The 72,089-nt window shown below is 46.0% G+C and overlaps 6 protein-coding genes across 6 annotated transcripts in view; 1 reads left to right on the top strand and 5 right to left on the bottom strand.

Moving 5' to 3' along the window:
* Positions 1 to 16,996: 16,996 nt before the first annotated feature.
* LOC308151395 (mitochondrial dicarboxylate carrier-like) lies at positions 16,997 to 20,569 on the bottom strand (the record flags this gene model as incomplete). The annotated part of the gene is made up of 11 exons (XM_080524257.1): positions 16,997 to 17,098; positions 17,238 to 17,294; positions 17,799 to 17,876; positions 17,998 to 18,090; positions 18,202 to 18,272; positions 18,356 to 18,399; positions 18,515 to 18,556; positions 18,697 to 18,745; positions 18,847 to 18,961; positions 19,074 to 19,193; positions 20,480 to 20,569. The coding sequence occupies 11 exons, from the start codon at positions 20,567 to 20,569 to the stop codon at positions 16,997 to 16,999; spliced, it is 861 nt and encodes a 286-aa protein (XP_080380383.1).
* A 1,967-nt stretch (positions 20,570 to 22,536) lies between these two features.
* Positions 22,537 to 24,863, bottom strand: LOC308151396 (large ribosomal subunit protein bL12m-like). Its single transcript, XM_080524258.1, has 5 exons — positions 24,661 to 24,863; positions 23,757 to 23,949; positions 23,582 to 23,653; positions 23,273 to 23,413; positions 22,537 to 23,095 (listed from the first exon to the last, which is right to left on the bottom strand). The coding sequence occupies exons 1-5, from the start codon at positions 24,717 to 24,719 to the stop codon at positions 22,979 to 22,981; spliced, it is 582 nt and encodes a 193-aa protein (XP_080380384.1). The 5' UTR covers positions 24,720 to 24,863; the 3' UTR covers positions 22,537 to 22,978.
* Positions 24,864 to 27,688: 2,825 nt separating this feature from the next.
* Positions 27,689 to 32,068, bottom strand: LOC308150455 (hepatocyte growth factor-regulated tyrosine kinase substrate-like; the record flags this gene model as incomplete). The annotated part of the gene is made up of 7 exons (XM_080523282.1): positions 27,689 to 28,196; positions 28,364 to 28,549; positions 30,224 to 30,357; positions 30,567 to 30,744; positions 30,899 to 31,039; positions 31,662 to 31,825; positions 31,930 to 32,068. Coding segments are annotated over 7 exons (1,038 nt in total), but the record flags the coding sequence as incomplete, so codon positions are not given.
* Position 32,069: 1 nt separating this feature from the next.
* On the bottom strand, positions 32,070 to 32,707 carry LOC308151397 (large ribosomal subunit protein bL12m-like; the record flags this gene model as incomplete). Its single annotated transcript, XM_080524259.1, has 3 exons — positions 32,640 to 32,707; positions 32,331 to 32,471; positions 32,070 to 32,153 (listed from the first exon to the last, which is right to left on the bottom strand). Coding segments are annotated over exons 1-3 (270 nt in total), but the record flags the coding sequence as incomplete, so codon positions are not given.
* An 837-nt stretch (positions 32,708 to 33,544) lies between these two features.
* Positions 33,545 to 69,490, bottom strand: LOC308150454 (proteasome adapter and scaffold protein ECM29-like; the record flags this gene model as incomplete). The annotated part of the gene is made up of 43 exons (XM_080523281.1): positions 33,545 to 33,591; positions 35,640 to 35,837; positions 36,098 to 36,164; positions 36,589 to 36,680; positions 37,004 to 37,070; positions 37,204 to 37,293; positions 37,487 to 37,552; positions 39,020 to 39,170; positions 42,220 to 42,338; positions 43,716 to 43,763; positions 43,888 to 43,993; positions 44,167 to 44,246; positions 44,645 to 44,812; positions 45,516 to 45,633; positions 45,875 to 45,943; positions 46,185 to 46,299; positions 46,550 to 46,604; positions 46,930 to 47,075; positions 47,313 to 47,436; positions 47,730 to 47,831; positions 50,549 to 50,730; positions 51,038 to 51,209; positions 52,198 to 52,332; positions 52,621 to 52,712; positions 53,398 to 53,617; positions 53,924 to 54,004; positions 54,134 to 54,257; positions 54,487 to 54,590; positions 54,988 to 55,110; positions 55,369 to 55,435; positions 55,832 to 55,881; positions 56,549 to 56,624; positions 56,772 to 56,857; positions 56,998 to 57,117; positions 57,347 to 57,425; positions 63,055 to 63,194; positions 65,986 to 66,163; positions 66,735 to 66,881; positions 67,197 to 67,315; positions 67,613 to 67,729; positions 68,140 to 68,270; positions 69,219 to 69,357; positions 69,485 to 69,490. The coding sequence occupies 43 exons, from the start codon at positions 69,488 to 69,490 to the stop codon at positions 33,545 to 33,547; spliced, it is 4,716 nt and encodes a 1,571-aa protein (XP_080379407.1).
* A 2,432-nt stretch (positions 69,491 to 71,922) lies between these two features.
* The window catches only part of LOC308150453 (structural maintenance of chromosomes protein 2-like), a gene marked incomplete at both ends in the record, with an annotated part of 30,107 nt that continues 29,940 nt past the window's right edge, over positions 71,923 to 72,089 (top strand). The window contains one exon of the mRNA XM_080523280.1: positions 71,923 to 72,089. This exon is cut by the window's right edge and continues 1 nt beyond it. Coding sequence (XP_080379406.1) covers positions 71,923 to 72,089 — 167 coding nt within the window.

Here is a 72,089-nt window from a genome sequence, read left to right as displayed (position 1 = left end):
TCGTCGGTTCTGAACCACATAGTGAACTGCACCAACTCAGTCACCGTGGACAAACGGGTCCGGGTCTACCCCAACACGAAGCCATGGATGACTGGGAAGGTCCAAAAACTGATCAACGAGAGGGACAACGCCTTCTTCGCAGGGAAGAGCACACCGCTGTACAGCTCCACCAGGGCCAACCTAAAGCGCGGAATCAAAGCGGCCAAGGCAGAGCACAGAGAGAAGATTGAGGAATGCCTCCTGAGCAACGACTCCAGGCGGATGTGGCAGGGGGTTCAGCAGATGACAAACTTCAGAGCCAACAGGCTCACAGCCGCAGAGGACGACCCCCTGCTGGCGGGAAAGCTGAACACCTTCTACGCCCGGTTCGACGAGGGGCGAACGGAGGTAACCGCAACACAAACACCACTCTCTCCAGCTCTCAGCAGCCTCACCCTCACAGAGCATGAAGTGAGACGCGTACTGAAGGTGGTGGACCCCAGGAAAGCCTCGGGGCCGGATGGCGTCCTGGGACGGGTGCTGAGAGACTGCGCCGACCAGCTGGCCGGGGTTTTCACCAACATCTTTAACCAGTCCCTGTCCCAGGCCACCGTCCCACCCTGCCTGAAAACCTCAACTATCATCCCAGTCCCGAAGAAAAGCACGGTGAGCTGCCTAAACGACTACCGCCCGGTGGCACTCACACCAATCATCATGAAGTGCTTCGAGAAACTAGTCCGGGCCCACATACTCACACGCCTCCCGCCCAACCTGGATCCATACCAGTTCGCCTACAGAGCCCACAGGTCCACAGAGGACGCCATCGCGACGACTCTCCACGCCACTCTATCCCACCTGGAGAGGGGAAACAGCTACGCGAGACTGCTCTTCGTGGACTTCAGCTCCGCCTTCAACACCATCCTTCCAGACAGGCTAGTGACCAAACTACTAGACCTGGGTCTATCACACTCTATATGTGCGTGGATCAAGGACTTCCTGACCGACCGCCCCCAGAGGGTGCGGGTGGGCCCCCACACCTCCACAGCCCTCAGCCTCAGCACTGGATCCCCCCAGGGCTGCGTGCTAAGCCCCATCCTCTACAACCTCTACACCCACGACTTCACCCCCGTCCACCCCAGCAACTACATTGTAAAGTTTGCAGACGACACCACCGTGGTGGGATGTATCTCGGGGGGGGACGAGGCGGCGTACAGGGATGAGGTAGAGCAACTGAGCAAGCTGTGCAAGGTCAACAACCTGCTGCTGAACAAGTCAAAGACCCAGGAATTCATCGTAGACTTCAGGAGGAAAAAGTCCGAGATCCAGCCCCTGCTCATCGACGGAGAGAGCGTGGAGAGAGTCTCAACCCTCCGATTCCTGGGACACCACATGCGGGATGACCTGACCTGGAAGGACACCACAAAAGGCACCATCAAGAGGGCACAACAGCGGCTATACACCCTGAGATGCCTCAGGAAGGAACACAACAAGCAGGAGATACTGGTGGCCTTCTACCGCGGCGCAGTGGAGAGCATCCTCACCTACGGCATCTGCAACTGGTTCTCCAGCTGCACAACAGCGGAGAGAAATGCGCTACAGAGAGTAGTGAGAACAGCACAAAAGATCACCGGCGCCCCCCTCCCCTCTCTGGAAGAGCTGTACAACACACGCTGTCTCAGGAAGGCCTCAAAGATCTCCAGGGACCCGACCCACCCTGGGCACGTACACTTTACCAGGCTGCCCTCGAAAAGGAGGTTCAGGACCCTGGCCGCTAAGACAAACAGACTGAAGAACTGCTTCTACCACAGGGCCGTCCAGGCCCTGAACACAGCAAAGACCTAAGTTCTGGGCCCTGGACAGTCTGGACGGATTGTATGGCAGCTGCTGGACTGAAAAAATCAGGTGTAGTGCTGAGGCACAAACATGTACATTTCAAGCCTGCAAACTGTGACACTTTAAATAACGTGAAAAAATACTATTGTGCAATATGACAACCCTAGTTGACTATCTGTGCAGTATAGTACAGTGGATTGTGTACATAGCCTTTATTTATGTAAACCAGCTCCTCATTTTTTTTTCTTTTTCTAAAAGTGTTTTTTTCCCCCCTTTCCTAACACCAGGGGAGCCACCCCTCCTAAATGTCGTTGTTTGGTACCTGTACTGTAGCAATGACAATAAAGTCCATTCATTCATTCATTCATTAAAATGATCAGTCAGACTCAGTGTAACAAATAATTAGCACCATATTCAATCAAGCATAGGCCTATAGGCCTCACCTCAATTCTTCCAATAACATTGTCCGACAACTGTTTCTAGGACATAAAATATTGTGTAAAACATTCAGTTAGACATAATGCTTTGACTCCCACAGACTTAACAGGTGATACAACGGGTCCCGATCAGTCAAGTCCATAGATTTAAGTGTGGCACTGTGAAAACGTGTGATTCTCCCCCTCACATTCCTGTGTCTACATCTCCTCATGGTTTATGTCTTAGCTAGGCTGCATTCATGGACCAGTCCTGACTGGTACTATGTGATGTCTCATCCCTCCACTGAGCAGCGCTAAATCACTCTGTTTAAAATCCAAAAGGTCAGCTGTGGGTCAATCCCCTCACATATACAACTTCAATATACAAAGTATTTTTTTCCCTCATGTTTCTTCGAAAATATATTTTTGTTTGGATTTATAGGGTGCTGAACTATTAACGATTATTGCGTGGAGTTACGATTGAGTCCTCTAAATGTGTGCTACTGGCAGTTCTCTTGAAGATGTATGGTGTGATCTGCTAATGTATGTCTTAGAACAGGTTGTGGAGAGTTCACTCTGCCAGTAGGACCCCTGGATAATTTTTTATAAACAGCTCATTGGGACACCAGTGATTCAGATTAAGATTATCATATAAATGATTTGTGACAGAATATGAGTTTTCAGACCTGCAATTTCAATTTAGTAGCAGTTCATTTATGAAATAAATATAGTTATATCTTTGTCATTAATATCTTAAATAAGGCACCTACACACACCATCCTTGACATTACTAAGGATTGTCACCGCCAGACATTCTAGGAGTTGCGAACACAGTTCAATCTACCTTGCACTTTGTTTTCCTTTTTGCATGATTTTAGATGTATTTAAAATATATATATATATTCTGTATTTTTTTATTGTTCAATTGCGGCATTATTGTGGAGTGATACTAAAATAAACTATCTATGTATCTATGTATCTATGTATGCATCTACCTACCTATCTATCTATCTATCTATCTGTCTATGTATCTATCTATCTATCTATCTATCTATATATCTATCTATCTATTCTATGATTTTACAGTGTTCAGAGGTGTGTAGATTTTGGCAGTGTCTGGCGTCAGGTTCATCCAGCATCATTTAGATAAAAATACCCTACCCTGTGCTTACATTTTACATTTACATTTTTGCCATTTAGCAGACGCCTTATTCCAAAGCGACTTACAATCGATACATTTGACTAAGCAAATTAATTATCAATTCCCCAGTTGTAGCAAGAAGAGTAATCTAGCTCAGGCCAGGGGCCATTGGCAGTCGTTGTGATATTTGGCAGTCATCGTGATAATTATGTATTTGTTTATAGGGGGGCAGTAGAAGTCTTAGGAGACACAGTATAGGGGAAAAGCAGGTGTCTCAGGAGACGCAGTGCTGGGGGGTAGTAGATGTCTCAAGAGGAGCAGTTACTAAGGTTATGCTCTATTTGTTCTTTTGCTGAACAATGACAGCAGGACCATATTTGGTTATCAGGCTGAAAAACATGATAGCTGTACAATTTGCTCCCGAAGCAGCAGTGATTGCTTTCATTTATAGATGTCCTTCAGATGGAGCTTTCAGTTGCATAGATGCTAAAGAAACAATATGTTTTGCTTTATCAGGCAATTGAAAGTGTAATCTCATTATTTCTACTTTGATGTAATCACTTGTACATAAGGTTGTTACTGTATTAACATTTATTGTAGAAACCCAACACATTAGGGTTGGGCGGAGGGGGTATGGAATGGCTGTCTGGTTATGTTCCCTTGTTGTCTGGTCTTTGTCTTGTATGTACACTTGTATGAAAAAACAAATACAAATTTAATTACAAACTAATTATAAAATAAGGCACCTGCAGTAATTGTGCATGTATTGTACCATACCTTTTCAACTTGAACAAATCTTTCCCTTCTCCCACGTTTAGCTTTCAGTAGTGTGAATGACAGCCGGGACCTCAACAGAAGCACAGTATTCCCTCCTTCACCTTAAAGTACTCTATCTGATCCTGCTTTGATCTCCCTGACCAAATCCAAAGAAATTAAAAGCCTAGCATTAAGTCAATGTTTCATCTGAAATTGTCAGGCCTTTCAACAATAACAGCTCTTTGGTAAAAAAGGATTATCTACTTACACAGACATGTAAATGTGTGTGAGAATAAAAGTAGACTTGAACATCTGGGTAGGTGGTGAATGTAATGTATCCTGTTGAATGGAAAGCAGCCCTCACCACATCTGCCACAGGAGAAGTGAGCAGGGAAGGCCAGAGTACACAACCCTAGGAAAAGAAGCTGAACAGATGCCACTGCAGGCTCAGACATAATCAGCCTGATGAAATAGCACAGCCCACCAGAAGCTCAACACTCAAAAGAATGACAGATTATGTCTTCATTAATTAACGTAAAGGTTCCTGTGAATAATTGTCTATATAATTGCTTGTTAACAGAGTTTTTAAGATTAACAGTGAATTGTTCATCATAAAAACATTTTTAGGACTATTAGGTCTACAAAGTTATCCTCCATGTTTTCCTCCAAAATGAATCAGATTCAGATTCAATTTAATTGTCATTGGCAGAGTACAAGTACAGAGACAGACAACGAAACGCATTCACATCACTAGACAGATAGTCTAGTGCAATAGTGCATAGTGCAAAAGCCATAAAGGTTTACAATATGTACAGATATATGTACAGAATCATATGGCCAGTAATTAAATCTATTTGAGAGGTTTAGTGCCACTGTAAGACATCTTTAAGTCATGTATGTACAGTGTAGCATCGTCTCCGGACCGGCGTCGGGCGTTTCCGCTCATCAATGCACAGATGGGGCTTGGCCCCAAATGCGTCGTGCGAGTGTGGCGCAGAGGACCAAACCACAGACCATGTTATCCTGGATTGCCCGGTGTACCACCCACCCAACGGGATGCATGGTCTGTCGGTATTAGATGACGAGACGATGACGTGGCTTCTGGAGGGGTGTCCAGAAATATAGCCCGGGTGAGCCCCTCAACCAGGTCTCGGGGTGGTAAAAGGGTAGCCCCTCGGCCCCGAGCCTGGTGGAGTGGAGAAGAAAACAACTACCCATACGCAGAAGAAGAAGTGTAGCATGTCTTGTTTTCAAGCTACATAAAATACCTATTTATTCTCAGGATCATTAATCACTTCTGCCATAGACTAAAGACCTATCTCTTCAGGCTACACCTTAACTGCCCCTCCTAAGACCTCTTCATCCCTTCTACCCCCCTGTACAGTTTCTCTACTGTACATTTAAAAGAAAATGTAATTGTAATTCTTCCTTCTTCTAGCATTATGACTGCCAATGGCCCCTGGCCCTAGCATAAATTACATTTTCTTGCGATGACTGATGGATAGATGATTCACTTACAAATGTATTTGTTGTAAGTTGCTTTGGATAAAGGCATCTGCTAATGCTAAAAATGTAAATGTAAAATGTAAAATGAAAAGATTCATATATGTTGAGTTATGATTACAATTCTAATCATGAACGTTACCCTCAGAGTAAAACTAACCACTAAACTCTCATGAATAGTAATTAATGTGTAATAAATGTTCCTTACGGTGATAAAGGTAGTCATACGTGCAAGAGAAGATTTAGTCTTCTAGTAGATTAATCTACTTAGTAGATTAGATTAGATTCAACTTTATTGTCAATGCAGAGTACAAGTACCAGACAACGAAATACAATCTCGTAATGCAGAAGTAATACCAAAGCCTGAAGCATGAAGGCAATATCCAATGAGTGTAACTCCTCAAGGAAATTAAATGAATGCATGAATGAACTTTATAGACTTTTCCATCACAAACCTCATCTGCATTGTCAGAGAACTGAAAAAAACTGATTCAATCCCTACCTCAAAATAAGCACAAGTAAAGAAAAATACAATAAAAAGATGTGCTTTTAGAGGTCTAATTAAGTATTTGGCCCACCATTACTAGGCTCTCAGATACCCCGCAGAAAAGTGAACAAACAAAAGGGAAATGTTGGAAGGGTTGGGGCTAAAAGCTGTTTTATCTCAGTTCTTCAAATCTCTCTCAGTATCTCCACAGTACAGGATCAGCCTGACCCACTATCATGCATGTTGACCAAGCAATTACCTTGGTCTGTCTGTTCACTAATGGAACTAGCTCTGTTCGTCCACTGATGTTATTGATTCACAGATGATCTGTAGACCCTCTGGATTCAGCCGCCATTATGCTTTTGAAACTTCACTTCAAGCTGGAAATGCCCAAATGGACTGCAATTAGAGCTAATTGCTGAACTGCTGTGCCAGTGAAAATTGGTCTGGAACATTCTGAAATGACACGACAAACTTCCATAGATGTTGCTGAAGTTGTTTTCGATCTGATGGTCGTGTATCACATCCTGCGTGTAGTAGACAGAATGACTGACATGGCTGCAGTGACATAATGTCTACTCATCAACAGTGTAACACTTCTAATGGCTCCAAACCTTCACCCCTTAACACCCAGTGTTGCAGACATATTCATAACCCAACGGACACTTTCTACTTCATTATATTTATCACTATCAAAGCATCCATGAATACATCCAAGAGCATGTTTCATTGTCAAGCAGAGTGAGAGGCTGATGTCAATAGCAGGATGTTTTCTGAGCCAAACTTAACCTGCTGATCTTTAGGTGCTCACGGTCAAAGGCGGCCTGACAACAAGTACACACTGTTGACCTATTGAAGCTTTTCGTGTTGGCTTGCTGTGGTTGTGGTGAGTCACAGCAGGACAGGGCCCAAAATGGAGCTGGGAGCTAAGGGGAAACATGGAGGCCTGGGAAGCTTCTCACTCAGTCAGACCTCCGTAGAGCATCCTGGAGGCCACCCTCCAGCCCACAAGCTTATCCATGAAGAGAGAGAGCGGCCCATCACTCACCAGGACTCTGATGTCCTGCCAAGGAGTGTTGTCTAACAATCTGAGAGATAGAGAGAGAAGAGTAGAGTAGGCTGGGGTTGTTATGGTATGTTTTGGGATGCATGACCACTTTTGGTATCTTGTTCTGCCTGCTCCACCACAGGATGAACCATATCAACAGAGACTTTGAGGTTGAGAAATGGGAACCTAACAGTACCTACAGATGAGGGTTAATGACATAATGTCCCAGCCTGAAATAGCTAATGATGTAATTGTGTATAGCTGTTGTGCTGTAGATACCACATAGAAGTGGTGCATGTTAAATGGTAAAATGATAAAATGATAAATGGCTATTAAGCAATAGATATGATTCAGCTAAGAATGATTATTTCTTATGACTCATATTATACACATTGCGTGCATACGTGCACGTGTGTGTGTGTGTGTGTGTGTGTGTGTGTGTGTGTGAGTGCGTGCGTGCACGCATGCCACATTTCTCTCATTAATGGATTTCTATACTTCCCCTGTTAGAGTGATTATATTTCATATGTTTATATATATTATATATTTATTTTTTTCCATTGAAGTTTAATGTCACCTTGAGCATGTCATAGTGATGACATAATTTAGGATGTTATGTTTAGTGTAAGGTTCTCTGCAGAGCAACCTCTATAGTGAACCCATTTCATCACTGGTCCCAGGACATAGCTGAGTGTCTGCTTTAAATGCCTAGATAACACTGAACAATGTAAATCATCTTGAGTAAACGATTTCATAAAAAAATACTTTGACTGATTGGAAGTCAGTGTCCATGTGTTTACAGCATACATAGCATATTGTATGTCTCAGTGGGTTCATGCTCTGTCTGTGGATGTATGTTCTGCTGTGCTGCATGCACCAGATGGCTAATAGTCATCCCACATGTATACAAAACATTCCATGCCCTATATGAATGGCTACATGTCATTCAGAATGGATTATGCCTATCACAGTAGCAGGCTATGTTTAAAAAAAATAGTTTATATTTGCTTCCATAGTGTTTCATCTATCTTGTTGTGTTTACAAATATTCCGAAACATGTCACAACACAGCATGAATTCTTCGAGGTGTTTCCTGATTAGATAAATGACTAATCAAAAGATGAATACGATTGAAAAGAAATTATCATTGAATGAATTATTAAACAAAAGACTCATGTAGACTCATGTAGAGTCAGTGTAAAGGACACAATCAATTCTGTTCCAAAGTACGTACTGTACTATATACAATTTGGGGGGGCAGGTAGCCTGGAGGTTAGAGAGGCAGGCCAGCAAGGGTTGGGTGTTATCTGACAATGCAGGGAGGGTTGCTGGTATCATATCTACGGTATCCAACCACCACTACTGTTCTGCCCTTGTGCAAGGTGCTTAAGCCCGAACTGCTCCAGGGGTGCCTGACCGGTGAAAAAAGATCATTTCCCCTCAGGAATCAATAAAAGTATATCTTCTTCTTCATCAATACATACAATGGTTTCCAATTTAGACCATTTTCAATCACTCAATAAACCTCATTAGCCTTAATTCTGCATACTGCCATTTATACAACAGGCACTTGATGAAGGATGAGAGGCTTTAATTAAATTCTTTCTTTAATTTAGTCACTAAATAATGATAATTCAGTAAGGTTGCCATGGACCTTTTCATTAAGAGGCTGAGGAGCCAGCTCTGTTCATTCACTGAACAGACAGCATTAAGTTTGAATAATGTGTCCCTATATAGCAGAGCAGACCCAGTTACAAAAGGCCGGATGCCTTTAGAGAGTAGAAACACTTACCCGTGTTCTCAAGTTAATAACAACTCACTGGATGACAATGCACACATCACTTTCAGAGGATGTTGAGTGCACTATAGAATGTGTCAACCCAATATGTCAACCCAGTGTGTCAACCCAGCAATCAATGCTATCGGGATTGACCCATGAGAGCACTCTCCATTCACAGAAACAGAGGTATTGTACAATTGAGTGACCAACTCAAAACAGAGAGGGAGGTGGGAGATGGAGGTGCTACAGTACATGTAACAAAGGGATGTAGCGAGCGATTGTACAGCAGGCATTAATGGTGCCACAAGATAAACAAAAGATGATGCTGACGCAAATGGAAAATGGATTTTCTGACTACTATGAAACATAGACGTGGGATGGGGTGAAGGTGAGGAGCAACAATATATGATATAATACAGGAATTTGCTTATCAAAGTGGATGGGTAGATAAAAAGGAAAACCTGAAACAAGGGAATCATTCAGAGGTTTAATAAACAAAAGAATGATATAAACAAACAGAACTGTGTATGTTGTTTTTTGGTTTAGTACTCTTACTGTTGTTGTTGCTGTTGTTGTTGTTGTTGTTGTTGTTGTTGTTAAGTAATTTAGAAGAAGAGCACATCACATTTATTGCAATATAACAAACATGTTGTGTCATATGTACCCGCCAATGTCTAGTCCTTGTGCCGGAACTGCTGTTCAGTGTTACAATGGAGAGGTTTTCTGTCTCCATTCCAACATTATTTACATAACTACATTACTAATGTTCCTATCGCAACGCCTCCAATTAAATCAAACCGTTTCGCATCCATCTCTCTTCTCTGTTGTTTGGATTGGCTGTATTTCTCAGTAAGAGAGAAATGTGTTCTCTATGATAAGGGTCTCTTCACACGTTTCTTGTTTTGATTACAATACCAGTTCAAGACAGTGGAAAACAAGACGAACGTCTTGTACAACAAGTGCAATCGCTACTAATCACATTCAAATGTGGAAACAGTGAGACAGCCTCCACAGAGAAATATCAAAGCTGCCAAAATTGATTTGATGTTTTTTGAATTTGAAGATTTGGATCTGCAGTCTGCAGTTATCTCAGAACCACAGTTAGCTAAACATTACCCTCCAGCTAATAGGTCATGTTCCCGAGACCACACACATTGTGACCACACCATGAGCTCAGTGATAGGGCTTCTAAAGCCTGAGCCAGATTGCCATGTCCTGCGTTGATTATCCCTCTCCATTTGTCAGAGACGGAGAGAGAAAGAGACAGAGAAAGAAAGAGAGAATGAGCTAAGTGAGTATGGTGTGTGGTATTTTTGCATTTTGTCCACTGTGGACTTTCTCAGTGTTCTATCCGTGATAGAGTGCCTGATAAAACACAAACCTCAAACATAAACCTGCTGCAGGGAAGTACAGGAATATACACTCACTGAACTCACACACTCACATTGAACTGGGCCACACAAACCTCCTAGAGAGAGCCCACACCACAGACGACACAGCAAGCGCTCCGACCATCGCAGAGGAAGACGTGCGTGAGGTTTTTAAGTGCCTCAACATCCGCAAGGCAGCCGGATGGAATTCCAGACCAGGTGCTTAAGGCGTGCGCAGGACAGCTGGCTGGTGTCTTCACTACCATATTCAACCTCTCCCTCTCCACAGGCATAGTGCCCTCCTGCTTCAAGTCATCTGTCATCATCCCAGTACTGAAAAAGGGTAAGTTAAGATGCCTAAACGACTGGCGCCCTGTTGCTCTCACCCCCGTAGTGAGCAAATGCTTAGAAAAGATCATCAAGGTCCTGATCTGCAGAATGCTGCCACCCTCCCTAGACCCTCACCAATTTGCCTACCAAGAAAACAGATCGACAGACGACGCCATTGCCACGGCACTCCACTCAGCCTTCATCCACCTTGACAAGAGAAACTCCTATGTGAGGATGCTGTTCGTAGACAACAGTTCAGCATTCAACACCATAGTCCCCTCCAGACTTGACAACAAGCTCAGAGACCCAGGCATTGTCCCCAGCCTATGCAACTGGATCCTGGACTTCCTGTCAGACCGTAAGTCTGTGGTGAAGATGGGCTCTAAGACCTACATTTACATTTACATTTTTGTCATTTAGCAGACGCCTTATTCCAAAGCGACTTACAATCAATACATTTGACTAAGCAAGTGAATCATCAATCCACCAGTCGTATCAGACTTTTAAAAAAATATATATAGACACTGGAGAACAGAGAGACAGTACAAGGGGGGCAGTAGAAGTCATAGGGGACACAGTAAAGGGGAAAAGCGGGTGTCTCAGGAGACGCAGTGCTGGGGGGTAGTGGATGTCTCAGGAGGAGCAGTTAAGGTGTAACCTGAAGAGATGGGTCTTCAGTCTCCGACGGAAGATGGGTAGTGACAGCCGTGGGAAGCTTCAAGACCTCTGACCATCAACACAGGAGCCCTCCAAGACTGTGTACTAAGCCCCCTCCTCTACTCCCTGTACACCCACGACTGCGTGGCCACTCACAGCTCCAACATGGTGATCAAGTTCGCCAACGACACGACAGTGATTGGCCTGATCACTGACAGGGACGAGACAGCCTACAGAAGTGAGGTCGACCACCTGGCTCAGTACGGCCAGGTCAATAACCTTGCTCTCAACGCCGTCATGACCAAAGAGCTGGTGGTGGACTTCAGGAAGAAGAGTCAGGCTCAAGACCCCATCACCATCAACGGGTCTGCTGTGGAGAGGGTCAACAGCATCAAGTTCCTGGGGGTTCACATCACCAACAACCTCCCCTGGGATGAACACAACATCCAGCAACGTCGCCTCTTCCATCTCAGGTGGCTGAAAAAGTTTGGCTTAGGGCCTAAGACCTAAGGGTCCTTCTTCAGAGGTACAACCAAGAGCATCTTGACAGGATGCTCTTCTGCCTGCACTGTCCAAAACAGCTGAAAAGATCAGCGGATGTAAGATCTTGACCTACAAGGACCTACATGGACCGGTGTGTCAGGAGGCCCTCATGATTATTAGGGACCCCAGCCACCCCAAATCAGAAACTGATCAAGCTCCTGCCATCGGGGAAACAGTACCGAAGCCTCAAGGCTAAAACCCAGAGGTTGACAAACAGCTATTTGCCCCAAGCAATCAGACTCCAGGAGAAATACACTGTAAGAATACAAAAGACACCCCCCAACCAACCCCACGCACACTACAAAAATGATCATATTACAGTATTATAACTACTGCACACTGGAGTACTTGTATACCATTGGAATAATGTACTGCTATACTGTATTGTACGTATTATATTGCATTTCATATCATCATACTCCACACAGCATTTTTTTTTGCACTATTGAAGCCACTATAAAATACATCACTTTATTACTTTATGTATGTTACTTTTTAAGTAACTTACGTTACTTATTATAATTGTGTTATTATTTTGTTTTTTGTATCTGAATGCTGCAATGTCAGTGGTGAGGAACTAAAGCCAAAGAATGTTACACTTGTGTACAGTAAGATGCGATTCTGATTCTGATTCTGAACACTTTATTAGGAACACCTGTACACCTCATTCATTCAGGTGGTGTAATGGTGTGGGGAATGTTTTCTTGGCACACTTTGGGCCTGTTAATCCCAATCAATCATCGCTTGAATGCCACAGCCTATTTGAGTATTGTTGCTGATCATGTGCATCCCTTCATGGCCACAATGTCTGGTGAATTGATGATTCACTTGCTTAGTCAAATGTAGCGATTGTAAGTCGCTTTGGAATAAGGCGTCTGCTAAAGGCCAAAAATGTATATGTAAAATGTAAAATGTAACAATGTACTCATCTTGTAACGTCTACTTCCAGCATGATAATGCACCATGTCACAAAGTGAAAGTCATCTCCAACTGGTTTCATGAACATGACAATGAGTTCAGTGTTCTTCAGTGGTCTTCCTAGTCATTGGATCTGAATCCAATAGAACACCTTTGGGATGTGACAGAACGGTAGAGCTGAGGTGGAAGAGTGGAGTGAACGGGCAGGTGTTTGGGGGCTGACCATTGCTTGCATCTAAGAAGGGGCTGTTCCCTTTGATAGGCGAGCACCAGGGTCTTGAATATGATGCGAGCTGCTACTGGGAGCCATTGAAGGGAGGTTGAACACCAGATGGACGGCAGCATTCTGAATGAGCTGCAGAGGTCTGATGGCGGAAGCGGGGATCCCGGCCAGGAGTGCGTTGCAGTAGTCAAGGCGGGAGATGTGTCTGGACCAAGACCTGTGCTGCTTCTCTGGTGAGGAATGGACGTATCCTTCTGATGTTGTAGAGGCAGAATCTGCAGGAGCGTGCTGTCGCTGTGATGTTCGCCACACAGGATAAGTGGTTGTCGAGGATTACCCCAAGGTTCTTGGCTGTCTGGGAGGAGGTCACCGTAGAGATCTCTACTGTCATGGATAGTCTTCGAGAGGGCAGGCTTTTCCAGGGAGGAAGAGTAGCTCACTCTTGTTAAGGTTGAGCTTGAGGTGGTGGGCTGACATCCAAGCAGAAATGTATGCAAAACACGCAGAGACACATGTTGCCAACTGTGAGTCAGAGGGGAAGAAAGACAGGAAGAGTTGAGTGTCATCTGTGTAGCAGTGGTAGGAGAAACTATGTGAGGAAATTACAGAGCCAAGAGATTTGGTATAGAGGGAGAACAGTAAGGGCCCTAGGACAGAGCCCTGAGGGACCCTAGTGGTGAGGGCAGGAAGGATGCAAATCAGGAGAGTGCAGAGCCAGAGATGCCCAGTTCTGAGAGGGTGGAGAGAAGGATTGGGTGGTTTACTGTGTCGAAGGCAACAGACAGGTCCAGGAGAATGAGAACAGAGGAGAGGGAGGAAGCTCGAGCAGAGTGGAGGGCCTTTCTGACTGCGAGGAGAGCAGTCTCAGTAGAGTGCCCAGCCTTAAAGCCAGATTGGTGAGGTTGTTCTGAAGGAGATAGTGAGACAGTTGAATAGATACGGGTTGATTAGATACAGTTGATTAGTTCACAGGTTTTAGATAAGAAGGAGAGAAGGGATACCTGTCTGTAGTTGTGGACAGATGACGGGCAAGAGTTGGTTTCTTGAGAAGAGGCTTGACTCTGGCTGTCTTAAAGGCAACCAGATCAGATCCTGTGGATAGAGTTGATTTCGGTGGTAAGAAAAAGATGGAGGTCTTTGGAAATGGATTGCAGAAGATAGCAGGGGATAGGATCGAGAGGGTAGGTGGTTGCTTGCTTAGATGTGATCAGTTTAAGAATATCATCAGGGGAGAGGGGGGAGAGAGCTGATAAGCCAGAGTGTAGCGCAGTGGGTTTGGGAGGGGTGGTAGCAGTGGATTTGGGAGGGGTGGTAGCAGTGGGTTTGGGAGGGGTGGTAGCAGTGGATTTGGGAGGGGTGGTAGCAGTGGGTTTGGGAGGGGTGGTAGCAGTGTTGGCGAGAGGTGGAGAGAAGGAACTGCTATTAATGTCATCAACCTTCTTCTTCTTTGGGAGGGGGGGGTTGAGGAGTGTGGAAAATGTGGAGAACAATTTCCTTGGGTTAAAGGCAGAGGGCAAAGGGAGGTCTTACCCAGTAGGAGTATAGTGTTCCTAGTAATAAAGTGTTCAGTGAGTGTAAACTCAACCAGTGAGAGACTGATTGTGTAAAAGGCTGAGACATGCGGTCCTTAGATGGTGCATTAACAGTAATGATTAAAGAGTCATCTGTCATCCACCCCCTTCAGAGAGCCCCGTGACAACCATGGAGGATAGTACTGTCTCCCCACGAGGGCCAGGAGTGTTTTCACTTGGGACAAGTCACCTCTCACCTGGGAGTCACGCAGATGAGGTCGATATTGCCCACGGAATGATCATAAATCAAATATGTCATGGCAATACCATAAATGGTTAACAATACCACAAACCGTACTCTAGAAAATGAAGTACAGAATGAAGGAGATCTGTAGTCTTGTCTATATAAACACAAGGTTTGTCAGAATGGACCTCTCGAATCAGATGTTCAACAGGCTTAAGAGCTCTAAAGCAAGTCACTCATGTACTGTAACCTCATTGCTGTTGAGTGAACATGCAGTGTCTTCACTCCAGCCGCAAGCCAGAGAGACAGAGTCAGTGCAACAGGTCAGCTATGTGGCATGGAGGTTTATCAGGACTGGGAAAGCCAAGAATGATGGATAACTCTTCATGGTAGATAGTGCACACTCAAACAGAACCACATACCCACAATCACACAAACACTGAGCTGGGCTAAGAGTCAAGAATATGCAGCCTCCAGGGAAGCAATGTTGAGCTTGTAAAACTTTGCAAAACCTCCTAGGTATCTCCGTGTGTCTGTACAGTACATTTTTTATTTATTTTTTATTTTTATGAAGTGTCTTTATTGGGTTACCAATACACATTTCTAAAGGTATGGATTTGTTTCAATAGTTATATTTTAGGAGATGTTGAATATGTCTGATATTGTGCAATTGGGTGTGTGCATTGTGCCCCAATGGAAACTGTCCATCACTCCTGTTTGTGCTGATACTGTCCAGAAACTCCACTGTTTGAAAGAGTTGGAGAGCAGAGTGAGAACTGGGGGTGTTATGTGAAACAGAGAGACTATTAAACATCCAAGACACTTAGGTTTTGTGAGAATGAGACACCACTTGCTGAATAGTAGTGGTAAAGCTATTCCCGAACGAAACTGGCACGCAGACACGGACACATTGGACAGATTGTATTTTATTTGTAACAGGGTGTTAGTTCATGAACCCATTTGACCTGGCTTGTTTCCATCATTTTGAACATCTTTTTGAAGACCTTCTTTGGACAGTCCACAGTGCATAAATCATGCATGGAGTTCTAGTCTTGCCATCGACAATGTGAAGAACGCATCTTTTCTACCCCACTTCAGCTTGCAAATTGTACTCAAACAATACAAAAAATATATTATCTTTGAATAACTATAAATAGTAGTTAATAAATAGTTATTTCATAACTATGAAATACTTTCTCTGACTGGTACGAAACATGATATCCTTTTGTTTAAATCTCTACGTATGATCAAAAGCTTTGATGATCCACTGACACATCATGCACCCAGAAAACACACTATTCAACCATATCACACAGACACACTTGTAACCTTTCACAGCATGGCTGATCAGTGTTTCACTGCCCCCTAGAGGGCATGACTAGACAAGGCAGTAGGGATAGTCAGAAATGGAGTTGGCTCATCAAAGAAGGACAGGATTTACTTTATTCCTGACAGATATAATGTCAATTTTTTCTATGGGAAGAACCACCATTGCATAGTTGTAGTAACAGAAACGATTCAATCCAATACTGGCAGTGACTGCCATCTGCTTCTTTAGCTCACAAGACTGACAATGATGATTATTATGTCAATAAAACAGACACAGCAATGTACATGAAATAAGAGATGTACATGATTCAACATGATGATGTCATGAGACATGATGATGTACATGATTTCAACACACCACATGATTTTTCTCAGATGTGGCATGCCATGGTGCAGGGAGTGTAGAAGGGGGGATAAATATGGAAATATGACATGAGTGAACCGGGATAAGATCCAAAATTAACACATACCTCAGGGAGAATAGGCATAATTCACTGTTCCACATCACAACATAGGTTATGGCAGTCCAGTTAACCAAGACAAATACTCCCTCAGTATGAAATGTGACTGGTAGGACATGAAAATCAAGTGCTGCTTCAGTCTAGTCCACAAGACACTTGCACGTCCTTAAGCATCCCAATGGTCAAACAGATGTCTTTTACTCTTGCTGGTGGTTTGTGAATAAAATGGGTTGCTGAGAATTCACGCATTGTCTTGAGCCTCTCTGACCAGACAGCTGTCCTGAGGTCCAGCTGTGCTGTAGTGGGATGGTGGAGGTATACACGTAGCTGGGTAGTGGAGTAGGGTGGGATGGTTACCTGCTCACTGTCACCACACTAGTCTCAAACTCCTCACAGAGGACAGGGACAGTGTGAAGGGGCATGGGCCAGGCCATGGGTGCTGACAGAGGTCAAAGTCATAGGCCCCTCTCAAGTGATGACCACAACACCAAAGTACTTTCTCAGCTGCTCCAGGAATATAAAGGTTAGGACTGTGTGAGGCATAAGGCGGATGCCCGCTGGAACAAGACCCTGTCAAGAGACCAGAAGGTTACAAGTAAAGACAAGGTTGTTTATAAATACCGTACATAGCTAGGTGATGAATGATGGTTGTGCTTTTGCCAGGGCCTATTTTATTTGAGACAACATGGTCGTTTTGATGATAAAGGACCTTGTAGAATGCCTTGGGGCCCAGTTTAGCAGTTTCTGTCAGACAGTGAAGCACCCCCTGAAACAAAGAAACAGAATCTAAGACGTCTCCTCCTATTTCCAGTTCCCTCCCTGGCCCCATCAACATCTTTGTCAGAGCAAAGACAGGCAGACTGACAGATGGAACCTCCAAGGAATCCATAATACACAGTGACAATATCAGAATAGAAAGATAATGGCATTCCCAAAATGGGGAGGTTAGAGAACTAAAAGAAGTGTCACAAGAGTTCAGTGTCAACACCGTCCCTACATACAAACTCACACTCACCCAGGCCAGAGCAAGGCTGAAATATATATATATATATACAGTATATATTTTTAATAATTCGAAATAATTGGTTATAATAATCATCCGAAATAATTGGTTATAATAATTATAATAATCATTATAATAATAATAATCTGTGCTTGATTGATTGTTCTGCCTGGAACAATGGAACCGTTGTCTCAAAAGTGCAAACCCTTCTTATACAGTATATGGCACTCTAAGTAATTTAAACTAATGATCCAGATCTGCACTCACCCCATATTCCCCATTAGAGTTCATCAACCTAGTTTTCATAACATCCAGCGGTTGGCACAGGATGGTGGCACAGCCTCCCTACACAGAGACGGAGGGTAATTACACACCAATGTTTTACGCTTTTGGAAGAGACCTCTTTGTTTCCTGAAGTCTGACAGCAATGTGCTTGGTCATGGTCAATGTAACACAGAACACTCACTGCAATCAGGCTGGCCAGGAAGTGGGTGAGAATATTATCAGTCATGGCCCCAGTACCCAGAACCAGCTGCTTGGACTGGTCATAACAGGCCAGCTGGGGAAATTAAACGTTTACAGGTATTATATGAAAAATAAGATAACATTTAGACTAGGCCTAGGGAATATATCAATTGTGTCTGATTACGTTTTGTACACAGACACACACCTGTCCAATAGTGACCAGTGATCCTCTAGAAGACGCCATCGTAGCCCCAGAGAACAGCTTTCTCATTCCCTCTGTAAAGAAAAATAGTGAAATGGACGCAACCGTTCTGCAAATTAAGTCTTGCCCAAACCCAATTGACCGCCTTAAATCTTACCCTCTTTCCAAACCCGAAACAGTCCATCTAGTGCATGGGCGTAGCTGGTAGAGACAAACAACGCATTCATGAAAATCATATCTGCATCAATGATGACCCCATAGACAAAAGGTGTAAGCAAACACATTCTCTTACAACAGGGAACTCACAGATACTCACTTTCTCCTAAGCTCTAATGGCAACTTGACATCATTCTGCATTCTGGATGGAAGAAACAAAGAACAGATTAGATTGCATGGCAGCTCTGACACCTAGTGGACAAATCCAACACTGGACAACTGAAACATGATTTCAAGCGTTAATAAAATATTATTGTCTTTTCTCTACTTAATTGTACTCACCTAACATTAACCATGTCTGCTGGGGTCCCAATAAATCCACCTGCAAATCCTATGGATAGACGGATACAAACAGGAAGAAACACTGAGACCTTAACAAGCAATCATCTGGTTGTTAGACAAGCCATTTCAGTCCTCTGTGGTGATGCATACCTCCAAAGGCACTCAGGAGGACCTTCTGGTAAAAGGGCATTGGTCCTTTGTTCCGGCTACCCATCATGTCCCTCACAGTCTCATAGATAGCAAAGCGGGACAGAGAGTACGTCATCTGGGAGAGAGATGCCACCAATATAGTTTGAATAATGACGTACGTGTGTGTGTGTGTGTGTGTGTGTGTGTGTGTGTGTGTGTGTGTGTGTGTGTGTGTGTGTAACACCCACCTGCCTGCAGAGGGATGCACTGAGGCCATTGTAGAGGGCTAACACACCCTCTCGCTTCACAACACTTTTGGCCATCCCTATCATCTTCATCCTCACCTCCTGCTGGGTCTGTAAGTGCACCTGTGGAGGCCCAGAAAACAACAGCACAGACACTTAACACCAGCCAGAGATACAGCACAGGAGTAATGAGATCTGAGTTACACCATCAATGTAGGTAAAAAAATAAAAAATAAAGAGAGTTAATTTCCTATAATGTGAATCACGAAAAACACTGTATACAGCCATTACTTTTACTGGAGCAAATACCTAATTTCATACTATAATGACAATAACGCAACAACTATCACACACGGTGCACCCACAAATCAGTCCCATATCCATGCTTTCAGTGCATACACATTCAATTGACAATTGTCTTAAAGTGATGGGCCGAGTACTGTTTGTCCACTATGACTTTGTCCTACATACATGTCTAAAGAAACAACCACAAGGCTGAGCCCGTTTGAAAACATCTACAACCATTATACTAGTCTAACCCAAAGCTTGAGTCTATTTATAGTTGACAACTGGAGGTGATTATGTCATACAGTTCCCCCTCCCCCAACACACACACACACACACACACACACACACACACACACACACACACACACACACACACACACACACACAACTGAAGTGAGTTGTATTTGTCACTGTGTGCAGCATTACTATCCAATGGGAAAGATGTTAAGACTTTAATTGATTAAAACAGACACAAATAATTAGAGGGCTTGAAATAACTTCCTCTATTTATTTACTTGAATTGGTATAAGGCAAGCCTCTGCACCGGTCATTAGCATACCATGGATGACCTATTATTTGTTGTGGTATATTCAACTCAATACCTCTAATTTACAATTTGGTCAAATACCTACAAAAACACAATATGAAACAATAACAGTGTCTGCACTTCGTGAGTTTAGAATTATAAGGTTCTATCTCCGTTTAGGGCAGTTCAGAGATATTGAGCGTCAAAGTTTTTACATTCCATTATGTTTTGTGAGATGGAACCTTTGTATTTTATGAATTACTAACTCAAAAATGTCAACATTTGAAAAATAACACCACACAGGCATTAATAGACACCTAATGGATCAGATTATGTAAAAAAACTCAATTTTGACCAAAAATGGAGATAGAACCTTATAATTCTAACGTCACGACTTGACATTGACAATCATGGCACACTTCATTCAGCGCATGCTTCTTCTGCGCTTTAAGGGCGCATGCACGGTGGCAGGGGAAGCATGCCGTCCAGTCGGACCGTGCGTAATGTTCACGTCTTGGATCAAGTCAGCGGCCCTGTCAATTCTCCAGCCATATCTGTAACAAATCACATCCAACACTATTTACAATACCGTTACCTTGATCAGATCCAGAGGGTGAGTCAAACAAGCAGCGGCACTGGAGGACAGTCCACCGAAATACCAGCGCGAAATTCGCTTCTCCGTCATGTTACAAAGTGTGTCGTTCAACCAAGACGAGGGAATTCCGTTTCGTCTGTCGGTGCGTTTCCACTGAACTCAGGGACAGACGTGAATCTGACCTCATAGCCCGGTCATAACTCCTCGATTGAATTGCGTCGCTTAGTTAATCTCAACCGCTCTTGATGATTGGTGGTGGTGAAGTAAGTCGTCGGGTTCTGCAGTTCACCGGCATTTCATAAAAAGCGCATAGGTCGATTAGAAAACAGCAAAGTAAGTTGCAATTGTTTGAAACCTGTAGTACTAGACAAGTCTGTATACCGGACTGGGACACATGCTTCCAATGCCGCTTTTCGCAGCTCTGGTACGCGAAAGAAAATTGATGCGCTCGTGGTGGCGTGCGTGAGTGGCGTGCGCGGATGTATTGCTGTAAGCAATAATAAGGCAATCCATGGAGTACGCCGGGTGAAAAAAACCAACGTGCTCAATATTCGTAAATGGAGTCAATGGAATTGTTACATTGACTCCATTCACTTATCTTTTTTTTTTTTTTAAAGTTTGTCTAATTTGTTTGGCCTATTTAATCAGGTATACGTATTATGTATGACAGCTAGGTAATTTCGTGTTCGATGTCAATTAAAGTTATAATTAATTATAACTGCGTATACCGGTACTAGGCTTTACGCGTGATCAGAAGTGCTTTAACGTTTGGAAGAATGTTCTGTCCACGAGGTCCAGGCTGGTCAGGCGTCTGTCAAGGGTAGGAGACTTCTCCTTGCTCCATCTTCCCATGCCAAGACTGGGCGCAGCTGGTTTCTCAGTGGAAGTGTACGTGACTGATGTAAAAATAGTCAGCTTGCCTTGAACTCTGCTACAGTGTTATGGAATAGTTGTTAATGATACCACCAAACAAGTTTGGCTGTAAGACAAGCATCCAGTCTGACTCTGAGGGTAAAAACCTGTACTTCAATTTGTGGCCCTATTTCAACATTTATACTAGGTTAGATGCAATACATTCACACAGGTCAAGGGTTCAGAAAACAATTCTCACCAATAGACATGACCTCTTGTCCCTAACTAGTAGGGGGTTAGATGGACAACAACATTATGAGAACAGTCATTCATTTAAGTTAGTTATACTCTTAATTGTAATTTGCCACTAAGATATCTCATTCTGTAGTGCTGGAATGAGTTGAGGGCAAAATGTTTGTCTTATGACATGATTCACAAGAGCAGCAGACTAGTAGCGTGAATGGGGAGCTTGGCAGACTACTGAGTGCTGTCTCAGAGGAGGGAACAGAGGGTGACAGAGACCATGTAACTCTACACCCACTCCAAGGCCCAACCATTGCACAAAGTGATCTGTCCCCTCCCTCTCTTGGTGAGTGTATGGGCTTACACTGGACGATAAACCACACACAGAGGGTATGGGTTCTACTGACCCAATAACCGCAACAAGATCAGCTCTGGCTCACCCAGGAGGAGGCACAATGACTTACATAACTAATGGTTATTATAACACATTGATTTGATTGTAAAATTCTATCTGTGGTTTACCTCTATGTATCAAGCTTACGAAGATCCACAATGTTAGCCTGTGAGAGGTCTACTAGGTGACTTACTAATAGACTAACTAATAGAGATCATGACATCCAACTTGAGCATTGAAGATGGGCATTTGAGATGGACGAAACATACAAAAAACACTATATTCAGGTAAGTAGTGAAATCTGCCTACCAGGGAGCTGTCAGTGACAATTGGAAGAGATATTGTGCCCCCTAGTGGTTCTTTCACATACGAGTATGAGTCACTCTCCAAATTTCCAAAACAAGACAGTTCGGATCACAGATTAACATTTTCACCAGTTTCTGGTGGATTCTTAAATTAGTTTAATTATTTGTAACTAATATTTTCACACAAATATCTCGTTGACATCATAACATGATTAACACCAGAAATACAGTGAAACAAGAACAGAGGATCAACTTGTGTATGTTTAAAGTTTAATCACATCATCATTGATCCTATCAGTCATATCAATGCGTGTAATTGACCACAGGCAATGGTGGCTCTGTCCCTATATCCAGGACGAGCCCTGTTACCAGTCAGGCAGACACACAGACTAACTGACAGACAGACAGACAGCCTGACTGACTTGACTTGCCCGGGGCCGGCATGTCAGTAGCCCACTGGCTACAAGTATGAGACAGAGAAACAGAACAATGGACAAGCAGATGGCCGGGCGGCAAGTGTTTTCAGGCTCTGAGCCTGGAGAGTTCAGTCTGTGAGTTCTACCGCCCTGCCTGACACTGGTAGAGCAAGTGGCAACGTCAAGGCAATTTTTTTGTTTTCCCATATTCCTTTCATCTTTGTTGTATAAAAAGGAGAGACAGACAGAAGGACAGCCAGACGGCGGCGGGACGGATGGGCGCACAGCTCTACTCTAGAACCACGGTGCCTCCTGCAGCTTCCAGGGCTGCTTTCAGTTTTTCTGCCTCCTCTTTGGACACGTTGGCCCGGATATCCTGGGGCAGGGACTCCACCAGCCTCTTCGACTATTGGAGGAAGAACAAGAGGTGATGAGTGATAGAACTGATCCTACATGGTGCATGCGTAAGAGTACATTATCCAAATGATTTTTGACTTTGTATGTCATGTTCGGCAGGATAAAAGCATCACCAGCTGTAACAATATACAGAGACCAGAAGCACAGCATTTTGAATGAGACTTACCTGCACCAGGTTCAAGCCTTGGATACAGTTCTTCACTTCCTTTATGAGTTTGACTTTGTCAGCTGCCTTTAGTTCTGTCAGCTTTACTGTGAAATGAGTCTTCTCCTTCTTGACTGGTGCTGCCTCCTCCTCCTCCACTGCCTGTTTACACAGAATAAGAAAGAATGGAAGATTACACATGCCATAATGCATGGAATGCACGCTAAATACATATGTATAAAATCAAACAAACATCATCAAGTATTTCCCCATAGATTAAGTCACTTTGCAGAACAAGATTGATTAAAACTGACTCAAGGCCTGTCTTACCAGAGGTGTAGGTGCTGCCGCTGCCATCGCCCCCATAGGCATCATACCAACATCCTGGATATTAAGGGTTTTCTGTGACAAAAACACACAGCAATGGCTGTTACTGAACAAGACTCCAGAAATTGGTTTTTCCATAGGTCAATGTGCTATATGATCATACATCGTCTTCACATACCTTGAGGAGCTCATTGAGGTCTGACACCTCTAACAAGGTAAGGGTAGAGATGTCATTGACCAGCTGTTGTATTTTGGGGGTGTACTCCTTTGGGGCTCCATCGAGAGGGGGAGCAGCAATGGTACCAGAATGGCTGGTTGGACTGGTCTTGAGTGTTCGGAAGGCACATAGTGCTGGTATCTGGAGGTCCTGTCTGAAAAAATCAGTGCACATCATCCACATCACAATTCAAGTTCTCATGGAGTTCGAATCTTAAACGGAGTAATCTACTAACTCATCTCATCTGATTCATTCAGACGGAGGAAGCTGCCAATATACAAATGATCTATTACAAGGACAACAAATGAATGAACTTATCAGCAGTCAGTCCATGCATGCATGATAGAGGGGAAGCATTTGTGCAGAGGTTCAACAATTATTTGTATTTGGCTCAGTCAACACACAAACTGAATGCCAGATCATGGCACATGACCTTGGCTTAAAAGCACATCTCATACGGAAGGGGACAGGAGAGCCGTGCGCTTTACCATCTATGTATCTCCAGACCTTTTGTCAAGCACAAAGCACCACGATAGGCCAAGCTAAATGACTGAGGAACACTTTGACATTGAAACACTCAGCAGCACAAGAGCTCCATCAGTGATGAGGGCAGTGGTGCAAGACAACATTAACATCGCTAGCCGACTGATTATGACATTTGTTCTTCACAGTGTGAAAGAGCCTGGCCTTTGTGATTCTTTCAAACGAACAGGGGACATACACTGTAAATGCGTGCAGTGCCAATTCAGCTCAAATCTCTGTCCTTGAAGAAACAGCTCAATTTAGTTCGTTGGCTTGCTAGCTAGCTAGCTACAATTTACAACTGACCCACCGGCTCTCCATCGTTATGTCACTAGATCCTTACCGGTGCGTCTTTACTGCGATCCGCATTGCGGTCCGAATGCAATGCCTGGTGCAATACATGTTATTGGTAGCGTAAAAACGTACAAACGTTTTGGGTTGTGCAGTCCAGGTATCCTCAGCCTGCCTACCAAATCACGATCACTAGCTACCGATCTGTCTGTCAGCCCTTCTCCCTTCTCCCTCAAAAGCACATGGCGTCCTCCACTCTCTTTTCCTGACTGACCTACCCACAATGCACTTGCGCTGGAGGCAAATATGGTTTGGACGACATAACTTTATTAACAAAGTCGTTTTCAAACATCTCTGAAAATGGTTATTTCACCGAGAAGACAATGTTTCAGTTTTATTGTTGAACATAGGTCTAAGCTTTTGTCATCATCACATATTTACTTGTTTTAAGTCAAATATACCATATTATTATATTAAGCCCAAAGTCTGTGTGTGTGTGTGTGTGTGTGTGTGTGTGTGTGTGTGTGTGTGTGTGTGTGTGTGTGTGTGTGTGCGTGCGTGCGTGTGTGTGTGTGTGTGTGTGTGTGTGTGTGTGTGCGTGCGTGTGTGTGTGTGTGTGCGTGCGTGCGTGTGTGTGCGTGCGTGCGCGTGCGTGCGTGTGTTCCATCATCCCCTCTAGAAGCTGGGAAGCTGTCTAGAACTTCCATTTGGGAAGGGGCGCGCACACACACACACACAATCCTATTAACCAGGTAATCTCTGAGCCTATCTGCCATATGCTCATCCACCACCAGTCTCCATATTTCTTTAGCTTCTTTCACACAGCCCAAGAACAGGTGAGACTGTCAGAGAGATTCAATGTTTTATTTGACAGTGCTTTCAAGACTTTCCAAGAGTCATGACCTTATGGAGAACTATATTCTGGATGACTATAAAAAAATGGTTTTATCTACCCAGACCATGCTGCTGTTTCCTCTGGCTGACAGGAACCAGGGATGACCTGTCGTCGGTGTTGTGATGTGCTGTGCATGTGCTGGAGGATCAGTCTCATCTAAGGGAGCTGTTTGCCTTAGAACTGGGCTCTGGAATCTAACAGCATGTGGCGCACCTTTGCTAGGAGATGCACCACGTCACCTGGAAGCTGTCAGACATCAAAGAGGAGTCTGGTGACAGATTGGCCCTCCAGACTGTCACCTCCTCTCTGATCCCATATCAGAAGGCATTGGCATGCTTACAGTATATATGCTTTATTTTGATACATGCACACAATGTTTTTTAGGCAGCAAAACGGAATGACTGCATATTCATTTAGGTTGTACATTTGATTAAAGTCTATTATTCAATAGTTTGTTCATGATCTGATGATGATGATGATGCATTGTTATAGTTGGAGTGGCTAACAGGGGTAAATATGTTATGACGTCTTTTGGAAAAATAAGCTAAAGATGCAATGAGTATGATGTTGTTTTGCAGTGTGGCAACCAAAGTGAAGACTGTGCTCCAGCACGTGCGGAGCAATTAGAGAAATGGGCAGGCCTCCCACATAACTCCTGTGATGTCACTATCACCACCAACTTGTTTCAATATAACTCTAGTACAAAACTAGTACGGTAGTACAAATCCTTTCTTATGGTAAATTCGTCACCTAGGAAACACACCCCCACTTTATATGGTGAGCTATGCTGTGCTTGTGTAACTGACCTTCAAAGTCATTGTGAAGCTCCAACAACTGCTTGTAACTGGGTAGTATTAAGTAGTACGAAATGAAACTACATAATGAAATTCTTAGTGGCCTCTATAGGACATTAAATTGCTCACGAACCAAATACACTTTGGCCTAGTAAACATGTAATAGGTTTCTATGTTCTATAATGAAAATATGGTATTATACCTTTTACTTCTCAGTTAGGGGCCATCACACTTTATAACTTACAAATATCTAATTATGGCAGCAGTTCTCGATTGTTTATGCGAACATTTAGCATTTGCCCCATTACTTCTGGATCTCATCTGATTACAGAAACACAAAAACATCAAATGGACAATAGATGAACAAGATATTTATTAAATATAATCTTAAAATTACTTCAGTATGACAGATCAGTATGATGGAACAAAAGATGTTCACAGATGGCATTAAAGGGTTACAGAAGTCACTGATGTGGGTGTATGTTACAAACATGCGCAACACATGTCCATCCTGAAGCACTACCACCTCTCCCCTATGTTTCTCAATGAGATACCAAAATACCTAAAGAAAACCCTGCCTATAGGCCTACCCACACTCTGCAGAAACTCTCAGTTACAGCATAGTCAACAGCTCAGCAACAACAGATACACTGGGGATATAGATCTAAATCTGACATCCATTGCCAATAACCATTGCCAATAACTATTGGCAATGGAGCAACATTTGGGATCACTTCATTTTGTTTTCCTATCATGACACCCTTGTTCCTGGAAAGTGATGCAAGCCATTGTGGTACGGTGTTGTGACACAGCACACCATCAGATTTGACTGAAAGATATTGTGTTTAGAGTTATAGATTGTGGGTGCAGCAATTATATATACACACGCTGCTTGCCACATGTTCTTGTTACCTCATGTACCTTACTATCATAAGAAGTGTAAACTTCCCTCCCTCCCTCAAAATGTACAGTTCCTTCAATGTCTCCATTATCAACTAAACATCTAGTGTGAAACCCCCAAAACTCAATGCAGTGCACTACAAAGCTTTGTTCAAAACAAGAAGGCCATCTCTACTTGGTGGAGCTGTGTACAGTTAATTTGTGCATGGGTGAGGGGAAATGGAAAAACTACACTGGAATGTCAACTCTAGAGGTTAGGAGAGGTGGGTTAGTGCATTATATCTCTGGTGCTATCACTGGGACCATTTTGGCTGTGCTATCTGTCCTCAAGCTTCTCTCTCTCTCTCCCTCCCTCCACTCTCACAACATCTCTCTCAGCCAGAGCAAAAAGATTTCTCAGGACGAGCTGCACTCGTTTTCCATTTGCGGAAATAATAACGATTTAACACATGCAAATTCGCTTTAGAAAAATATGAGACAACGGATGGTTATGTCTTGTCTTTTTGATGTATATCATATTTTCTTACTCATTTTAACTATTATAGGACTGACTATTTGAGTTTCAGCAATTTTTTATAAGGAAATACTACATACATATCAGAGGACCAAAATAGAGAGAGGGAAGGTTGACAGATCTGCGGTGTGGTCACCCCCACCTAACCCTTCCACACCCCCAACCTCATTCTCAGGGGAGGAGGGTGGATGGCTAAGAGGGTAACATTTCTGTAACATCATCACAATATTTGCACATTGCCACAACATCACAGTAGGATTGTAAGATGTCTGTTTCCTGGGGATCCCACAAGCCCACAAGAGTGAGGACAGAAATGGGAGGAGAAGAGCGAAGGGAAGGGGTGGGTGTAGTGTGTTGGACCCTGCAGGTCAAGGCTGAAGGGCAGGCGGTCAGTCGAATGAGATGAGCTGTGCCTCTGCGCTTCCTGGGATGGCCTGGGGTTGCTGCTGCTGCACCTGCTGCTGAGGGCCACCAGGAGGAGCCATCTACACACAGAGACACAAACAAGAATGCTGAGAGGCGCTCGCTGATACAAAACACAGCTACACCACAAACATGCCAAAATGTCAGTTTGTCAGAGGTAAACGACAACTCATTGCGTATTCTGGTTTATACTGTTTGAGCGGAGGGAGAGAGGAAGCCATGAGCTCACCTGCTGCTGGTACATGGGCTGCTGGCCTTGCATGTAGGGCTGTTGGGGGGGCATGTTGGGGTCTTGACCGGGCAGTGCTGACATCATGTTCTGCATGGCGTACGGCTGGTAGCCCATGTAGCCCATGCCATTGGTAGGGGGTGCCTGTGGCATAGGGGGCATACTCTGGGCCTGGGACACGACGTTCTACAAAGGAAAGAGACCAGCATATCATTAAAGAGACCAGCATATCATTAAAGAGACCAGCATATCATTAAAAAAACACGCTAATGGACGTCTGTTGACCAAAACATCGGCATCTTCCCCAGATAAATACACTGCGTTCCAAATTATTATGCAAATGATATTTTTCTCAGATTTTCCTAAATAGTCGATGCAAATGACAATCAGTATAATTTTCAAGTCATCAACCGTTAGAGTATAATTCAAATTGTATTGAACAAACCTCCCAATGATGACAGTATTTTTTTTTTTAAATAAAAAACTCAAAATGCACTGTTCCAAATTATTATGCACAACAGAGTTTCAAAACATTTTATAGGTTGTAAAGAACTAAAAATGGTAATTTGATGAATTTAGGGTTAGGAGGTCATATTAGGAGGTCATATTTACTGAAATCAAAAGCTATTTCAAACAAAAACATCTTAACAGGTCAAGTTACATGTTAACATAGGACCCCTTCTTTGATATCACCTTCACAATTCTTGCATCCATGCCTATAGCAGCCAATGACACAGAGGTATTCTTTGCAGCATGACAGTGGGCTCAGAAATACATGAAGACTAATTTCCAAACAGTCTTGTTTACTGATGAGTGCCGTGCAACCCTGGATGGTCCAGATGGATGGAGTAGTGGATGGTTGGTGGATGGCCACCATGTCCCAACAAGGCTGCGACGTCAGCAAGGAGGTGGCGGAGTCATGTTTTGGGCCGGAATCATGGGGAGAGAGCTGGTAGGCCCTTTTAAGGTCCCTGAAGGTGTGAAAATGACCTCGGCAAAGTATGTAGAGTTTCTGACTGACCACTTTCTTCCGTGGTACAAAAAGAAGAACCGTGCCTTCCGTAGCAAAATCATCTTCATGCATGACAATGCACCATGTCATGCTGCAAAGAATACCTCTGTGTCATTGGCTGCTATAGGCATAAAAGGAGAGAAACTCATGGTGTGGCCCCCATCTTCCCCTGACCTCAACCCTATTGAGAACCTTTGGAGCATCCTCAAGCAAAATATATATGAGGGTGGGAGGCAGTTCACATCAAAACAGCAGCTCTGGGAGGCTATTCTGGCATCCTGCAAAGAAATTCAATCAGAAACTGTCCAAAAACTCACAAGTTCAATGGATGCAAGAATTGTGAAGGTGATATCAAAGAAGGGGTCCTATGTTAACATGTAACTTGACCTGTTAAGATGTTTTTGTTTGAAATAGCTTTTGATTTCAGTAAATATGACCTCCTAATATGACCTCCTAACCCTAAATTCATCAAATTACCATTTTTAGTTCTTTACAACCTATAAAATGTTTTGAAACTCTGTTGTGCATAATAATTTGGAACAGTGCATTTTGAGTTTTTTATTTAAAAAAAAAATACTGTCATCATTGGGAGGTTTGTTCAATACAATTTGAATTATACTCTAACGGTTGATGACTTGAAAATTATACTGATTGTCATTTGCATCGACTATTTAGGAAAATCTGAGAAAAATATCATTTGCATAATAATTTGGAACGCAGTGTAGGAAGTAGCAAGAAAGTCAGTGTGCTCAAGTTTTTCCTTTTCAACATTTATATCATTCAACATCTTTTGGCCTGGTTCGTGCCGACTGAACACGACCCTGGTTTGAAAGTCAGCCTCCTTTTACCTGGTAGCCCTGTGTGGGCGTGGGCTGGTAGTTAGAGTAGGCAGGACTGGTGGTGGGTGGAGCCTGGCCAGGAGGTGCAGGCTGGCCATTGGTGCCTGCTGGCTGGTACATGTAGGCATTCACCATGTTGGGGTCTAGAGCCGGGAGACAAACAAGACGTTAGTCCATAGAAGACTCCTACACGCGACAACATTATTCTGGCACGTCAAATAGTGTTAAAGACGTCAAGCTTGCTTTTATTCTTTGAATTGGATTATTTTGCCACTGATATGTAAAACACATAAGCAAAGAGAAAAAAAAAAAAATTCAACCACCAGGCTTGACACTCTACTGCCCTACTCACCTGTGGGGGGCATGGCCTGGTATTGCCCAGGCCCAGGCTGCCCAGGCTGGTTCATGTAGACATTGTGCATGGGCGACCCTTCCACTGATCCAGCAGGGCTGAAGGTGCCAGGGTAACTGGGGGGGCCGGCAGGCTGGTACACCACGCCTCCTGCCACATTGGGGGGCAAAGACTGCATCTGCACATCAGAACAAAGCGGATAAGAGGAGAGGTTCATAAAACATAGCGCATTTTACAACATTTGAGAAACATACAATGATCTCTAAACGGAGGGTAGATGTATGCAGAACATAGTGTGGATCCTCCATAGTGTACGGATCTCTATGGTGTACCTGGGCGTAGGGCAGAGAGAAGGCGGGCATCTGGGCCCGCATCTGGATGGTGTGTTTCTGCTGTTCCAGGCGCATCTGCCTCTCTTTCTCCTGCTCCTGCAGACGCTGGATGGCCAGCTGCCTCTGCATCTCCAAGTACTCCTGAAACACAGAAACAACGTCAGCCACACTTCCACCACGCACCAGCTCCTGTGACTCAACCCCCTTCTCCTTGGTATGGCAAATTCGGAGCTTGAAAATCGTTCAAATCGTGCCCCGCGGTGGTGTAGCGGTCTAAGCACTGGCCACTAGTGCATGCTGCCCACCGGGGACTGGGTTCGAATCCCAGCTCGCCAGATCCGGATATGGCTGGGGCACACACGGGGAGCGGCATATTGGGCGGCCGCTCCCGAGGGTGGTATAGGAGTATTTCCGGACAAGGATCCTTCGCGCAACAGCGCCCCCGGGGTGCCGGAATAACAGGTGCTGGGCTCGAGGAGCCAGTCAGCTAGTCTGCCTGGCGGCCTCTTCTGGGACTGCCGGCCACGGGGTCGTGCGACGGATCCTTCGCAATAGGCAGGGGATAATTGGATGCTAGGTTGGGTTTAATTGGCTACCAAATTGGGTGAAAAAGGGATAAAATCAAAAAAAAAAAAAAAAAAAAAAACGGTCAAATCACGGTCAAGGTCAATAATATTCCCATTTCATGAGTCGCCTTCAGGATACAGTTGTGTTAGGTCACTGAGTAAGTCCATGTCCGGTTCTTCTTAGGGCTTTCCCTCACCTGTTTCTTCTGCCTCATGATCTCTAGTTTCTGCGCCAGCTGGATCTGCCTCTGTCTCTCTGCGGCGCGACGCAGCTTCTCTCTGTGTTCGTCCCGCAGGGCGTTGAGAGCGGCCCGCGCGTCTCGCACCTGAGTCAGCTTGTCCTGCAGCCCCTCGTAGTACACTGCCAACGGACGTGGAGAGATGGGTTCAGTTGGTGACACGTTACTGTTAGACAGACAGACACAGACACACAGACACACAGACACAGACACAGCTAGTACTCACGTCTCTTCTCATCCAGCTGGTTAAGGATGTCCAACAGTTGCGGGTGCATGTTGTTGATGGACTGGAAGAGTGAGAGCACGGCACTGTCGTTGGTGATGCTGCGCCCACGCATGTGGTTGCTCTTCATGCGGTTCAGCTTCCAGGGCTGCTTTCAGTTTTCCTGCCTCCTCTTTGGACACGTTGGCCCGGATATCCTGGGGCAGGGACTCCACCAGCCTCTTCGACTATTGGAGGAAGAACAAGAGGTGATGAGTGATAGAACTGATCCTACATGGTGCATGCGTAAGAGTACATTATCCAAATGATTTTTGACTTTGTATGTCATGTTCGGCAGGATAAAAGCATCACCAGCTGTAACAATATACAGAGACCAGAAGCACAGCATTTTGAATGAGACTTACCTGCACCAGGTTCAAGCCTTGGATACAGTTCTTCACTTCCTTTATGAGTTTGACTTTGTCAGCTGCCTTTAGTTCTGTCAGCTTTACTGTGAAATGAGTCTTCTCCTTCTTGACTGGTGATGCCTCCTCCTCCTTCACTGCCTGTTTACACAGAATAAGAAAGAATGGAAGATTACACATGCCATAATGCATGGAATGCACGCTAAATACATATGTATAAAATCAAACAAACATCATCAAGTATTTCCCCATAGATTAAGTCACTTTGCAGAACAAGATTGATTAAAACTGACTCCAGGCCTGTCTTACCAGAGGTGTAGGTGCTGCCGCTGCCATCGCCCCCATAGGCATCATACCAACATCCTGGATATTAAGGGTTTTCTGTGACAAAAACACACAGCAAAGGCTGTTACTGAACAAGACTCCAGAAATGGGTTTTTCCATAGGTCAAGTGTGTGTGTGTGTGTGTGTGTGTGTGTGTGTGTGTGTGTGTGTGCGTGCGCGTGCGTGCGTGTGTTCCATCATCCCCTCTAGAAGCTGGGAAGCTGTCTAGAACTTCCATTTGGGAAGGGGCGCGCACACACACACACAATCCTATTAACCAGGTAATCTCTGAGCCTATCTGCCATATGCTCATCCACCACCAGTCTCCATATTTCTTTAGCTTCTTTCACACAGCCCAAGAACAGGTGAGACTGTCAGAGAGATTCAATGTTTTATTTGACAGTGCTTTCAAGACTTTCCAAGAGTCATGACCTTATGGAGAACTATATTCTGGATGACTATAAAAAAATGGTTTTATCTACCCAGACCATGCTGCTGTTTCCTCTGGCTGACAGGAACCAGGGATGACCTGTCGTCGGTGTTGTGATGTGTAATGCATGGAATGCTATGAGTCATGGTATCAAACACGCGTACAACACCCTCAAGTATAACATGCATGATATCTTGTGGTGTTTGATTGATTATATAATCAAAGTGATTGCTACCATTGCTATGCTGACGACACACAACTCTGCATTAAACTGGACCCAACCCCTCAGTCAACCTCATCTGCACTCACCATCTGCCTGGAGGAGATAAAGGCGTGGATGAGAGTTAACTTCCTTCAATTAAATAGCTGCAAAACAGAAGCCATCCTCATCGGCACCCCTCACCAGGTTAAATCATCCCCCATAACAAGCAGCACTTTCTCTGGACAGGTTATCCCTCTGTCATCCGTCGTCACCAACCTTGGTGTTCGAATGGACCCCCACCTCAACTACGAGGCCCACATTAAACACATATCCAAAACGTCATTCTTCCACCTTAGAAATATAGCAAAACTCCGCCCCAGCCTGTCTTTGCCCGATGCCGAGAAGTTAGTCCATGCCTTTGTCTCCTCCAGGCTCGACTACTGCAACGCACTTCTCATCGGGATCCCTAGCAAGAGCCTTCAGAAGCTCCAGTACATTCAGAACAGCGCTGATAGGATCCTGATGAGAGTGCGCAAATACGATCACATCACCCCCATCCTCCACTCACTACACTGGCTTCCCATCTCCTCTCGGATCATTTACAAAATCTCACTGTTAACCAGGGTTCGAGTTATGTGGGAGCCAATGGGAGCTGAGCTCCCATAGAGATGGTCTGAGGCTCTCTGAGCTCCCATGAAGGCAGTAAAATCAAAAATCTGTGGGGGTCGCTAATAATACATTACCACAACTATTATTTGATCAAAATGTCAATGTAATGAATATTATTTAATTTATATTATAAATATTGTAAAATAAACAAGTTTTTCAAAAGAACTACGCGCACCATTAATCTCCTGTGAATGACAGTATGCCTTTGACTGCCTGCACTTCACCACCAAGACACCATGGGGCGCAGTAGAATATTGTGCAACAGCAAAAGGTTGATTAATCAGCTGTGCGGTAAACCGTTGGAACACACAGTGCACAGCTGATTAATCAATTAAACCAATAGAGTGAGACACCAGTTGCCTTTCAGGAAGTAGTGAGATCGTGCACCTAGCCTATTATTGAGAAGCAAACATTCATTCATTAGCTATACAGGAGTATATACATACAGTAGCTACCATGCCGCCCAAAAAAAGGCCACTGCTGCCGACCGGGTCATCAAGCCTAGAAAATGTCGGGTTTTTATCAAAGAAACCTGCTATGACACCTAACGTTAGCCCTGCTGCTACTACTGTTACTACTACTGCTGCTACTACTGAGGACTCTGCTACCTACTGAAAACAGACCACTCAGCCTACTGAAAACAGACCACTCAGCCTACTGAAAACAGACCACTCAGCCTACTGAAAACAGACCACTCAGCCTACTGAAAACAGACCACTCAGCCTACTGAAAACAGACCACTTTGGTCTATCTTGTCTCCGTAAAGGTAAGGTGGCTTTTACTTTTTACTAACCTAGTGTACTAACCTAATGTATTTTTCGCTCCTTCTGTATAGCAAAAATAACAAAATTATTGGCCGAGATACATGTGTGACTATCGCTTTTATAGCTGTTGTTTCATGTGGGGCTGTTGATGTGGTGAAATGAGTAGCCTGCAGCTGTAGCGTCAGGATATGTTGGGATTTGAGGATGAGGATGATGTTTCTGTACCGGTACCGTTTTTAAAGCATCGATTTGTCACCGGTATCGAATAAAACCCAAACTGTACCCAACCCTAACTATATGTTTACATGCCAACTAATTAGCTAATTCATTTCTTTCATTTAGAGCTGAGGGGAGCAACAGAGAGACGGACAACAGGACAGCAACAGAGAGACAGACAACAGGACAGCAACAGAGAGACAGACAACAGGACAGTAACAGAGAGACAACGGGAGAGGAGAGCAATAGAGACAGAACTGAATGCACTGAACCTTTTTTTTATTCTTTGCATTATTAACACTGTTGTGTTATTGTGTTATTAAAGTGTTTAAGTGTTTTATGGTAAAGCATTATGAGTGGTGTGTGTGTGCAGGAATCTCGTGAGTTGTATATTTTGGGGAGGGGGGAGGCTTGTGTATGGGGGCGGGGGGTCCTCACACAAAGGAGTAGCCTAGGGCCACTGACCACCTTAATCCGCTACTGCCTATAGCTAATTAAAACTTGTAAGTCCCATCGCTGTGTGGGCATGATTCGCGCGTGCATGAGAACATTTCGCACTGTTATTTTGGAGACCCCCACAGAGTTCAGCTTATAACTCGAACCCTGCTCCTGAGCCACAGTCGCCTCTATATGCATGCATGCGTGTGTACCCATTCATTTTCTGAACAGGCGTGCATGCGTCCATGCATGCCTGCGTGTCTCACCGGGCACGTGGTCCTGCCACACCTCGGTCCAGAGCGCAGCGTCGCGGCCCTCCCCCTTCTCCTCCTCGGGGCCGGGGGCCTGGTGCATGCCCAGGAAGGCCAGGGGCAGGGCGGCCGTGGCCTGGCCCTTCAGCACGTCTGGGCTGTAGTGGCTGATGGCGTGGACCGTCAGGGCGCACGAGGACTTGTACACCGGCTCTGAGAGGAGGAGGGAGGGGGGTGAGACATTTTCAGTACTAGTCAAAGAAATAGAAACAGGTGTATCTATCTATCTATCTATCTATCTATCTATCTATGAATACATGTACACTGGCTCTGAGGGAGGAGGGGGGGGGGGAGAGTGGGGGAGGAGGAGAGGCATTTTCCGTACTAGTCAGAGAAATCGAAAAAGGTGTATCTGTCTGTCTGTCTGTCTATCAATCCATCCATCCATTTATCCATCCATGTTGTTGTCTTACCTTCTTTCTCTAGATACCAGGTGTTGAGTTTCAGCAGGAGTTTCTCCACGCTTGTGTCCTTCGCCGTCTGAAGTCCACAGAAAACACACCTTACGTTATACCTCACAGAAAACACACCTTACGTTATACCTCACAGAAAACACACCTTACGTTATACCTCACAGAAAACACACCTTACGTTACACCTCATAGAAAACCCACCTTACGTTACACCTCATACGTTATACCTCACAGAAAACACACCTTATATATATGACCTTATACCTCATAGCTGAACAACCCTAAAAAAACTGAGGTTTTAGATTGTCATGTATTTGCACACAGGACAGGGAGACATCGACAAACTAAATAAACCAATATATACCATTGTAGAGTGGGATCTGACCACTAGGGGGCAGTAGTGCCATTGCTGTGTACAGTAACCCACCTCTCTCCATCGACATATAATAAGAGTAAGACTGAGGTAAAGATGGAGGGTAGACGTGTCTCACCCTGACCAGGTGTCCGAGGGCGAAGGCGAAGGCCGCCTGCACCACGCTGCTGCGGTCGTGAACCCCGTTCAGCAGAGCGCTCATCAGCTTACCTACACACACACACACACACGCAGACGCAGACACACACACACACACGCAGACACACACACACACACACACACACACATTAACATGGGATGGTAGGTGTGTGTAGACAGTGTAGAGGAGATGGTAGGTGTAGAAAAGGAGGTGTGTGTAGGTGTCGAGAAGGAGGTGGTGTGTGTAGAGGAGGAGGTGTGTGTAGGTGTAGAGGAGGAGGTGTGTGTAGAGGAGGAGGAGTGTGTAGAGGAGGAGGAGGTGTGTGTAGAGGAGGAGGTGTGTGTATAGATTGGGATGGTAGGTGTGTGTGTGTGTAGAGGAGGTGGTGTGTCACCTGAATAGGGTGTCAGGTCTTGGGGACACTGGACGGTCAGGGACACGATCACACTGGCACAGCCCGCCTGCAGGGGACACACGTCAGACCGGGGGGGGGGGGGGGTGTTAGTCTTTCCTAATGCCTGCTTCTAGGCAGTGTGGTTGAGATAGGAGGTGTGTGTGTGTGTATGTGTGTGTGTGCGTGTGTGTGTGTGTTACCTTGGTACCCAGGCCCACGCCACTCTTGAGCAGGTCACAGAGCTTGGGGACGAGCTCCCCCAACACAGACACATCCAGATGCTGCAGACACTGTGGAGAGAGAGAGGGGGGGGGAGAGAGAGAGAGAGAGAGAGACACAGAGAGAGAGAGAGAGAGAGAGAGAGAGAGAGAGAGAGAGAGAGAGAGAGAGAGAGAGAGGGAAGAAGACAATTAAATCACTGGTATCTTTAAGAGCAGGAGGTCATCTTGAGGTGTCGCATGTTGACAGGTGTGGTGGTCTCACCATGTTGATGGTCTCCATCATGGGAGAAGACTTGGCCGCACTGATCCTAGCTGCATCCATGGCGTTCTACACACACACACACCAGACACACACACACACACACCAGACACACACACACACACACACACCAGACACACACACACACACACACAGCAGAGTTCAGACGGTATCTTCAGACAAGCCCAGACCAGACTAGTGGATGTCAGAGCTAGTTGCTGAGATTGCCAAACCCAGACCAGACTAGCCGACGTCAGAGCTAGGTGGTTTAGGTTAGCTAGGGTTGACGAGCCCAGGGGCCTCATTCATAAAGAAATACTTGAACGTCATCTTTGACTTTCACGTAAGCACATTTTTCTAAACGGACGTGAGCATTATTTAAAAAACGGGCTGAGATGGTTTAAAGTTGCGTACGTGCTTCCTTCTATAAATACCAAACATACTTGGAATTGAACGCAGGTGAATGAGGTTTGTATTAACGCCCTGTGATAGAGGCTCAATTATAGCGGCTGAATGAAGCCAAGTGCTATAATATAATATAATACAGACAGACAATACTGACAATATTATGTCTGTATTATATTATATTATAGCACTTGGCTTCATTCAGCCGCTATTTGAGCCGCTATCACAGGGCGTTAATACTATATTATAGGGTAGGCGTGCGTCTGGAAGGGGAGAGGGCAGTAATACCACGTTCATTGATAAAATGACATAAGGGATGGAAAGGGGGGATGGCAGTTTTAGACGGGGGATGATTTGGACTGTTTTTATTTCAGGGGGGATGCCATTCCCCCTCATCCCGACTCAACTCGAAATCCAGTATCATTTAGCGCGTGGCCGGGCAAGGCATAGGCATGTTGAAGAGAGATAGATATAAAGAAAGACTGAAATACAATCATAAACATTAGTTCCCTTTCAATCTTGAATTAAACTCATTTTCTCGGCTGATAACAACATCGTTAATTTTATTACGAGCCACTTGCATGAATTACAGTAGGCAACGTTTTTCCAGTGCAGCTCACATGCCTGTAATAACTCCGCATAACCAGTAGGTAATGTACGTAAGCAAGTTGAATACTCGACGTCGAGCTACGATCGTTTCCACGATCAAATTGACTCACGTTGAAATTTTATAAATCACTACGTTGACGTGGTTTTCTACGTACGACACGGGTAAGATCAACATTTGATCTAAGCACCCGTTATGAATGAGGCCCCAGACCAGACTAGTGGATGTCAGAGCTAGGTGGTTAGCCCCAGACCAGACTAGAGGATGTCAGAGCTGCCCCAGACCAGACTAGAGGATGTCAGAGCTGCCCCAGACCAGACTAGAGGATGTCAGAGCTGCCCCAGACCAGACTAGTGGATGTCAGAGCTACCCCAGACCAGACTAGCGGATGTCAGAGCTGCCCCAGACCAGACTAGCGGATGTCAGAGCTGCCCCAGACCAGACCAGAGGATGTCAGAGCTGCCCCAGACCAGACTAGTGGATGTCAGAGCTACCCCAGACTAGAGGACGTCAGAGCTGCGTACCTTCTCCTGCTCCGTGGCGCGGAGGCTGAGGTAGTTGAGCACCTGGGGCTCCAGGGTGCTGAGGGCCTCCAGCAGGGCCGGGATGAGGCGGGGGGCGTGGGGCTTCAGCCTGGCCCCCGCCGTCTTGCTGACCTTCACCAGGGTCTGGATGCTGAGGGGTGGAGGGGGGGCAAGGGGGGGGCTCAGGTGAGGTGCAAGTTTTCAAAAATGCAATAGACACACTGGCATACACACACCTCAGTGTTTCCTCTATATGCATTTATTCGTGGCAGGCTGCCGCGAATACATTTTCTCCGCCACTAATTGATTCAGTCCACTTTATGACCGGAGAACAGAAAAAAATCAGATTGAAGCTAGTTTAGGCCGCTTTCAGACCTACATTTCGTTCCGATTTAGGATGTAGTAAGTTACAATATGTTACAATGTTGCAATTAACCTCGTCGGCGACGCGCTTGCAAAACAGTTTTGTGATTGGTCCGAATTTAGCGGGACATTTGGATTTCTGGAAATCCCTTCCCTCTCTCTTCGCCCGTCGCCCGTCCCTTTAATCCCGTAAGCGTATCCTAATCGAAAATGCAACATCAACAGCGACGACCTTGGGTTCTTGCATTTACTGCTGTTCTCTGGTTCATGTTCTTATACCAGTGCTCACTATAGAGTATTTTAAATGAACATTCGTAATGTAGTCTAGTCTCTGATGTTCATGGTCAACTAAATCAGGCTATTTTGTGAAACAAATAATGTTCCCGAGCAGCCTCGCATCTAATGCTAGCTTCGAACTATTGATAGCATAAACGTTGGTAAATGTCACAAACGACACAGTATTGGCAGGGGGAAAGAAGGGGAGTCGAATTTTTATTGACAACGGATTTACATGCTGGAAAAACATGCAGCTAAAATTCAGGGAACATTTGGACAATAAGAGACACCATGGTGCGAAATAAGGGGGAGCTCGGGGAGCTATAGCTCACCTAGTGGTGACATGAGCTCCCCTGGAAACATGGTTTGTGAAATTTTGGGGGAGCTCTAAAATATTCCGAATTGCGATGGATTTATTCCAAGTTGTGACGGATTTTACCTGGTGTAATATGATTTGTAGAGGCATACAATCTATTTTGATGTTGGTATTAGGTATATAAATGATATATAATAGCCTATATAGCCTACATATAGGCCTTTATTGGCTACAACTATGCGACAGTAACAGAGCGGGGTGCACTGACGCTGAACCCCTCATAGTGAGAAGTAGGTGGACAATGGTTGGTGCTGAAATAGCCGACATGCGGTGTGTGGTTTGAAAAAAGTAACGCCAGCTCAGTAAATAATTCAAACTTAATGTTTACTTATAGGCTATGTGACTGCACCACACATATGAACAGTAACAAAGCAAATGCAGTTCAATTTTATGAAAAACATTGACAACTAAATCGGCGCAAAAAAAAAAAAAAAATCTGAATCCGCTTAGCCTATATGCTCCTGAAAAACATTTAACGACAGAGCAAATACGCTACATTACTAGGGATAATAATTACAATGAGCCATTCATTAAAAATAGAAAAAATAATATTAGGCTATTAAATCTCACTTAATGAGAAAACTGGCATCTCCCATCGGTCACTATTTGTTGGCTATCATATGGACGTCTTTGAGTGTCTAGAAAAGCGCTATAAGTCTAATGTATTATTATTATTTATTATTATTATGGACATCACTTTAATCCGGCAGTTCTCAAGGTTTTTATGCACCAATCGATTACTCTAGCACGTCTTTATCACATTCATTGACGAAAAGGACGACTCGCATGTATAGGTGGAAGGGAACATTCATTGTGAGCACGGAAGATGTGAGTCTCACAACGGCTTTGCATTGATGAAACCAGGTAGGATGAACGCATAGTTCGCTGTCCATTCCTCTTTAAATGCCCTGTTTCACCGTCAACTTTCCTCTTTACACCTTTGGAGAGTGACATGATGTTTCTCTTGCTAGGTAGCAGGTTAAATGTTTAGCTAACTTCACCCAGCACGCAAACAACCAATCCAATAATAATGTGACCTTGTCTGGGAGGAGGGGGGAATAATTATCAGAATAAAAGTATGTTAAATAATTATTAGAATACGTTAGGCTGCGCTACATCGTCAGTCCACACATTTATTTATCAAAACTATGGAAAAGGGTGAAACTACGTTGTTGAGAATCACAACACAAACTCGCTAGTCAAGCCAAAATACAGCAGCGAAATGGATTGGACTGCTACCTAGTTAACTAGAACACTACTGTACATTGTTAGCAGGCTCACAAAACAAGCCGTGTTAGTTGACTAGCGATGTGTCATTGATTTTATACAACGCGGTGTTCACATTTGTGTTCACATTTTTCGAAAGAAAAGTCAAAGCATTAGAACGTAGAACGGAAAATCGCATGCGCGCTTTGCGCACGGAAAGCCACCGGCCCCGAAATTCTCCAGATTTGTTTTTTCCGTCAGGAGAATTTTTTTTGCTTTAATCCCTGGGCTCCCCCGCACACCGTGATTTAATTCGCACACTGAGAGACACAACGGAGCTGTGGTCGCGTGGTCTAATTACAGGGCAATATGCGCGGGGCAAAAATAATCTATTGCCTCCCAAATCACCACGAACAGAACGGCGGAGGTACGGGTAAACAGGGCACTTTTTTTTATGTTGCCACCCTCTATTTTTCGGTGAAATTACGTCTTTGTATTGAGCGCCAGTGCGTGTTGCATACGCTACGCGCGCGAAAAAAGAACACTCCGCCACTAATGTGAAAAATCCTGGAGGAAACACTGCACCTTATATAAACACAGACACACACCTATAAACGCACACCTTATATAAACACACATACACACACCTTATGTAAACACACACACACACCTATAAACACACACCTTATATAAATACACACACACCTTATATAAACACACATACACACACCTTATGTAAACACACACACACACCTATAAACACACACCTTATATAAATACACACACACCTTATATAAACACACATACACACACCTTATATAAACACAGATACACACACCGTATATAAAAACACCTTATATAAAAATACACACACACACACCTATACCTTATATAAACAGACACCCGCCAATGGACAGATGTGTGTGTGTGTGTGTGGAGGTGTGCGTGTGTGTGTGTGTGTGTGTGTGTGTGGTCTTACCTGAGCGAGCGGACCTCCGCCACGTTGCTGACGATGCCCTTGTCCAGCAGGGTGGGCAGCAGCACCGCCACGGTCCTCTGGGCCGCCACCCCCGAGGACTCACACATACGGGCACACACCTGGGGAGGGAGGGGAGAGTTAGACACACACACACACACACCTGGGGAGGGAGGGGAGAGTTAGACACACACACACACACCTGGGGAGGGAGGGGAGAGTTAGACACACACACACACACACACCTGGGGAGGGAGGTGAGAGTTAGACACACACACACACACACACACCTGGGGAGGGAGGGGAGAGTTAGACACACACACACACACACAAACACACACACACACACCTGGGGAGGGAGGGGAGAGTTAGACACACACACACACACACACACACAAACACACACACACACAAACACCTGGGGAGGGAGGGGAGAGTTAGACACACACACACACACACACACACACACACTTGGGGAGGGAGGGGAGAGTTAGACACACACACACACACACACACACACACACACACACACACACACCTGGGGAGGGAGAGCATTTACATTTTGGCATATAGCAGACGCCTTATTCCAAAGCGACTGACAATCGATACATTTGACTAAGCAAGTGAATCATCAATTCACCAGTCATAGCAGGAAGAGTAATCTAGCTCAGGCCAGGGGCCATTGGCAGTCATCGTGATGGAGAGCAGCGTTAAGCCCCTTTCACACATACGAGCCTTCCCAGTATATTCCATGCAATTTCCAGGGTCGACGTAAGTCTGAATGGTACAGACCAGGGAAATCCGCTCGGGCAATTACCCTGGTTGAGACCATGTATAATTCCATGCAATTTACAGGGTCGCTGCATGTCTGAATGAAAGCCTGAAGATTGCCTGGTCAGTCTCCTTTCACAGCTGCCTCGGGCAACCAGCAGGGCAGAGAGCATGAGAACTGCCCCAGACTCCGAATATCGCTACTACTAAATAAAATTCCACAACTGGACACTTGGTGAAAAGGCATTTTTTAAAGCCATTTTTAAGTAACTCCCATCATATATATAGTATAGTATGTTTATATCAACGGTAATCAAGTGCTTTCCTTGGCGAGCGCACTTGGTGATGGTAAGCACTCGTAAAACGAGTTGACTCGCTGGAACGAGACAGGCGTGCGAGACCGCCACACACCACACATCTGCCATATCATACCTCCATCCCACATGTATTTATCATCATATTTTTCAATATAAAACAGAGGTATGATATGGCAGATATATACGGTACATGGCAGTCCCACGTGCCCGTCGCGCTCCAGTTCTGCATCGAGTTGAATGCATGTAATGATTCAAGTACGGTAGATTGCGCAACCTAGGAATTGCCGACATGTGTGAAAGGGAGCAACACGGGAATCTACTGCCATTTGGCTCATGTGTGAACGGTGAAAATGCCCAGTTGACTCAGCTTGGGATTCCATCTGAATGGGCTGTCATAACAGTTGTTCCTACCTTGCTGAGTGTTTTGAGGGTGATGTCTGCAGCCTTCCGTACAGACTCCTGAGAACAGAGAAGAGATGTTCAATTTCACAGTTGAACAGACAGACAGAGAGAGACACACACACACACACACACACACACACACACACACACACAACCCCCTGACACAACCACACACACACACCTTGATGTCAGCCAGCACTCTGAACAAGGTCTCCCAGATCTCGGCCAAGTGGTCGATGATGTCATCAGCCTGCCGTCCGCGAATCAGATCGTTCAGAGCCAGGCAGCTGAACAGACATCATCAACCAATCAATCAATCTTTTTGACAGATACAAATACAGACACACGTGTTTGATACTGTTCCAATGAGCCCGTCCTCCGATTTCTACCTATATCATCATCGTCACCACCATATAGAATAATAATAATGATAATAATAATAATAATAACAGCAATGTACCTGGACTCTCGTACTCTCCAGGTGTTGCTGGTCAGGTTGGAGATGACGTCCTGGAGAATCTCCTTCAGGTACTTATCCACCTGGAACACACACACACACACACACACACACACACACACACAGTCAGCCGCTAGGAGTGGGTGGAGGGTGTATGTATGTATATTAGGTGTGTGTGTGTGTGTGTGTGTGTGTGTGTGTATATTAGGTGTCTGTGTGTATGTGTGTGTGTGTGTGTCCTACCAGAGTCTTGTCAGTGACCAGGGCGTACCAGATGCTGGTCATGGTGTGTGTATATGTGTATATTAGGTGTGTGTGTGTATGTGTATATTAGGTGTGTGTGTGTATATTAGGTGTGTGTGTGTATATTAGGTGTGTGTATGTGTATATGTGTATATTAGGTGTGTGTGTGTATATTAGGTGTGTGTATGTGTATATTAGGTGTGTGTGTATATATTAGGTGTGTGTGTGTGTGTCCTACCAGAGTCTTGTCAGTGACCAGGGCGTCCCAGATGCTGGTCATGGCCTGGCGGATGCCCATGTTGGGGTCAAACTGGTACCTGTAGAGACGCGGTACCAGCTGTGGCAGGTAGGGGGCGAGCTGCTCCCCAGCCTTGGTGGCTATGATGTTGAAACCAAACGCTGCCCCCTGTGGAGAGGGAGGGAGGAAGGGAGGAAGCGGGGAGGGTGGAGGAGAGGAGGGAGGAGAGGGGAGGGGGGGTTGGAGGAGGGATGGGGGAGAGAGGAGAGGTGGGAAGGAGGAGAGAGGGAGGGAGGGAGGAGGAGAGAGAAAGGAGTGAGAGAGGAGGGGGAGGTGGAGAGAGGGGGGGGGTGGAGAGAGGAGGGGGAGGTGGAGAGAGGGGGAGGAGAGAAGAGAGTGAGGAGGGGGGGGACGTTAAACATAAGAGATCACTTATACAGTAATGAATATATTTTCAGTGAAACCATGGCCCTGTTTGAACGCTTCCTCCCTTCCTGAAAGCCATCACTGATCTGATGTGAGTGGATGGGTCCAAGCAGGCCAGTGGAGAGGTGGCTGTGACCTGTCCACTCATGTCAGATCAGCTCCTGACTTCAAGGAGGCTAAGAAGGAAGGACAAGTCCAGAGAAGGTTTTCAAATAAGGCCTACACACGCAGACACACACCATGACCACGACTGGTCACGCATGCGCACACCTCTTTCATAGACACACTCAGACACACACACACACACACACCTTTATAGGTAGACCCACACACACACACACACACCTTTATAGGTAGACCCACACACACACACACACCTTTATAGGAAGACACACACACACACACACCTTTATAGGTAGACCCACACACACACACACACACCCACCTTGCGAGAGTTCCACATGGCGTGGTGGTTCGCTAGGTTCATGAACTTGTAGACGAGATCCGGTTGGTTCAGGTCACTAGCCAATGAGCACAGCTCCTTGTAGGTGGACAGGCCTTGCCTGTGGAAGGTCAACGGTCATATTATTGTATGTATTGCTAGCATGCTAGCAACATACTAGACATTTCGGCACCTCGCCACCTTCTCAGACGTCCTGGCCAGTCAGTTTGCCTGGACCGGGGTTAGGACCGATTCCATTTCAATCCACTCAATACAGTTTAATTGAATGTGGAACTGGAATTTCAGTTGACTTCCTGAATTAACTGAATTAAAATGGAAAAGCAGACCAGAGACAGACTCACCCGTCGGGGGCTTTCCCCAGCGCCTCCCCCTGGAACACCTCCGTGTCCTCCGACACCGCGTGCTTCACCCTGGAGGACAACACACAACCGTTTATGTTACTACGGTAACAACTAAAACAACACACAGCCGTTTAGGAACCACTCTGTTGATGTGTGTCGTCAACTAACATTAGTATTCATGTTATGATTGATGGAAAGAAGGGCATTTCTCTACCAAGTCATCAGCTCGACCAGGGTGGACACTAACCCCTTCCTCCCTCCTCCTCCTCCCTCTCCCTCCCTTCTCTCCCTCCCCTCTCCCTCCCTCCCCCTCCTCCCAGTCATCAGCGTCTCCACCAGGGTGGACACCAGCTCCTGCTGGTCTGCCTCCCCGCCCATCTCGTACACCAGACCCAGGCCCTTAGACGCCACGTCCTGACTCAGCTCTGCACACGCCCCGGGACGGAGGAGAGGAAGGGAGGGAGGAGAGGAGGAGAGGAGAAGAGAGAACCATTAGGTGACTAATACAGCATTTCACTCAGGATGGATAGATGATATACTGATAGATGGCTGCCTACATAAATAAAAGGAGGAATGAAGGGTGTGATGAATGGATGGATGGATGGATGGATGGATGCCTACATAAATAAAAGGAGGAATGCAGGGTGTGATGAACAGACAGATGGATGTACTCACCGTCAGGGTCTGAGAGGATGGAGATGAACGCTGTCTGGATCTCCTTCAGGTGAGACTAGAGAGAGAGAGAGAGAGAGAGAGAGAGAGAAAAGGAGGGAAGAGAGAGAAGGTGGAAGAGAGAAAAAGGAGGGAGGAAAGAAAAGGAGGAAGAGAGAGAGAGAGAGAAAGGAGGGAAGAGAGAGAAGTAGGGGAAGAGAGGAAAAGGAGAAAGTCAACAATCAACAAAGAGCTCAACATTTCCATAACTTTCCCGTATTACCCTCTCCCCTTGACCCCAGCCTTGACCTTTGACCCCCATCCTGACCCCCCCCCCCAGGTGTGACCCCAGCTTTGACCTTTGACCCCCAAGTGTGACCCCAGCCGTGACCTATGACCCTCACCATGATCTCCTTGTGCTGGCTGAGCTTCTTGACCAGGGACAGCAGCCAGATGCAGGCGGCCTGGCGGATGTGGGGGTTCTGGCTGGGGATGTAGCGAGCCAGGACCGCGTTCAACACCCAGGGGACCACGTCATTACTCTTCACACCTGGGGGGCACAAACACAGGTAGGACACACAGGTAAGACACAGGTAGGACACACAGGTAGAGAGAGACAAGGACTGCCTGGGCAGCTGTGTGTGTGTGTGTGTGTGGTGTGTGTGTGGTTTTACTGTCTGGGGGGCTGTGTGTGTGTGTGGTGTGTGTGTGTGTGTGTGTGTGTGTGTGTGTGTGGTCTTACTGTCTGGGGGGCTGTGTGTGTGTGTGTGTGTGTGTGTGGTCTTACTGTCTGGGGGGCTGTACTGGTCCTCAGGGCAGGTCCAGGGGTCTCTGGCGGCCCCAGAGCAGGTGCCGATCGCTGCACTGGTGATGGCCTCCCCCACGGTGAACTGGAGTTCTACCTGCTTAGCCTGGGGGGGGGGGAGACAGAAAGAAAGAAAAGAGGAGGAGATAGGTAGGTAGATAGAGAAGGAAATAGGAAGAGAGAGAGAGGGGGAGGGAACAGGAGGAAAGTGCAGAGAGGTAGAAGAGAGACAGAGACAGGGAGGGAGGGAGAAAGATTTTACAACAGCCAAAATATAAAAGAGCACCAATTCTTTCTGCATGTTGTATGAAGTTCTTATGGAGTGTAGTGAAGGTCATATCATATGAAGTCAGAGTGTGAAGCTGTGTTAATCAGTGAGAGCCTGTGAGAGTCGCCCACCTCCACAGAGTCCATGAGTCCCTGGATCAGCTTCTTCTGGTGGGCAAAGTCTCCGTCTCCCACTGGGAGATACCCCAGGGTCTGGATGGCTCGCTCCTTCATCTACACCACCACCACCACAACAACAACAACATTAGCGTGTGTTGTCTATCAGAGTTGGGTTATACCCTCTTATGCCCTCTCTCTCCTTTGCTGTTTGCCCTATCTCTGGAACCTGTGGCCCAGGCCGTTCGCCAGTCAGTCACCCATGATCCTATTACGGTCCAGAACACCAAACATCACATATCTCTGTATGCTGATGATATCCTTCTTTTTATTCAGAATATCCCTCAGTCACTCCCTCACCTTCTAAACATCTTTAATAATTTTAGCCGAATTTCAGGTTACAAAATTAACTGGGGAAAATCAGCTCTATTGCCACTGAATGCCTCAGCTAGACAGTTAGATATCTCACTGAACATCCCAGTGGTCCAGAATATTAAATATCTAGGTATCACTATCTACCCCTCAATTTCAAACACAGTATCAATTAATTATAAGAATGTGCTGAAGGAGGTAGATTCTGATCTACAAAGGTGGAAAACTTCACCCCTCACATTTCATTCACGTATCTCAGTTATTAAAATGAATATTCTTCCACGAATAAACTTTTTTAGTTCCATGCTCTCTCTAGCCCCACCAAGTGGTTATTGGAAGAAACTACACTCTATCTCTTCTCATTTTATATGGAGGGGGAAGAAGCCCAGACTCAAATTCTCAACCCTCCAGAGGCTAAAAAACGAAGGGGGATTGGGGCTACCAAACTTCGAATGGTATTATTGGTCCTTTGTGCTGCGTCCTCTCTCCACATGGTTTGATCCGGCTGCTCGTGTTTCTTGGCGCCCCTTAGAGGAAAACATTGTCCATCCTCATAGGTTACAAGATGTAATATACTGTAACATTTCTATTAAACAGTCCAAATTGAAATTCGGCTCCATCATCACTGAATTAATCTCAGTTTGGCGATGCGCAGAAAAGCTCTGCAAAATCTCAACCAAATGGTACCTCCATTCGCCTATATTTAAAAATTCAATTCTCCAGTTGGGAGGCCGTCCAATCTCATTTCCCCAGTGGAGTGACAAGGGAGTTCACACATTCTCAGATTTATTTGGGGCTGAGGGTCTCCGCTCATTCCAAGACATTCAGAGAAACTTTAATTTACCGGGTACGTCCTTTTTTTTCTACCTTCAATTACGTACAGCTATGCGCACATACGGGGTACCCTGGAATAGCTCATTAGACATACATCCATTTCACATAGCATTCACCAGACCCAGGGGTCAGGTCTCAGCTCTTTACTCCATCCTGGTTAAGGCTTCTTTAAAACCATTACACATTGACAGAGTGTGGAAAGATACTTTATCACACAATAACTTAAATTGGCAATTAATTTGGCAAAACATATCCCTTTCCTCCAGAAATCCCAACCACCAGGTTATCCATTTCAATTTTACTCATAGGACATACTTCACTCCATATCTGCTACATAAAATAAAGACCATACCTTCACCTAACTGTACTCTTTGCACCCGAAATACAGTTGGCACCTTTTTTCATATGGTATGGGAATGCCCGGGAGTGGCTGATTTCTGGAGGACAGTTTGTGATGCATTGTCCCTGATCCTGTCCAAACACATTCCACACTCACCATTAGTCCTATTGCTAAATGACAGTTCAAACCTGGATCTAAACATCAAACAAAGACGCATCTGGCTGGCCGGCCTTACAGCAGCCAAAAGGCTTATAGCTTGCAGGTGGAAGTCACCCCATTTCTTGACTACGCAGAGATGGATATTAGACTTCATTGACATAGCCAGCATGGAACACTGGATAGCCAACAGGCATCATGCAATTTCGGACAATGTCTCATGCTGGGACCAAACTATAACCATCCTCAAGACACTATTATAGGCTAATCGATTTGCTCCTTCCATAGGGTCCTGTAGGGGGGGGGGGGGGGGGGCGGGGGGCTGTGATTGGGTGGGGGGTGGTGGGCGGGGGGCTGTGATAGGGGGGGGTGGGTGGCGGGGGGGTTGTGATTGGGCGGGTGGGTGGGAGGTATCTGGCGGGAGGGACATTTGTGGGAGGAGGGGTAGGTGGGGAATTATTGGGGTAAAGGGAGATTGGGAAGGGAAGGGGAGGGGGGGGGGGGTTGAAAGGTTTATGCGCATTTTGTATTTGTACTGGTAAACCGTATTTGTGTTATTCTATTTTCTCCTTTGTTTATTTGTACGTTACCACTCCCCTTGTTTTACTCCCTGAAATAATAATAAAAAATTGATCACAAAAAAAAAAAGAGTTGGGTTATACTCCATTTCAATTCAGTCGATTCAAAAAATGATCTTAAGTTAAACATTTTCCTCATTGAAAAGCATGCTGTAAACATTTCAAGGCAAATGAAACTATATAATTAGTAATTAATGACAGAGTAACTATTTTGATCGGCAATGACATTGTTGTAAAAAAAAGAAAGAAAAGAAAGCGAAAGCGTTGTTATGTTCCTCAGCTAATTCTGCGTTTTAGCAGTGTTTTCTGTAGTATTGTGACATGAATAAAGGACAGAGACAGTTATTGATGATGAATGAAATCCAGCGACACACTGTTCAAACATCCTGGGGGGGGGGGGGGGGGCGAGCCCTGATGACAATATTAGTTTAGTTTATTACTTTATAGTTTTGTGGACAGTCCCTGTTAATTACCAGCAGTAAAGCAGTAAATGGAGCTTTTAGCCTACAACTTCCAACTGTAACTGAAATTTAAAAAGTGGTAACCATGGTTACCTTGGTGGTCTCCTTGCCGGAGGGGATGCGGGCCAGCAGGTTGTCCACCATGTTGAGTTTGGTCAGCAGGCCGGAGGCGTCGCCCTCGCTGGGGATCAGCAGGGGGCCGTTACGGCCGATCTCCCCCAGCGCCGTGCAGGACGCCACGGCTAGCACAGGAGACGCGCTGTCCAGGAAGGAGCCTACACACACACACACACACACACACACACACAGGGACGCATACACACACACGGACACACACACACACACACACACACACACACAGGGACGCATACACACACACGGGCACACACACACACGTAGACAGGCACACACACACGGACGGACGGACACACACACACACACACACACACACACAGGCACGCACACAGACACACACAGGCACACACACAGAGACATGTTTAGTGGATGATACTAAAGTAGACAAAACAATTTAAGAGCTCCTGAAAAAATTAAGCTAATAATGTAAGCTAATAACCTCCCTACCAATGGTTTTGGTTGCCATGGCGATGAGTTCCTCGTCCTCCTTGGACGTGGCGTTCATGCGCTGCTCCCGGTTGTGGGCGGAGTCTCCGGAGGTGGCGGCCTTCCTCTGGCTCATGTACCTGCCCACCATGTAGCCCAGAGCCAAGATGGCGCCGTGCTGGCTCTCAGGGCTCTGCGGGTTTCCAAGAGGCAACACAGATTAACATTCAGCTCAGTGAAACTGAGACAACTTCAATGATAATGATCTATCCATTACAAACAAGGCAAAATCAAAGAGTAAAAGTTTAAGGGCGCGAATGTGCTAAAAACGCTGTTATGAGGCGAACATGTAACAGTATTGTGTAGAAAAACAACTGTATAAACGTTTAGTTGAGACCACAGAGATTAGGTTAGGCTCAATTCAATTTCCATTCATGAAGTTAACTGAATTTATGATTAGACCAGAATTCAGAATCAGAATTATTTTATTTGGCCAAGTATATTTGCACGTACAGGAAATGTACTTGGTCAGGTTGGGGCATAGGACATAACCAACAACAATATATCAGCAAAAAATAAAACAGAATTGTGAAGTGGGTATGGGGCATGTAGACTACAAATTAGAATGAATGTAAAATAATATAATATCAATATAAATGCAAAATAATATAATATTACAGTAATATATCCCCTCAGGGAAGGAGACCATTTTCAAAATGACAGTTGGAATAGGATTCTAGTTAGATTCCTATTCCAACTGTCATTTTGAAAATGTACTTCCTGAATTGAAATGGACCTGACCCCCCCTGTTAGGGGACAGGACATACGTGAGTGTGTGTGAGGGGACAGGACATACGTGTGTGTGTGTGAGGGGACAGGACATACGTGTGTGTGTGTGTGTGTGTGTGAGGGACAGGACATACGTGAGTGTGTGTGAGGGGACAGGACATACGTGAGTGTGTGTGTGTGAGGGGACAGGACACACGTGAGTGTGTGTGTGTGAGGGGGGACAGGACATACGTGTGTGTGTGTGTGAGGGGACAGGACATACGTGTGTGTGTGTGTGAGGGGGGACAGGACATACGTGTGTGTGTGTGTGTGAGGGGGGACAGGACATACGTGTGTGTGTGTGAGGGGACAGGACATACGTGTGTGTGTGTGTGAGGGGGGACAGGACATACGTGAGTGTCTTTAGTGATCTTGATCAGGTTCTGCACGGCCGTCTTTAGCTCGTTCCCTGACATGGTGGACACCACCGTGGCGTAGAGCTGGGCCGCCAGCTCCCGCATGTCCTCCTTGTTCGTGTTCATCACACTCTGAGGAGGGGACGACACATCCGTTAGCGTGGGTTAGCATAGCATGGGTTAGCGTCAACATTGATATCAGCATTAGCATGGATTAGCATAGCATGAGATAGCGTGAACGTTGATCAGTATTAGAATGGATTAGCATAGCATGAGATAGCATGAGCGTTGATTAGCATGAGCTCTTAGTGTAGAATGGATTGGCATCAGCATGGATTATCATGGATCGTGTTGTATTATTCAATAGAGGTGGAGGTAGGCGAGTGGGACACACAGCGACACACAGAGAGAGAGACTTACTTTGATCCAGTCGATTCTGTCGATGAATTTGGGGGCCAGTTTGTGAGGGCAGACAGACACCACCTCCAGGAGACAGTACATCACCGGGATTCCTACAGACAGAAAAGAAAAGACAACATGCATGAAGTGCATGAACACATTGAGTTTCCTTTGGAATTAGATGAGGTCTCTGCAGGTCCTGCACGTTCAGTTGGTAGAGTACATGCTAAGGTTGTGGGTTCGATTCCCGCTGGGACCATACATACAAATCATGTATGGACTCGCTGTACTGTAAGTGGCTTTGGATAATATTTAAAAAGACATGTACATCTCAATGTGACTTCTCTGGTTAAATAAAGGAAAAATAAACAGAAATGACATATACTGTATATTATGGGTGCGTTCGTAAATTCGCTCTGAGAGTGCCGGAGTGTGCACACTGGGTTCAACGTCATAGAGCGACCAAGTAATTTGATTGGACAAGAGCCATTCCATGAGTGCTGATCAGATTTTCCAGAGCGTATTTACGAACGCAGCCTATATTATCATATCGTCACCTTCTTAAGTTTTTGCGAAAAACAGAATAAACTGAACCAAATCTAGAATATGTATATTATAATTTACATTCCTAAAAAGCGATGTAAGCTAGTATTTTAAGAAGGTGACGATATATATATATATCATTTTTCTATGATCTGAGACAGTGTGCGCTCTGGCACTCTCAGAGCGAATTTACGAACGCACACCTATATTATCATATATATATATATAATCTTTCTATGATCCGTGAGTGGTTACCTCCGATGGCGGAGAGCAGCTGCTGCAGCAGGTCTATGTACACCTGGACAGGGTTGGTGTCGCCGCCCTTCAGGCCGGGGGAGGTCATGGGCTCGGAGGACAGCAGTGCGTGGACGTAGCGGCCAATGGCGGGGGCGTCGTCCTGCATGTCCACCAGGCTCTTGGAGAGGGGCGTGGCCCCGGCACTGTAGGCCAGGCACATACGCAGGTACAGCACGATCTGGGGGGGGCGGGACAGGGGGGGAAGTGAGGTCATCATCTCTCTCTACTCCTTTCTTTTTCTCTCTTTCTCTCCCCCCTCCCCTCAGTAAGTGAGGTCATATGAAACTGACGAAGAAGAAGCAGACGCATGAAACTTTTCTGAGTTTGAGTTTTTGTTGACTAAAACCTAGACCTAAGACTAAGAAGGATAACAATGACTAAATGTGACTAAAACTCATGTGCATTTTCGTCTAAAGACTAAGACTAAATGTAAAATAGTCTGCCAAAATTAACACTGCCCCAAGTGTGTGTTGTGTGTGTTTACCTCGCCAAAGGCAGACGGGTTGAAGGGGAGAGTGGACGTCCCGATGATGTACTTGGCCGGCGTCTTCATCCTCTGAGCGGCCTGGAGAAGAGGTCAGGTCAGAAGGAACAAGGTCAGAGACATGTATTTGACAAATTAAGAAGAGGCGTGGGTGTAGAGGGTTGGTGGTTGTAGGGGGTGTGTGGTTGTTGGTTTGGGATGCAATCTCACCTTCTCCTGGATGTAGGCGACCATCTCAGGGAAGGAGGGCATGGGTTTGGAGCCCTCCTTCTCAGGGCTCTTAGCGGGCAGCGCCCTCAGCACCCGCTGGGCCTCTCCGCTCACCTCCTCTCTCCTACACACACACACACACACATCATCCCTACTGAATAACCTCTCTCCTACACACACAGACACATTTACTGTCCACCGTCACTAGTAAACATAAATACATTAAATACATTTAATTATCAACCGCCTATTGGACACTTGAACGAAATGTTCAACAAATTTAAAAAGGTGACAATCGCGTTGACCATCACTGGTGTACCAGCGGTAATGGGTGTGCTTAGGGTGAAACTCACGGGTCTCCAGCAGCCAATAGGAGCAGGTATCTGGAGGGCACGTGATCAGGGCCGAACACGATGCTGGCGTACTTCATGGCCACCTGGCGAACCTGCACCTCCGGCTGTCCACCAATCACAACACAGTATTCACACGTCAGCCACAATAACAATAATAATGAGCATATGACACAGTATTCAGGGGGATATTCCATCAATGTCGCTTTCGTGCATTTCATGTACGAAAGGCGCTATATAAATAAAGCTTTACTTACTTACTTACTTACTAAAGGAAAACCTAGGCTTATTTTGATAGATCTCGCAAGACTTTTCGCAAGGATTTTCCTTTAGCGACGTTATTGGAATACCCCCCCTGATGTGAAGAAGAAGAAGAACTAGAACTAGAAGAAGAAGTAGAAGTAGAAGAAGAAGAATTCCACTAGTGACATTCATACTGGCTACATCAAACGCATGTAAACAATAAAAAAACGGACGTGGTTGCCATGGAGACGGCGTCGGTACCTTGCCCATGTAAGCAGCCACCAGGGCCTCCATCAGGTTGAGCAGCGCCCCCTGCAGGTTGGCGTAGGCTCCTACCATCATGGACAGAGCCTCCTGGATGGCCAGGCGCACGTCAGGCTCCTCCTGCACACACCAGGGACACGTTAGACGCATACACACACACACGCACGCACGCACGCACGCACGCACGCACGCACACACACACACACACACCAGGAACACATTAGAAGCATACAGACGCAGACACGCGAGCGCACACACACACACCAGGAACACATTAGAGGCGCACACACACACACACACAGACGTCATGTTTACATTAAACACGTCAAATACAGTACAGATTTTTTTGGGTTAAACAACAATGTCATTATAACTCACCTTGCACATGGACTCAAAGAACTGCTGCACCAGGGCGATGTCCTTGGTGAAGAGCTGAGGCATCCGGCTACGGAGGGAGAGGAGGGACAGACACACAGGTCTCACACATGTACAACACGGAGGGAGAGGAGGGACAGACACACAGGTCTCACACGTGTACAACACGACGTGTTCAAACACTTCCCTTGATACATTTCTACATTTCTGCCATTTAGCACACGCCGTTATCCAGAGCCACTTACAACAAATACATTTGTCTAAGTAAGACAGTGAATCATCTACCATCGGCCATCACAAAAAGATGACCAGGGGCCGTTGGCGGTCATAACATTTTACTAGATTAGATTAAACTGTATTGTCATCGCAATTGTACTATAAAAAGTACTATACAACGAAATGCAGTTCAATAATATAATAATAATAAATGTGAGGACAGCGGTGGGTGCGAGAACACCAGTCTTACCTGGAGAGTTTTCCCACAGCAGAGTAGGCAACACACAGCAGCTTAGGATCCTGCAAACACACACACACCTGCTTATCACACACACCTGCTTATCACACACACCTGCTCATCACACACACCTGCTTATCACACACACCTGCTCATCACACACACCTGCTTATCACACACACCTGCTTATCACACACACCTGCTCATCACACACACCTGCTCATCACACACACCTGCTTATCAGCTACAACACCACAAACAAGCCATAATGAGCATCACAAGCCATCGTCTTATATCATGAAAAATGCTTTAAATGCAATAAATTAATATTATTATTATAACTCTCTGACACAGAACTCACAGGACCGCATTACATAACAACATACATGTTGAAAACATTCTATTGTAGTGAATATTTCTATGAAATATGCGTTTTACTGTTCTGCTTTGCCAATGATGTCATAAAATGTTTTTGATTGGTTGGTGATATCATAAAAGGGTTTTGGTTGGTTGGGGATATCATAAAAGGGTTTTGATTAGTTGGTGATAGCATAACAGGGTTGTGATTGGTTGGTGATATCATAACAGGGTTGTGATTGGTTGGTGATATCATAACAGGGTTGTGATTGGTTGGTGATAGCATAACAGGGTTGTGATTGGTTGGTGATAGCATAACAGGGCTGTGATTGGTTGGTGACATCATAACAGGGCTGTGATTGGTTGGCGTACCTCCTTGTACTCGTTGATGAGCTTGGTCAGGCCGTTGAGCAGCATCAGTCCCAGGGGCTTGTTGGTGTCAGGACAGCTGTGGAGAAACAAGGTTAAACTACTGTGACACAGCCTGGTGACAGGGGTAACAAGTCGGCAGCCAATTTAATGTTTGGACAATTAACGTTCAGACTTTTATTTTGACAAACTGGAGTGTGTGTGTGTGTGTGTGTAGGCTACTTACACCATACAGATGTGGTGGACAAACTGGAGTGTGAGGGACAGCAGCTTGTTGTTGGTGTTGGAACCAAACAGACCGTCATAGACCACCTGTGGAGAGGGAAGGAATGGTGAGTACACACACACACACACTCTCTCAAACAAACAAGTAAATAAGTCAAATGCTCACTTGCTCACACACACACACACACACACACACACACACACACACACACACACATACACCCTACCTGGATGTTGGCTGGGAAGCACTCTGCGGCTAAGCGAGATCGTAGCAGGTGAGGCAGGATCTTCAGCTTAACTCTGGTACTGACCGGCTCGTGTTTCAGCTCCCGCTTCAGACTGGCTCCCTGGAACACACACACACACACACACACACACACACACACACACACACACACACACAGTTATTTCTCCATTCACCTGTTCACATTTAGCTTTAATATATATCTGATGGAAGTGTGAGAAGAGTGGAGAGCAGAAGCGCAAGAGAAGAGGAAGATGAGGAAGACTGAAAGGAGGAGAAGAGTGACAGATGGAAGAGAGTGAAGAGAGGAAGAGTGAGGAGTGCTCCTATACCTTGGTCTTGAGAGGGATGTCCCCCAGGTAGACCTTGTACATCTTGTTGATGATCAGAGGGTTGTTCCAGTCGACGATGCTGCAGAATTGGAATAAATAACATGAATATTTTTAATTTAAAAAAACTAAATAAAAAACTACAACAGAGATGAAGTCAAGACCTGGGGGGTATTCCATCGACGTCGCTAAAGGAAAATCCAGGCTTATTATCCAAGTCTCCCGAGATTTATAAAAAAAAATCCAGCCTTATTTTGATAAATCTCCCACGAGACTCATCAAACATAAGCTTGGATTTTCCGTTAGCGACAATGATGGAAACCCCCCAGAACCCTGGAGGATCCGGACCAAGACCCAGTCAGGAGGTTTTAGACCCAAACATTTCTACTGGTCACCTAAAGGGCTAATCCACTCAATGAGAACCTGAAGACATTCAGAATTCTCTCTGAATGGGTGACATCATCATCATCATCATCACCACCATACCAGGAAGGCCGGCAATGGTGACATTATGAAAGCCCACCCAAGAACAATTTTTTTGAAAAGAACAGTGCTTTATAGAGCTAGTACAATTTGGAATGAATTACCTCTTGATATCGCCAAGAAAAAAGTAAAAGGTTATTCAAAAAGAGACTGAAGAGGCACCTATTAAGTGGCTGATGACAGGTAGCTGTTTTATTTTACTTTGTTTATTTTGGTTGATTCCTTTTTTCATCGAAGAGATGATTGCGTTAGGATCATGTCTTTATAGGTCTTTATATTTTAATGGATTAATAATATTTGCCCTTTTTGTAAAAAAAAAAATATTTTAGTTTATTTTGTTGTATTTACTACTGTATCGGGGGGATAGTGTGTGAGTTTTGGCGACATCTTGTGGTGGGGATGAGGTTGGAGGATTTGACTGGAATCGAATATGGCATTCATCTGTAGGCCTATGTTTGAAGGGACTGAGTGTGACTTTAAGTGACATCCAGGGGTGAAGCTGAATGTTCCATTGATTTACAATTAATTAAACATGGCGGCCTCCACGAAGACACCCGCTCATTTTAAGGCCAGGAAAATGCTTTTGTGCATTGCATTATACGCAAATTAATACAAATATCATGTTTGATTGCTGCCGGATCTGTTTGTCTTGTTTTCACCACTGGATGTCGCGGAGGGTCACGCATTGTCCCTTTAATGTATTATATGTTCAGTGTTTCCTCTATATGCATTTATTGGTGGCGGGCCGCCACAAATGAATTTCCTCCGCCACCAAATGATTCAGACAGTCCACTTTGAGTTATTATGACCGGAGAACTGAAAAAAAGCATGTGTCCCTGAACGCTCCGCCAATCACTGTGAGTAAACTGACTCTGAGAATGTCCTCACGTCACATTTTACCGTAATACCCTATATGTTGGTTGAAGTGCAACATCTCAGCTTTCAGGGACAGTTGGATTTTTTTCGATAGCACAAACCGTTTAGAAATTACGGTAATTACAATGTCGGGTGCGGATTTGTGCCGGTGGCGGTACATTCGGCGCAGAAGTGGTATCTATACCAGATAGATAATAACCATTTGCTTACGTAATTTTTCGTTTGTTTACATAGTCTGAAACTACAGATGGTAAGCTTTCAAATGATGCGTCATACATTGAAATCGGAAAAAAAATCAAGACGACACGAGTATTTGAATGTTTGTTTGTATCATGTTTTGCTCAAGAATGGTGACTGCTAAAAACGCTGCTAGCGGCTAACGTTTCGTTCTAAAACAAAAGTATTGTAACGTCCCCACTTGGACAGTGGTTGAAATAATGACAGATAGCTTCTCTCATGTAATCTGTGCGTTTAATTGTAAACCCAGTATGGGGCAGAACGCTTTGGAGTGCAAGAAAGGAAAGGCGGGAAAGATGTTCCAACTGCACCCGTTTCCAGGAGGCAACAGGAGATCCAGCGCCTCGTCCTAGAAAGAAGACAACTTAGGAAACGGTGGAAAAAAGCCTCTGGAGTGGAAAGGGAAGGCATAAACGCACTTCAAGTCGACATCAAATCACGGCTGGCATCCCTCCGTAGAGCAGAGAACCTCCGGAAACGTAGAAGGAAGAAAGAACAAGCTAGAACACGGTTCTATAAGGATCCCTTCAAGTTCCTTAAAAGTATCTTCACAAAGGAAAAAAGTGGAGCTCTAAAAACAACAAAGACAGACCTGGAAAATCACCTGAAAGAAACACACTCTGACCCAAGGCGGCATGAACATCTGACCATTCCCTCTGATATACCACCAATCGACCCCCCTGAACACCACATGCTGATCAGCCCTCCAACCTGGAAAGAGGTGGAAAACACAGTGCGTCGAGCAAGAACGGCATCAGCCCCGGGGCCAAACGGAGTCCCATACAAGGTGTATAAGAACGCATCAGATGTCCTGAGGTTTCTCTGGAGGCTCATGAGAACAGCATGGCAGAAGAAGATAATACCTAAAGCGTGGCGCAGGGCAGGTGGAGTCCTCATCCCAAAGGAGAAGGATGCAGTCAACATCAGCCAATTCCGTCCAATCTCCCTGCTAAACGTTGAGGGCAAAATCTTCTTTAGTGTCATTGCACAGAGGATGGCCGAGTATCTGAGAAGAAACAAATACATCGACACATCTGTACAGAAAGCAGGAATATCAGGATTCTCGGGGTGCTCAGAACATTTCAGCATGATCTGGCACCAGATCCAAACGGCAAAGGTGGAGAGACGGGACATTCACGTCGTCTTTCTGGACCTTGCCAATGCCTTTGGCTCTGTGCCCCACGAACTCCTGTGGTCTGCCTTCGACTTCTTCCACATACCGGACACCATCACAGCCCTGGTTAAATCCTACTTCCAAGACATGCAGTTCTGCTTTACCACCTCTGACTTTACCACCTCTTGGCAGTGCCTGGAAGTAGGCATCATGGCGGGATGCACTATTTCACCCCTGACATTTGTGATGGCAATGGAAGTCATCATCCGAGCCTCAAAATGGGTTGTAGGCGGACAGCGAGTTGACTCTGGTCAGCGTCTCCCTCCGCTCAGAGCTTACATGGACGACATTACAACGTTGACCACCACCGTCCCATGCACCAGGAGGCTGCTCAGAAAACTGGAAGAGAACATCAGTTGGGCCCGTATGAAGATCAAACCATCCAAGTCACGAAGCATCTCAATTGTGAAGGGAGTGCTCTCTGACCTGAAATTCTTCATCGGCGATGATCCAATCCCAACAGTGTCTGAGCAACCTGTAAAAAGCCTTGGCAGGTGGTATGATGCAAGCCTGAAGGACAAAGACCAGGTTCTACAACTGCGCAAAGATATCAGCAGTGGCCTGCAGTCCATCGATAAAACACAGCTACCTGGAAAGTTAAAGGCTTGGTGCCTGCAGTTTGGACTCCTACCACGGATGCTGTGGCCCCTCGCAGTGTATGAGGTCCCAATCTCAACCGTAGAGAAGTTGGAAAGAGGAGTCACAGGCTACATCAAGAAATGGCTCGGAATTCCACGATGCCTTACCACCATAGGTCTCTACGGAGATAGCATCCTCAAGCTGCCCCTCACCAGTCTCACAGAGGAGTTCAAGTGTGCAAAAACAAGACTCCAGATGACACTGAATGAATCCAGAGATTTAGTGGTGAGCAACAACGCACCAACCTTGACAACCGGGCGCAAATGGACACCAGCCAAAGCGGTGGAGGAAGCAACAGCAGCCCTCAAACATGCTGATATTGTGGGGTATGTTCAGCAGGGAAGAGGAGGCTTCGGGCTAACAGCTGCTCGCCCTGCTTGGAGTAAGGCCACAGCACCAGAACGGAGGAAGATGGTGGTGGAGGAAGTACGCCATCAGGAGGAGGCTGGAAGATGGGCCAAGGCAGTCTCTCTTGCCAAGCAGGGACAGTGGACGCGATGGGACAGTGTGGAGAGGAGGAAGATTAGCTGGAAGGACATGTGGGCCATGGAAGCGAGGCAGTTGAGCTTTATTATCAGAGCTACATACGACGTCCTTCCAACACCAGTTAACCTTGGCCAGTGGTATGGTGAAGACCCGGGGTGTGCCCTTTGTTCCACGCCAGCCACCCTCAGGCACATTCTTTCAGGGTGCAAAACTAGTCTCGCCCAAGGACGCTACACGTGGCGTCACAACCAAGTCCTGAAGATCTTTGCATCCACCCTGGAGGACAAACGAGCTGCCACCAACTCCCTACCGCCATCAGCATCCAACCACCAACAGGCAATTACCTTTGTCCGTGAGGGGGCAAAGGTTACCAGGAGCAGCTCGACACCATCTGAGCGAGGCCAGCTACGGTTGGCCCGCGACTGGAAGATGCTGACTGATATTGGACGACAGCTTGTGTTTCCTAAAGAGATCGCAATAACCACCCTGAGACCTGACTTGGTTCTCTGGTCCCCTTCTCTAAAAAAGGTGTACATCATCGAACTAACCGTACCCTGGGAGGACACAGTGGATGAAGCTTACGAGCGGAAACATCTACGCTATGCTGAGCTCGCCGCCGAAGCACAACACCGCGGCTGGAACACTGAAGTCCGCCCAGTGGAGGTGGGGTGCAGAGGGTTTGTGGCAAGATCTACCACCAGATTGTTTACAGACCTGGGAATCAGAGGCCAAAGCCTGCGTTCAGCCGTCAAAGCTGCATCGGAAGCAGCCGAAAGAAGCAGCCAGTGGCTTTTTATGAGAAGGAAAGATCCCTGCTAGGCCCCGAAGTAGCCAACCAGAAGGTATGCGGTCAGCTTAGGCCTGACTCAGGGAAAAGGACGCCCCTGCCTTGCATAGTCTCATGAGTCTCATGAGTCTCATGACGAATTAGGATTGACGCAAGTTCGGGGCTGATCCCCCTGAGCTGGCCACCTCTGGCGAGGGTGTATAGTGTGATGGCCGAAACACCCCATGACCTGGAGGAACACTACTGATGATGCGTCCGAAATTAAACCTAACCCCAGCCCCCCCCCCCCCCCCCCCCCGCATGAATCACTCACCATCAAGACGACACACACGCACACACACACACTCTCACGTACGTACCTGCACAAGGAATTTACATCTTATCCTGTGTTTCATAAATCTACACAACTTTCTTAGTTCACCCGAGCTCTCTCTCCCAACGGTCTCAATAACACACACAGCACCCGCCCCGCCCCCGTGACCTCCACCAATCACAGGGGTGCTTTGGCACACAACACAGTAACAGTGCGAACATGAACATGAACTCAAGCATTAATAAACATTAATGAACAGGGTTGTTCTATCTAATTTATTATGTTTGTGTTATGCTAATAAATGTAGATCCACACAGGTATACAAACTGAGATCCGTTTACTGTCAAGTTACTGTCAAACACACACAGTCGTAAAGCTCTAACAGAACGTGACGTCGTAAAGTGCAACAAAGTGCTGCAATGACATACTGTCGTACATAACAATATTGGTATTTGATCACCTTCTATATAAAATCACCTGCTCGGCTTTAATGACTTAACCGCTATTTAAGAAATCTCTGCGCGCGCGAAAGACGACCACCCCGCCACTAATGTGAAAATTCCTGGAGGAAACACTGTATGTTGTATTAATGTATTAGGTGTCTGTCTGTTGATTATATGTGGACCCCAGGAAGATTAGCAAACTGCTACGGCATAAGCTAATGGGGATCCTTTTAAATAAACAAATAAACAAACCACCACCGTCACCATGGTTACCTCTGCTTGCTCTTCAGCTCCAGGTCTGCTGCCGTGGCGACGCTGTGTCTGGTGTCGCTGGAGGCCACGACCAGGTGGACCACCGACTCCACCTCCGGCACCTGCTCTGCCTCGATGAACTTCACTATGCCCAGCTTACACTGCACACACACACACACACACACACATTAGTATACACACACATAGTATATATACACACACACACACATTAGCACACACACGCATAGTGTATATATATATATATATATATATATATATATATACACACACACACACACACACACACATTAGCATACACACGCATAGAATATATATATATATATATATATATATATATATATACACACACACACACACACATTAGCATACACACGCATAGTATATATATATATATATACACACACACACACACACACACACACACACACAGAGAGACAGAAAGTGTCTCCATGATGAACTTCACCATGTGGCGGTCCGGTATTGTCCTCAGCAGCTTCAGGTGGAGTCCCCGGTGCCACACAGTGTCGTATGCAGCAGTCAGATCCAGGTACACTACCCCAGCTTTCTCATTGTCCTGGAAGCTGTCCTCGATGTCCTGACAGAGTAGTGTTACCTGGTCTGCTGTTGATCTTCCACGACGGAAACCAGCTTGTTCCCGTGGGAGCTGTGAGTCCACCACTGGCTCGATGCGGCTATGGATCATCCTCTCCAAGATCTTAAATGGGACACCGAGCAACGAGATTGGTCTGTACGACTTGGGGTCTTCTGCAGGTTTATTTGGCTTTGGCAGAGCTATGACAGAGGCACGGCGCCAAGTCTTTGGGAGCTTTAATCTCCGGTAGCATGATGTATAGAAAGCACAGAGCCAGCCAGATGTTGTTGTGCTCTGGTGGATGACGAACTCCGGGTGGATGTTGTCACGGCCAGGGGATTTGCCTGGCTTGAGCTTGCTCATAGCCTCACTGAGTTCCTCTGCTGTGAATTCTCCCGAGAGGTTGGAATCGACACTGGCCGCTCCCGAGATGCAGGACAACTCACGCGATGTCAGTCGGGCAAAGTCTTTGTCAGCATCCGGGAAGCGGCCGTTCTTCAGGAGCTGGGATGCGATGGCATTTGCTGTGACTGGGCAGCTGTGGGGTGTTGTATTTCTGCCTGTGAGCTGGTTGATGGTCTGCCACGCCTTGCGACTAGAATGGGTGAAGTCGATTGATTCGACAACTTCTGTCCATCTGGCCCTGCGGGTGATATCCAGCTTCTGGAGCAGTGCTGCTGCAGTCACGTCCACCTCTTCTCTGGCACTAGCCCTCTGGTGGTCGCACAGAAGGCGGCTGCATTCCTCGTCCCAACCTGGGATGTAATTCCTGTTATAGCCACGTGGGATGGTCTTCTTTGCCGCACCCAGGAGGACCTGGCAGTAGGCTGCATAGGCCGTATCCAGGTCGGCTGTGTCTGGGTCTGGCAGGCCAGCTGACGTTCTTTCAGTCTCCTCAGCATACGACTCCCAGTTGGCTTTTCGGAAGTTCCATCGCTTGACGGGTTTCCCTGGTACCGGTTCCACCAGTGATGGGACTTTAATGATGGATGGTCGGTGATGTGAGCGGGGAAACCTGTCCTTCATCTTACAGACCAGCAGTGGCCAGTGCAGTAGGCTCAGAAGACTGAGGAACGGGGTACCGCAGGGGTCTGTTCTCTCGCCGATGCTGTTCAACGTTTACATCCACGACCTACCTGATACAGCACCTAGAAAGTATGGCTATGCAGACGATCTTGCCATCATGCTGAGCCGACCAACGTGGAAGGCGATGGAAGAGGGTCTTAACGTAGACATAGGCACACTGGTAGCATACCTTCGAAGGTGGCGTCTACAACTCAGTGTCGGAAAGACAGTCGCAGCGGCATACCACCTCAGCACCAGAGAAGCCAGGAGGGAACTTGAGGTGCGCGTTGACAACAAATGTCTGGAGGTCCAGCAAGCCCCGAAGTACCTTGGAGTGCGCCTGGATCGGACATTATCCTTCAGGCAACACCTGGAAGAAGTCAAGGCCAAAGTGACATCCAGGGCCGCGCTGATCCGCCGCCTTGCTGGTACAACCTGGGGAGCCTCCGCTAAGACGCTAAGAATATCCACCCAAGCCCTGGTCTTCTCTGCAGCAGAATACTGCGCCCCAGTCTGGAGCAGAAGCCCTCATGCGAGAAAGGTCGACGTGGCTATCAATACCTCCCTCCGAATAATAACTGGATGCTTGAAGCCTACCCCTGTGTCCCTCTTGCCAGTCCTCGCGGGAATAGCACCGGCCGGCCTCCGACGGGAGGCTGCCACCCTCGCCCTGGCCAGGAAGGCACAAAAGCATGATTGGCACATCCTGCACAACACCACCATAACACCAGCACCTCCAAGCCGACTCAAGACCCGCCACCCTTACAACAAGGCAGCACAAGCCATGCTCAACTCCACCTCTGAGGACATCTCCAGAGATGCATGGCTGGCAGCAGCTTGGAAGCAGGAGTGGGAGTCAACCGGGCCCTCCCGAATCCACCGCTACATCTGGGACCCAGGAGATGGCGCCATTGGAGGAGACGACCTACCACGCCGGCAATGGACCACACTGAACCGTCTACGAACTGGTGTCGGTCGCTTTAAAACATCAATGAAGGCGTGGGGCCTGGCGGACAGTGCGGCATGCGAGTGCGGTGACCCAGAGCAGACCGCCGACCACATAATCACCATCTGCCCCTTATATAGACCACCCTCAGAAGCCAGCCTCTTCGACCTAGAACCAGAGATGCGGGCATGGCTACGCGACACCGAGTTGGACCTCTGACGTTACACGACAGACAGACAGACAATCAGACACACACACACACTTCAATTTCTTGTCCAACAACAACACTGCTCCTCCTCTGAGGTCAGAGGTCAGCGGCGGCCCCCACCTGTTCCAGCTGCTCTGCGCTCCACTGGGCCTCCCCGATCACCCTCTTGGCGGCGTAGACGCTCATCCCCGGGGGGGGCTGGGGGAGACCCTGCCCGGGCGCCACCCCTCCCCCGGCCCCGGCACCCCCCTGGGGGGAGGAGGGGGCGGGACGGACAGGGGGCTCGTTCAGCACGAACCTGGAGGCCCGGAGGAGAGGAGAGGAGAGAGGGAGGAGAGAAGGAGGAGAGAGGGAGGAAGGGAGGGAATAGAGAGGAGAGAGGGAGGGAATAGAGAGGAGAGAGGGAGGGAACAGAGAGGAGAGGAATAGAGAGGAGAATGGGGGGAGGAGAGAGAAGAGAGAAAGGGAGGGAATAGAGACGAGAGGAAGGGAATAGAGAGGGAGGGAAGAGAGGAGAGAGGGAGTGAGTGTCTCTCAAGTGGAAGGCCCAGTCACCTGTTTAGGCAGCTTTTAACGTGTGACTTTGTACACCGCTGCCCCCCCGTTCTAAGCTGTCCCTCTATGCTCCACGTTGTTTATAATCAACGCTGTTGTTGGTTTGGCCTGTGAAGTTGTAAAGTGCTCTGGCTACGTGATAACAGTACAACTATACCAATAAAACAATTATTATTATTATTATTATTATACAGCCTCAGATAGCGACTACAATCATCAGGAGATTGCCCCCAATCACCACAAATCACTTCCGCCACACTCAAAATGGCCGCCCATGGTGGTCTCTGACCTCCGACCTCCGACCCTCCACTCACCCGTAGGGCATCAGCAGGACGTCCAGCATGAACTCCAGCAGCAGCTGCACGGTCTTGGGCCTCTCGATCAGGATGAAGGGGGAGGCCGTCTTGTGGTCCGCTGGGTACTTCATGTGGTACAGGGTGGGGATGAGGAGGTGCATCAGGCTGGGGGGGAGGGGGGGAGGGATGGGGGAGGAGAGAGGGGGGAGGAGGAGGGGGAGAGTGGATGTTAAATGGATGTAAAATGTGCAACGTGTGTGTGTATGTGTATGTATACAGTGTGTATGTATACAGTGCATATGTATACAGTGCGTGTGTGTGTGTGTGTGTGTGTGTGTGTGCACATATGTATACAGTGTGTGTGTGTGTGTGTGTGTGTGTGTGTGTGTGTGTGTATGTATACAGTGCTTGTGTGTGTGTGTGTGCGTGCAAGTATGTATACAGTGTGTGTGTGTGTGTGTGTGTGTGTGTGTGTGTCACCTGTCCTGCTGGGGCTGGGGCTTGCCCTCCATGGCGGTGAGCAGGGTAGGCGCCAGCTCACACTGCTTCCCCACCTCCAGGCGAGGGTAGCCCATCTTGATGTAGATGATGGTGAAATTCTGCACAGAAAAGTAATGAAATTAGTTAATAATCACTGATGTTTCAGACAAAATTATTGAGTGGTCAATAAAATGTAGACATGCTAGAATGTAGAAATGCAGAAATTCTAGAATGTAGAAATGCTAGGATGTAGAAATGATAGGATGTAGAAATTCTAGAATATAGAATTGCTAGGATGTAGAACTGTAAGAATATAGAAAATGTAGAAATGTAAGAATATAGAAATTCTAGAATGTAGAACTGTAAGAATATAGAAAATGTAGAACTGTAAGAGGGGGGGGTAAGATGGGCGTTACCGTGACGAAGGAAGCGGCTGAGGGGTCTTGGTACTGAACGAGCAGCGTCTCTACAGGCAGTTGGATCTTAGGCCGACTCTTGATCCTCTTGTTCAGGTGGACCAGCAACTCCATCACCTGGGGAGGGGGGGGGGGGGTAGAGAGGGGGAAGGAGGGGAGAGAGAGGGGTGAGACAAAAAGGCAGATGCCAAGTGGCAGCCGTGAGACATCCAGTAGTATATTATGTAGGCCTATGGTCCAGTAGTATATTATGTAGGACTATGGTCCTAGCATAGATTTATTTTTCTTATGATGCCTGTTGGCCAGAACCCCCGGCTGGCCACGTGTCGAGGTGTCCTTGAGCAAGGCACTGAACCCCCCTAATTGCTCCAGGGTCGCCGTCTATGACTCTGACCCCTTGCTTAGAGCATAACATACCAAATTCCAACAGTTGACTGACTGAAGTTGATCGCATGGAAGTAAAACAATTGTTATCGTTATTATTATTATTATTATTATTATTATTACTACTACTACTACATCCTTACTTTCTTCCTCACGCCCTCTTGCACGCTGGACAGCTTGAGGAGGACAGGAGGCAGGAACTTGGAGATGATGTCCTGGAGCTGATCATCGGTCTCTGCATGGCCCAGACGTAGGAACACTCGCTCCAGCTGATCTGTGGGACAACAGAGAGGGGGGGGTTGAAAACACGGACTTCAGTTTCATTTGTATCTGTTTCTGGGCCATTTTAATTTCCATGAGGGTATCTCCTCAAGTTCACTCTGGCTAGATGCTGATCAGGGGGAGGCTGGTGGAGGTCGGAATGGGAGGACGAGCTCATTGTAATGCGTGGGAGTTTGATACGTTTCCAATGAGCCCCGTCCTCCGATTTCTACCTCCACCAGCCTCCCTGGAGCAGAAGATGCTGATGCGTGGTTGGAACTGTGGAATACAATACAAGGGGGTTTGGGAAATGATCTCTCACACACACAGACACACACCAACCATTTCCCTTTCTGTGTCACTGCCATATTAGGATGGGTATGTCAAGTCACTGTGGCTAGAAGATTACGATGACCATGATCATGATGACGGTGCATAGCGGACACCAACCCTATCAGCCCCAATCCTTGACCTCACCAGGCAAATAAGGGTCAGTTATGAAAGGTAACACACTGTCACTGACATGTCAGCTTATCAACCTAAAAAGGGGTGGGGACATGTTTGGGACATAATCACAAAGCTGACAAAAGCATGTGTGGCCCAGTTAAGCCCTATGAGGTCGACTAGCTAGAGAACTAAGGAATGATATGAATGAATACAATCCACTAGCACACCTTAGCTGGTATAACTGTTGATATGAGACATGACATAACATGGATGAGAGTTAACTTCCTTCAATTAAATAGCTGCAAAACAGAAGCCATCCTCATCGGCACCCCTCACCAGGTTAAATCATCCCCCATAACAAGCATGACTTTCTCTGGACAGGTTATCCCTCTGTCATCCGTCGTCACCAACCTTGGTGTTCGAATGGACCCCCACCTCAACTACGAGGCCCACATTAAACACATATCCAAAACGTCATTCTTCCACCTTAGAAATATAGCAAAACTCCGCCCACCCTGTCTTTGCCCGATGCCGAGAAGTGAGTCCATGCCTTTGTCTCCTCCAGGCTCGACTACTGCAACGCACTTCTCATCGGGATCACTAGCAAGAGCCTTCAGAAGCTCCAGTACATTCAGAACAGCGCTGCTAGGATCCTGATGAGAGTGCGCAAATACGATCACATCACAGCCATCCTCCACTCACTACACTGGCTTCCCATCTCCTCTCGGATCATTTACAAAATCTCACTGTTAACTCGTCAATGCATTCACGGCAACTTACCGGCATTCACGGTACATGCATTCACTTACACGTACATTCACGGTACATGCATTCACTTACACGTACATTCACGGTACATGCATTCACTTACACGTACATTCACGGTACATGCATTCACGTGCATGCATTCACGGCAACTTGAGGTCCCTTACCTCGAGGACCTGGTCAAATCCCACAGCCCCTCCACTCGCACTCTCCGCTCATCAAATGCAAACCTCCTCAAAGCCACCAGGACCCACCTCCGCTCCATGGGAGACCCCCGGGCCGCGTGCTCCGTCGCCCCCGAACTGTGGAACGCCCTCCCTGCCCACCTGAGAGCACCACAGTCGGTCGACTCTTTTAAGAGCGGACTTAAGACTCCTCTTTTTAACAAAGCGTTCCAGTAGCCATTAGTTCTATGCCACAGTGTCTTTTTAACCTTTCTGCTTTTGATGTTTTTAGTGATCTTTATTGTGTTGTGCTGTTTTTGTTTCTTTTATTGACTGTAGCACTTTGAGATTCTTGAAATGTAAAGTGCTTTATAAATAAAATCCATTATTATTATTATTATAATTAAGGTGTAATATATCAATAACAATTTGTTTTTGGTTACCCGGGAGCCAAGAGGATTGCATCATTCAATCTCATCTGTATATAAAATTAATTGCAATTCTGTCGGAACTTTCAGAAACAGTGGGTGGACTTCAAAATGTGTCCATCAATTAAATCCTGAAAAAATCCATCCTTGGATGGCTGTGGCCCCTCTTCAATCATTGTGTTGCATACACATAAATTACAAATCCCCCCCAAATTAAGAAAGTAGTCGTTTTTGATTGATTTATGAATTAACTAATTATTACCACCCCCCTTTTAGAAATGGTAGCTTCCCAGACCCACGTCACTTACCTCGCTGAGATTCGCGCTTCTTTCTTCATCTCGTCGTCTCGTCACAGACAGTCGCATTTGGTTTGAAGACGTTTCTATTTCTTTGCAAGTAAGTAACAATAGTGTCATATATGATATATACTCATATATCCTTTGGTAGTTGACATCGCATTCGATTTGGTCCGTGTTTCAATTCATATTTATTGTGTACATTTGTGCAGCCAGACAGAGAAGCTTTAAAGGGAGCTGAGCTAACAGCTAGCTAGCTTGGCGACTCAGCGTTTCTCAACCGGGTCGCTGCGGCACACTGGGGCACCGCCTGGCGTCTTCAGGGGAGCCGTCAAATAATTCTATATTCTGACGTTCATATGAATGAATACATCTATAAATAAATAAATGCAATACATCATCCAAATCTGTCTCGCGCGCCCCTTTCCCATGTCACAATGTCAATACCGGGTTCAGCGTAAGGTCCGTGTGTCCGTGTGTCTGCAAACTCTGCATGCAGCCATGAAGTGCGCCACAGTTTCTGATAAAGCGTTGGAGGCTGGCTAACTCGTAGCCCAAATGATTGCTAAATGTCCTGTTAACCTCCATTATTCATTTATGATTCTTGAGATATAGATAAAACCTCACGCACACCATGACATGTCGAGGGAACCCAATGTCACGTTCTAAGAAACAAAGAGAGGATTTTACCGGGAGCAAGCGTCAAAGTTGTGTTGAACAGTCAAGCTTCATGCATCTTAGTTCAATCACATTGCTCAATAGCTAGACTGACATGTAAACGTAATCCTGCAGAGAAATAAACAACTGCAGCATTGTTGTGCTGAATAAAGCTATCGTATCGTATCATATCGAACATGCTCTGCTGCTTTAGGAAGTTTGGTATTCTAAAGGCTTTGTAACTTGGAAGTTGTCATGTAAAAGGGTCCTATCCTATGTTCCCCGCTCCCGAAAAATGGTCCGATCGGACAGGGCAGTCTCGCTCGCCGGCAGCGTGTGGAGGTGGTTGTTCTATATGGAGATATATATATATATATGATCTATATGGTTGTTCTATATGGATGATCGGTGACATTATTCTCTCGTCCGACTTCGGAAGCTAAGCAGGGTTGGAAAGTTGGGGAAATAACGCAGCACGGTTTCGTTTTCATACAATTAATTTAATACATCCAGACAAGGATGCGCGCAGCGGGAGAGAGAGAGACGCATTTTCTGGCTTAATAACTCTGCATCCCCGGTGTTTACGTTAAATGGACTGGATAGGTGTTTCCAATCAAATGTGGGAATATGAAAATGAATGTGTTCCATAAATTCTGGATTCTCTTTCACGCTGAGTGTGTGTGTGTGTGTGTGTGTGTGTGTGTGTGTGTAGCATAACCTAGCAACGTTAGCAGCTTCACGTTAGCTCAGTAACCCGTTGGGGGGGCGGCAGGGACCCGCTGGCGCCAAAATTCAAAAGGACGTTTTCTTGTTGTGGGTCGTCGCTCCACCAGTCCCGCTGGTGTCTAGAGGGTTGTTTTAATAATATAATATAACTTTCATTTCATAAGATTCACTTAAAGGTAGACATGCACATCAAGTCCATCATCCTGGAGGGCTTCAAGTCTTACGCCCAGAAGACGGAGATCAACGGGTTCGACCCGCTGTTCAACGCGATCACCGGCCTGAACGGCAGCGGCATGTCCAACATCCTGGACTCCATCTGCTTCCTGCTGGGCATCACCAACCTGTCCCA

The sequence above is a fragment of the Nansenia antarctica genome (assembly GCF_963989245.1).
Source record: "Nansenia antarctica genome assembly, chromosome: 2".
Taxonomy (NCBI): domain Eukaryota; kingdom Metazoa; phylum Chordata; class Actinopteri; order Argentiniformes; family Microstomatidae; genus Nansenia; species Nansenia antarctica.
This window is presented reverse-complemented; position numbering and strand designations above follow the sequence as displayed.

Coding starts and splice junctions, on each gene's coding strand:
- LOC308151396 (XM_080524258.1), bottom strand. CDS start 24,719: ATGTATTGCACCAGGCATTGCATTCGGACCGCAATGCGGATCGCAGTA. Junction 23,950..24,660: donor ATCGCAGTAAAGACGCACCG/GTAAGGATCTAG, acceptor TGATTTTTTCAG/ACAGGACCTCCAGATACCAG. Junction 23,654..23,756: donor ACCTCAATGAGCTCCTCAAG/GTATGTGAAGAC, acceptor TTTTTGTCACAG/AAAACCCTTAATATCCAGGA.